The following is a 72,089-nucleotide window of genomic DNA, read 5'->3' as shown; positions in this document are numbered from 1 at the left end:
CGAACCTCCGACCGTAGCAGTCGCGCGGTTCCGGACTGAGCGCCTAGAACCGCTAGACCACCGCGGCCGGCGATTGTGTTGTAAAACACCCTCATGGCAGTCTACTTCGTTGCATTTAGTCTTTAAGACCGTTTATATGTCTGTACCGCAGAACTAGCTGGATCTTATTGTCGTCTACCGGCCGGTCATTTCTGCTTGAATATTCCTTGCTTGCTGACATGTACACCAATGAGGAGGACGTAGATATGGTACACGTATACAGGAAATGTCTAAGAAATGATGTCGAAATGGAGCGGTTGTAGAGAGATGTCAGTCCTGAGCGTCGCTGTGTGTCACGCCACATACTTGCACGAGTTATGAGGTTACCTGCGCTAACAGACAGCTGCGTGAGAGTAAATGCTCCAAACCTCCAACTGACAGGGCTCTTGAGGAAGCTGTTCTGGCAACGAAGCTAATCAGTCAGCGTGGTGGCAAGAGACGTATTGCCAAGGAATGTGGGATGAGCCAGTCAAGTCTCATTCGAATCTTGCATCGACACAAATTCCAACCTTTTTATCCGTCACTACGTCAGGCACTCTGAGCATTTGACTTCGAACATCGTATAGAATTTTGCTGGTTAACTCTGCCGATAATCCACGCTGGATTCGTCAGGTACAACACCAACGAACCAAAGACAGTGGAGCAAAGTCGTATGGTGTGGGATCAAACAAAATTCCCTTGTGAGACTTATCCCGAGTATGTTGAATGGAAACAGCTATGCACTCTCTATTACGAATGTGCTACCTTTTCTGCTAGAAGAGATCTCACTCGATAAGCGACAGTGAATGTGGTACCATCATGACGGCTGCCCAGCTCACTCTTCCCATGTTGCAACGCAGATATTGACTGAAAAATTGCTATAGGGTGCGTTGAAAGGTTAAGTCCATCATGAAGCTCCAACTATATCAGACGATAAGCGCCGTCGAATTGCCACAGCATGCAACGGCATATCATCAAATTTACTTTCATCTGTTTGTATATCTCTATAACGGTAGTTGTAGATGTGCAGTCGATGATAAACAATTTGAGCACATGCTTAAGTGAAGTGTAGAGATAATTTTCGTTCATAGAATATTTCTTTTGTGGATGAAATGTCTTCAGTCATAAAACGTTTAGTTTATGTAAAGTATACTCCATCTAAAAAATGTTGAATAGTATCTCTAGACACATTTGTTCAGCTACAAATGCATTACCTTGAATAGACATCTGTTTATTATTATTGAGTATCCAATCGACGTTTCTGTTCTGGCTTTGACAACTAGGCAGCAACATTGGCGATTTCAATAGAAAAGTGCCTGACGAAACATTAGCTGTTTTCACAAAAAGCTAGAAACGTACACGCATTTGAAAAAGCTTTCCTAAGCCGCGTCTAATGCGCTAGAAGCAAGCAAATACCGTAATTCCATCTACAAAAACCATAGTTTAACCTGTATCTACTTCCAGTATGAAACGAGATTTTATCTTAACAGCCTGTGTTGCTGCACATAACGACGGAGCCTGACTTGAAAGCTCTGCTTGGCGGTGTTTACACCGCGACGGCGGACTGTGTCCACATTTCTTTCAAGTTTCAGTACATTGCTTTGCGAAAGCTGCACGCGTCCTCTTTCGCGTTATATCACTGTAGCAGTCTTTGCAAGAGCTATTATAAAAAGAATACGGTTCAACTTTTTAAAAAAAATGGTACTTGCTGCTGTATCTCTATTGATAAAAAGAATTCAGAATATTATCCATACGAAACATTACGTGCGAAGAACGTTGTGTAGAAATCTGGAACCAGTCATATAAGGGTGTTGTGTTATGTGACTCACCCTATATATACAGGGGAGTCCTATCAATGTTTAAAAACACCTGCAGCGTCATAGATACCGCTGAGCAAGAAATGTAATGTACGGCGTACTGGGTCGCTAAGGTTGGGAAATATTCCAAAAGAGGGTGACAAATGTTTAACATGTGACGTCACCAGGTGACTTATCTCTCTCACGAGCAGTGGATGAGCCCGTCTGTCTGTCGCACCTGACAATCCCGACTCAAGGACTCACGTCGGTGTGGCTTCGGTCCTATATGCGCGACTGTAGCGCGTGGGGTTCGGTGTTCGAGTCTGGCGTCTGGTAGGCAGTATTTTTTGCACTGCTTTAGACAATAATGTGTTTACATTGAGATAAGATTCATTATTTTATTTACCTGCATCGCGGTTTCCTCCGGGTTTCTGCAAAGTACAGTACTACAAAAACCTTACCATATAGCATCAAAGGTAAATGAGTATAACCTTCTAAAATGCTTAGCACACAGTAAGCGAACTACGTTTTCTGTAGTAAATAAAGTTTGTAAACAATAAAAACGGGAAGAAAGAAAGAAAGAAACACGAAATAAGAATAGATTTTGTTTGGTAACAGCGAGGACAAAATAATTTTTTAACTTCTATATTAACAGCAGGTGACATTTACAAAAGATGTTCGAAATTTGCACGAATTGCTTCACTGCAAATATTATATCACTCAGTCATCAGTCCATGCATACGCTCGATAATACCCTCCGTATTTTCGATATCTGCAGTGACAACGACTAAGCATGCTATAAGGTCCATTTGAGACTCCACTGGTTTTCTGACACGCTGTCCCTTCATATGACAGAAAAGAAAAAATGGGTTTAAATCCGGGGATCATGCTAGTCACCAAACTGGTCCGCGTCGCCCAGTCCACATCTCAGAATACACCTCATGTAAGTAATTTCTTGTTGCGATGCTACGGTGAGGCGGAGCTCCATTTGGCTACAGCCACCTGTCTGCTCTTACTTCCAGAGGAACATTTTTAAGTAGGTCTTGCAGAACCTCTCTCAAAAAGACTAACTGTGGCCATTTACTTTATCTGGTAAAATGTACAGTCCTATTACTAGGTTGCATAAAGTTCTCGCACATACATTAAACTCAAATTTTTCTTCACGTCCGTGCTTTACATTTAACGTGTGTTAGTATCGAACCACTAAATGTAAGTTCTGGTATTGGGGACCCCTTCATCATTAAAGGTCGCTTCGTGGGTAAGCAAAACTGCGGAAGTAAAATTTGGGTCCTATCGCTGTCGCGCATGAAGCCAATCACAAAATTTACTGCCAATGATGCCTCGGGGATGGATGTGTGTGATGTTCTTAGGTTAGTTAAGTTTAAGTAGTTCTAAGTTCTACGGAACGGATGACCTCAGAAGTTAAGTGTCATAGTGCTCAGATCCATTTTTTTAACAAAATTTAGTAAGAGACTCTTAATCCGTCCCGTACACCTTGTGCACTTTAGCCTTATAATACGCTTTCACGCCTTCTCCATTCCACACAAACTATACCGTTGACTGCGAAACACCCGACCGCCCTGTGACTTGTCATGTACTCGTTTAGGGGGCTCGATGTACTCGCGTCAAAGCTGCTTCCTTGGTCTCTTACTAGCAGACGACGCCCAGTATTACAGGCACAACCGAGACCCTGGAAGATTTAAACTAATGGTAAACTTCCATATTCGACGGGAAAATTTGAAATGTAGCTTGTGTGGAAGAGTAGTTGTGACTTTTATGTTCAAACACTGGAAGCAGAAACAAAGTTTAAGCTACTTTAGAATACTGCATGACTGTCCACTGTGTTGCCTTCCCTCAATACATTTTTTGCTTTAAGTGTTTATTTATGCACAGGTCTCAGTTTCATGTATGCCATGGTCCACAGTAGCAAACGACGAGTGATAAGAAAAAACACGCCGTGGGAAACGTTCTGCGTAAATTCGTCCTGCGGGAGGTGCATTGGATTTAGCAGCACTGTAACAAAGATGGATGTCTCCAAGTTCGTTACATGTAAACCGATTCATCGTTGTCTTGTATTGCCACTACGAGGAGCACTATTGTATCACATTAGATAATGCAGTAACGAAACAGGGTAGGCTAGCGGAGTGCGCCCGAGCGGCGAGGGTAGGATGGACAGTCCCAACTGCTGGAAGTGCCGCGAGGTACATAATCAAGGTCCACGGGAAAGACAGGCCTAGTCGCGTACGTCTCTGGACGTGGCACTGCAGGCCTTACGAGTGCCAGCAGACATCTGCAGCGGCGAACGAGAAACTGTTTCAGAGGAATTTAATATACCTTGACTCTGTATAGCACACGAGAAATTTAAGACCTTTAGTACACACCTTTTCAATTACATATTTATTTATCGCGTTGGCCCCGAACGTGGGCTGGTGACGTCACACGTTCAACGTTTGTCCTACACTTTTGGGGTATTTCGCGACATGCGGCAGCAAGTCTGTTACATAAAATTACTTGCCTCAGCGTTATCTACGTCGCTTTTCGAGTTTTTAATCGTCAATAAGGATCAATCTGTACATATATATCGCAAAGATGAGTTGACCAAGCGTTTCTTCATGACCCACAGTAACAACATTGTCATAAATTTTCACCGTTTTATGACTTTTGTTCTATCAATGCTCAGAAAAACGTTTGTCACAAATTTTGACAATTTGGTGAGATTTTCTTTCTGTTTTTCTCAAAATCGAAATAATTTGAGACTATCCTGAACAAAGCAAAACAACAACGAAAAAAAGGTAATAAAACCACCGTGTTACATAGCAATTTACGTATTATTTCAGCAGAACAGAGGAGAGGAAAAAGGGGTCACAACACTTACATTAAAAACAATATCCTCTAAGCGACGTAATTTCTTGTATTGTTAGACGCTTCATTACAAGTTCAGCGGTATGAGAAAAAAAAATGTGTTCTGAGGAACTTAATGTTGTATTTGCGCAAACGAAGCTATAATGCGAAGTAAAGCTTTGTCCTTTCTTCTAACCCGTTCACAAATGTCCATGATTTCACTGACGAGTCTTTTTATCCACTATTAGAGCTTTAACATTTGTTTCTGCAGGTACGCATGTTGTCAGAAAATTACCCAAATAATTTAAAAATGTATCTGTTACACTTTATGGTTTTCAGATTAATTGATTTATGTCAAGTAATAGTAGAAGAAGGCGTAAACACACAGCAGCAGAGCTACATATTGAATATAGACCAGAGTTGAAGTACTTAAAAACAAAAGAACTGGAACAAGCTGTTGTCACGAAGTGATACCACAGTCACAAAATTGCCCATTTTAATACTATTTAACCCTGAATAAATGTCTCTGTTTGGTAATAACTTACGCATTTTGTCACGCTCGTTGCGTATCATCAACTGTGCCTGGCCGCAACTATATTTGCTCGGAAAAACATACCACGCTGCTTGTCGTGCAGATACAGTGCAGAGGCTGGGTCATTTCCCTAAACGCTCCAGGCAAATTGCGATATGGTTCCCTTGATAGGGTACGGCCGCTTTCTCCTCCTGCTCCATTCTCTTCCATTGCACTAGGCACGGCAGCTGTTGGCAAATGGCAGTGCGTGGAACGCTAAGGTATCGCGGGGAGGAAGCATAAGCGGTGTCGCTCCCATACAGGGAGGCACTAGGCTGACCGGCGTCAGGCAATCATTAGCGCACCGCTGGCGGATTTATCGCCTTCATTAGGGGCGAGAGCGCGGCGTCAGCGGCTGCTGCTGGACAGTGGCAAACACCAGCGCTGATAAACGGCGCCGTCAGCTTTCATCTGGTGTCGCTCGGCCAGGCGTCGCGTTCATAGATGGCCGCCATGTATCTCACTGCAGTGCACTCACTACAATACGCTGGCCGCTGCTGCACCACCTGTTCAGGTTGACATCCTCAGTTACTTTATGCTGAATACTGAAACTCTTCCACGATAATTGGGATCAAGCAGAGCATTTCTCATCTCAACCTAAATTTCTTGATATATTGGTAATAGCATTATAATTAATTTGTTAGGCATTGAATTAAAAAGAAATCAATGTTGTGATTTCTTCCTATGATTTATTTATTGACACTGCCTGACAAAGAAAATGAAAGGAAGACAAAGCACCCAGAATGGAAGGAATGGAAGGAGGAAAAGGAATGTAACCTAATGGACTGAGAGGGTATGTGAAGCTATATTCGTTCAGCTCAACTCATTTTCATTATCTTTTTGTGTCTCTCTGCCATTGTCTCCTGTGTCACGGCCACAGTTTCCGTCATTTTGTCCTACTACAACAGCCTCCTCTCACTGGCACTGTCTATCTCTTGCTCTCTCTTTCTGCTAGTATCTCATTTCTTCGTTTCTGCTGCTGCTTTTCACTGCCACTATCCCTCTCTTCCTCATTGCCGTTGTCATACACTCGGTTTCTCATTATCACTAGCTACACCACAGCCGCTTTATCTTGCTCTTTATTCCTTTCCCACCCCCTCTCCCCCTCCTTCCTAGCACATTCTCCCCCACACTTTTCTTGACACTCTTCTGTTACTGTCAACTTCATTCCAATCTCAGTGTATCCTTCTCTTTCTCTCACACTGCCATTTCTGCCATTGTCTCCTTCACCCATTCTGTAAAACAACCTGTCCGTCAATATTTATTACTTTCCCGTTTCTAGCATAAAAAAGCGCGAATATGCTGGCATGCCAAAATTCTGTTTCTACGAAAATTTTTAAAGGTGCTGAGGAATGTAGAACGAGGCAATTAGTCAGAGTCTTTTAAATAAACAGGAACATATTTGCATTTTTTGTGCTCGATCGGGGCACTTTTCCGCTGGTTCCTCTTTTCCCTGCTGCAGCAGGGCATGTAACTCACTTGAAATGAAATGTATTGATCAAAGAAATTTCAATAGTTCATTCTATGAAATTGAAATAACGCTAATCCAATTTTATATCTCAAACCGAGTCTTACGTGCAAAAATATCTGCATGTGGTTCAGTACTACAACATGGGGTTCTCACATGATAAAGGAGAAACATTACACCATATTTCTTCGTGGTAAGTCACTTTACAAACTACGTTTTCACCTTATACCGGATTTCACGTGTACAAGTAGGGTAAATCTGAAGCTTTGGATCTCGGAAACGGATAAAGATACGAAGAAAATTTTCAAAGTTGTTCAATATCGATATATTAGTAATACATCGTAAAAATTACAACCATTGGCTATGCGGAGCCGGCTTGAAATCCCCGGCTGGGTTTTGGTCCGCTGGTAACTGCGAAAATAGAGTACGAAAACTCTTCTTTCAGGTTTTCGGAGAAAGCGTCGATAAACTGGTGTTGACTCCGTAAGTCCCATCAAGCCAACCGTAAGGCCATTAAATGAAAAAAGAACCAAGAGATTTTCTCCATTTTCCTAAGCAGGAGGAAGTGTGTAATATTCATATTTCGACTCTATACTGTAGGATAGGTCCGCAGCTCGTGGTCTCGCGGTAGCGTTCTCGCTTCCCGAGCACGGGGTCCCCTGTTCGATTGCCGGCAGGGTCAAAGATTTTCAGCTGCCCCGAGATGACTGGGTGTTGTTGTGTCGTCGTGGTCATCATTCATCCCCATTACGGTCGGAGGAAGGTAACGGCCGGCCGAAGTGGCCGTGCGGTTAAAGGCGCTGCAGTCTGGAACCGCAGGACCGCTACGGTCGCAGGTTCGAATCCTGCCTCGGGAATGGATGTTTGTGATGTCCTTAGGTTAGTTAGGTTTAACTAGTTCTAAGTTCTAGGGGACTAATGACCTCAGAAGTTGAGTCCCATAGTGCTCAGAGCCATTTGAACCATTTTTTGAAGGTAACGGCAAACTACCCCCATTAGGATCTTGCCTAGTACGGCGGTGCGGGTGTCCCGCATCGTTCGTCTACGCTCTGTCAAGAAGCATCGGGCTTCATTTCCATTTGCACTGTAGGGTGGTCCGACCGGTTAGCCGTGCGATCTAGCGCACTGCTCTACGGACGGTATGAATCCGCCCGGCGGGTTGGTCTCGAGGTCCGGTGTGCCGGCCATTCTGCGGATGGTTCTCAAGGCAGTTTTCCATCTGCCTCGGCGAATGCGGGCTGGTTCCCCTTACTCCGTCCCAGTTCCACTATGTCGGCCATTGCTGCGCATACACTTTCTACCACGCAAACTTTTGGGCTACACTCGGCAGGTGTGAGACGCTGCTGTGGGAGGGGGGGGGGGGGGGGGAGCGAACCACACAATAACTATGGGTTCGGTGTGGGGCGGCGGTGGGGCGAATGGACTTCTGTAGCCTGTTGAGGGGTTGTCAACCATTGAGGGCTGCGGTGGGGACGAAACTTCTCCATCGTTTCTAGTTCCCCAGTTCGATTCAATACAATGCAATATTGTGTTGGATAGTGACACTAAGTCGAACCTTCCGTTGAATTTACAATTAGTCCTATCCAAAGGGCTACCCAAAACCCTTCAGCCCACGTCTTTTATCAGCAACAGAATCCAAAGTATGTGCACCGGTATATTCCGTTTTAAGAGCGGCTTTTTGGAACATATTAGGTGCGACTACTGTCGTATGCATACCGATTACAACATCAATCAAACGGCTTCCGTGAACAGTAACAAACAGTTGAATGGACTTGGAAACGCAATGCAGCAACGATTACTTCAGCATTAATGTGAAGTGAGTTACGCATTGGTAAGGATTGTGTTTCGTCAAATGGTTCAAATGGCTCTGAGCACTATGGGACTCAACATCTGTGGTCATAAGTCCCCTAGAACTTAGAACTACTTAAACCTAACTAACCTAAGGACATCACACACATCCATGCCGAGGCAGGATTCGAACCTGCGACCGTAGCAGTCGCGCGGTTCCTGACTGAGCGCCTAGAACCGCTAGACCACCGCGGCCGGTGGCTGTGTTTCGTCCCAGAAGGTAGTAAAATGAAATAATGTTAATTGTACTGTTAATATTTCGAAGTAACATTTTCCATTTTGCATTAGAGGAAAGTTAATATTTAAACATCGTGAGAGATACGTGTTCGTGTGAGGAAGATGGTCAGGTTTATTTAGTAACGAAGCACTATCTCTCTGTAAAATTCTCATGCTTGATTTCGATAGCTGCAAAATGAATGAACTAAATAGTTAAAAGAACTATGCAACTTGCACTGGGTCAGAATTGACGTCCGAACTTGTCCCCCACACATTTTATCGAGGGAAAAATCTGGAGATCTCCCTGGTCAAAGTGTCACACCGCGCCGGCAGTTCATAGACACGTGCTTTGTGCAGAGGAGCGTTGTCATGTTAAAAAAAAATGGCGCTTAGAAACCGTTGCATGAGTGGTAACACATAAAGAGATAGCATGTCCGCGACATACTGGTGTGCCATCAGAATTTCCTCAATCGCTACCAAACATTACCTGAAGTCATAACCCATGGCTCTCCACATCACTACGCCAGGAATACCACCGTTGTGCCTTTCCAAAAGACTGTAATAAGGGGACCTTTCACTGGATTGCAGCCATACTCGCCATCTGGGTCCTTACTCAATGCGACCCAGTCCATATTTCACAGTCGTGGCACCACTCCAAACGCAACTGTACGTCTTGTGGTGCCCACGACAGCCTACGCATAGGATGGGAACTCTCTATTGTGGCTAATGCTCGTCTCCGATCAATGGCGCCGGATGACACACTGTTGTAGCAAGTCCTTTTCTTTTTCTCGAATGGAAGGCGCAGATGTGAAAGTTTTACCATGTAATTAGTACACAACACGGAGGTCCTCGGTTGTAGACGTCAGACGAGTATACCCAACCTCAGGTTAGCGATCACGTGAGAGTGTGAGTGCCAGGTGACTAAATAAACATCATTCATATAAAGAACTATAAAATATTGCATACTTACGATTACACTGATTTATCTAATCACCCAAAAAACACAAACAACTGCTAAAATGCGCAGTAAAACGTAGGTTCCGAATGGACAATGCAGGTAGTTTACAACGAGCCGGCAGTGCACCTCACTAGTGTTGGAGGTAACGTCCCATACAATTTCCGTATGAGTTCGTGCAGCTACTGGCCGTACAACAGCATCTAGAAAGGTGCTCATTAGATTGCATACAACAATTTTATCTGAGAAGTAGGGAAATCCCTCTGGTGAGACTTGAGCCACATTGATTAACTAATGTCCGCAGCTCGTGGTCGTGCGGTAGCGTTCTCGCTTCCCACGCCCGGGTTCCCGGGTTCGATTCCCGGCGGGGTCAGGGATTTTCTCTGCCTCGTGAAGACTGGGTGTTGTGTGCTGTCCTTAGGTTAGTTAGGTTTAAGTAGTTCTAAGTTCTAGGGGACTGATGACCATAGATGTTAAGTCCCATAGTGTTCAGAGCCATTTGAACCATTTGATTAACAAATGGCTCTGAGCACTATGGGACTTAACATCTGTGGTCATCAGTTCCCTAGAACTTAGAACTACTTAAACCTAATTAACCTAAGGACATCACACACATCCATGCCCGAGGCAGGATTCGAACCTACGACCGTAGCGGTTGCGCGGTTCCAGACTGAAGCGCCGAGAACCGCATGGCCACTCCGGCCGGCCGCCGGTAACGACCCAAAATTTTTCTGAAAGCCGTAATGAATTTAAAATAATTGGCTAGTAAATACCCTCTCAAACCACGATTTCAGTACCAACAACAGTCTTAAAGTCTCGCGTAGAAACCCGACAGTTTTAGTCACAAGAATTCACAATGAAAGGTAGAGTATAAAAATAAATAAGTTAACTCGTAAAACATTAATCGGCATAAAATCGACAGAAACTTACACTTCTCCGATTTGCGCTGTAACGCAAGAACAGAAAAAGATATTTGCAACGATCTTCGTATAAACTTGGTGAATCAAGGAGCCAAATACACTCTTGGAGGCACAAGCCTGATTGGCAGAGCACACTACTGTTGTGGGCACATGATGTTCAGAAAGATGCTCACTAAATTCACTTGATCATTATACCGACAAGGGTTAAACGATTTGGGCTCTGCACGCTTCCACGTCCAACGAACCAGTCCATCCAACGACTGCTTCCGACTAATCGTGCCACTCACCCCACGGCGTATTATAGCCGGAAAGCTTCCAGCCAGGACGGCCACTTCCTGTTGTAGCTCGGCATTGTCACATTACGCCGCGTTCGGCCAGGGTTAGCTTTTCGAAACCATTCCACACGAGGCCGAAAACAAACTAAATCCAATCGGCACGGCAAGCGCCTTCAAGCTTAACAAGCAGACAGGACACGCTCTCTCGGGAGGGGTAGCATTCATTTCACAAGACTTTCTGTAAAAGTGATATCCAAAACATAGACAACAGCAGGAACTGCTATCGCTTTGTGACAAGGAAGAATTTGAATGTTACGGCTTCTCGTTTCAGTCGCAGCAATTACAACTGTCCTCTTGTTTCTGCCTAACCACCACTAGAAAATCGTGATATGTTCAGATACAGACAACGTAATATTTGTGACGAGGAAGAATGTAAACATTATTGATCCTTATTTCCCTCGCATGAACTGTAGCTGTCCTCTTCTATTCCAGCTAACCAGACACTCCGAAATTTCTATGTATTTATTTCATCCTTAGGCCTCTAATGAGACGGAACTGCAAACACAATAGAATATTGCAGAACTTACTAGCATTACATTCATAAGGAAGTCCCAAAATGTGTTGGTAAAGCTAAGATAGAAAAAAAGCATGTATATGTAGCGAGATAGCAACCTACTTCCTTAGATTCCACACACAACGACAACATCCATTACGCTAGCATTTGGTCGTGTGACATTATTCTCCTGCCTCGGTTATCATAGTATCTCTTGAAGGCTTCTGTCGTTGACGCTTTCGTAACTGACATTTAATGATAATGTTGACATGCTTATGATAAATGTTCAGTGCGCCGTTACCATGAAACGACATACTGTAAATTGTAATGCAAGTGCGTTTCATGCTTGATTTCTATATTATTGACAATAATAACTGACTCCTAAGGAAGCACTCTTACGAAATCATTAACCGTCTATAAATTATCACATGACCTTTAATTACAACAATAATTATAATAAATCGAACCAAGAACGCCGTGTTTTCAAAAATCTCCGATACGCGTGCGTGAACGCCAACGGAAGTCGATAGCAGTTTCCCCGGTTGCCTATACTGTGCAAGCTATAAAAATGAGGTAACGTTTACTGAAAGTCTTGTGTAATGAGTGACACCCTCTTGAGAGATGCTCCCGAATCCCTTGCCGCGCAATCTGTATAGATAGCTTCTAGAGAAAGACTATCGATATGAGCCGGTATGGCTCATGAAGCAAAGAGGAAATAAATTAAAACATCATGGCTGATGCTGAAGCTTTAGTGCACGAACAGCGAAAATGTATAAAGAGTTGAACTTGTTTCCTTTAATCATTTTGTGGGGGGTGACCACGACATAATGTTTTACAAAGTTTTGACATTATAAAGTGTTTCAGAACACTCCCACAAGGAAACATAAGAATGAAGTTCTGTCTCAATTCATTAACAAAATTATTTTCGTCAACTTAAGGCTGAAACGCCCGCTAAACCCGCTGGGCAGAACACGTGATCAGGATTGTTTAAATGGCTAAATAAGGTGTCGGTCAGGTTCACTCAAAATTGTAATTTATTGTAATTTAATAACACCTTTAAACCAAAACGGCACATAGCCGAAACTTTAGAACTAGGAATTTCAAAAGTCAATTATTTCACGGCTGAAGGCCTCTAACCTAGAAATCTTAAAGCAACAAGATAAATCTCAAGTGGAGAAAACATGCAGTTAAAATTGCAATAAAGTATTTAACATATATACAGCAAGGCTGAGAGACTCAAGGCAAGGGTGAATAGATAAACATAAACAACATGCAATACAAACGGCTGAAGACACACAGTAAAATTTTCAAGATTTTAAAATAAATTACCATAACTATTTTTTAGAATAAGGATTTAAGTGGCTGAAGGCCAATAATTGATTTTAAAAAATTGAAAATACGTAAATTCCAGTAAAAACAAAAAATTTTTCAATCATTTGCTATGATAGATTATAAACAGACAATTAAACACCGGTGAAGATAACAATAAAGCAAATGGCACTCAGAAGCCTCCAGGGAGGTCGGTCTGCCCTCGTCCACTTAGGTGAGACAGGTGGTGAGCCCAACTACACATGATCCGTCGGAACCCAACCATGGGAGAGCCACGGACCGACCGACAAAACGACTTACCTGCCACCGATCGGTACATGAGAACTCAAACTCAATGAAATATGTATTAAGCTGTCAAAACGACACACGATGTTGGACACTGACAACAGGTGAGGAATGGAGGCTGCCTGAAATTACATTAGTGGCCAGGGCAGGTAACCAGAACACTAACGGCCACAAGGCAGAAAATTCCGCTGTTGCAGTTGAATTGTACTCAACCTATACAGGGTGTTACAAAAAGGTAAGGCCAAACTTTCAGAAAACATTCCTCACACACAAATAAAGAAAAGATGTTATCTGGACATGTGTCCGGAAACGCTTAATTTCCATGTTAGAGCTCATTTTAGTACTATACATTTGAAAATAACTACACCATACATAACACACACGAACTCATAAGCTTAATTAAAGACATCCACATCCCACCAACAGCTAAATTAGCGTCTCTAGACATAGTCAACCTGTACACGAACATCCCTGTAAAAGAGACTATTAATATTATAAGAAACAATCTGCTAAAATATAAGAAAATTAGTGTTGCAGAGATCTGTGAACTCATAGAAATACTTTCACTTATTCTAGAGCATAATTACTTTAACTTCAACAACAAACTGTACCAACAACATGATGGTTTGGCAATGGGAAGTAGCTTAGCTGGGATATTGGCTGACATTTACATCAACCATATAGAACAAAAATTCTTTTCTGCCAACCAGCACATCTCAAACAAAATAATATACTACAGAAGATATGTTGATGATACAATACTGCTTTTTGATGGTACAAGCAATGAAATAGATACATTAGCAGCAGATCTTAGCAAAATGCACAAAAATATTAAATTCACAGTTGAACATGAAACTAATAAAAGCATTAACTTTCTTGACCTGAAAATTTGCAATAGTAACAATAAACATCAATTCAGTATTTACAGAAAACCTACCACAACAGATGTCAGTATTAGCAACTCATCTTGCCACCCCCGCCAACAAAAAATGGCATATTTCAGAACAATGCTACACCGAATTAAAAAAGTACCAATGAGTGACACAGACCAGCAAAATGAAATCAAGATAATTAAAACAGTTGCTCATAATAATGAATATAAACCCACAATAATAGAAAAACTCCACAAGAAAATGCAGACAAAACCCACAGATCCACCTCACAGCAGTCACTTCAAGCCAAAGCAGTGTGCCACTGAAGCCAAACCTAAATATGCTACTCTCCCATACATAGGCCCACTTTCATACCAAATAGCAAACTTATTTAAAAAGAAGAAAAATATCAAAATCAGCTTTTCCACAAATAATAAATTACAACAAAAAGTGATCCATGATGTAAACACCTCCAAGAGTCCCTACCGTAAATCAGGAATATACAAACTCAAATGTGACACATGCCCAAAATTCTACATTGGACAGACAGGCAGAAGTTTTGAAATTAGATATAAAGAACATATGGACGCTCTAAGACTTGGTAACTTGAACAAATCAGCATTTGCAGCCCATATTGCTGAAGAAAACCATTCAGTAGCAAATATTGAGGACAATTTAAAGATTTTACATCTAACAGAAAAAGGGGCCACTATGAATATATTAGAAGAATTAGAAATTCACACACACAAAAACAGCACCCCAGACTATATCCTTAATGAACAAACAGAGTTGGCTAACACCCCTTTCCTGAAAAATTTTCAAAAATTACTTTCCAGCCTCCATAGCAAATAATATTAATACACCTATCTGCAGATCAAGTGGAAAATTTATATGTTACTATAATTCTCATGCTGCCAAATGTAATAAAATAATGTACTATTTTACCAATGCAGTTCTAAATATATATAAAAACCTTTATAATTAAATTAGCAAAAAAAAAATCTCTGTACTAATGTAAAAGACATTACAGTTTTGTAAAAGAATATATGATTCTTTCCAAACATAGGACATCATCGTCACATGTTACGATACATTATAGCATCTGTGACACCTATATGTTTGTAAGCTCTTTGTATGTACCAAAACATGTGGTGCGTGGTTGGAATGATCTCAGCGACAGATCTAACTATTACGTGTGCAACAACGAGGATGCAGTGCGAATGCATTTACATCGATTGGATGAACGTTATGGAAACAAACACTCGAAACCGACGTTTCACGTAAGTCAGATACAACGAAAATCTGCAACGCAACCATCTGTGTGTAGCGTGTTTGTAATTATGTTTTATTTATATTTTAGGACAATTAATCTATAAAAACACACCAAATGTAGAAAGAAAGCGTGTAAACCGTCTGATGATGAATCGCAACGATTCGAAACCGGTAACGGTTTCCTTTGAATAAAGGAACTCAAAGTAAATTTGTGGCTGGTTGCTGTCTTAACACCATCATCATTTTAGTTTCGTCAGCATGTACTGTATTTCCTCGATTCACCGCCATGATTTCATACGGGATACTTTACCTGTGCTGCTAGAATATGTGCCTTCACAAGTACGACACAACATGTGGTTCATGCACGATGGAGATCCTGCACATTTCAGTCGAAGTGTTCGTACGCTTCTCAACAACAGATTCGGTGACCGATGGATTGGTAGAGGCGGACCAATTCCATGGCCTCCACGCTCTCCTGACCTCAACCCTCTTGACTTTCATTTATGAGGGCATGTGAAAGCTCTTGTCTACGCAACCCCGGTACCAAATGTAGAGACTCTTCGTGCTCTTATTGTGGACGGCTGTGATACAATACACCATTCTCCAGGGCTGCATCAGCGCATCAGGGATTCCATGCGACGGAGGGTGGATGCATGTATCCTCGCTAACGGAGGACATTTTGAACATTTCCTGTGACAAAGTGTTTGAAGTCACGCTGGTATGTTCTGTTGCTGTGTATTTCCATTCCATGATTAATGTGATTTGAAGAGAAGTAATAAAATGAGCTCTAACATGGAAAGCAAGCGTTTCCGGACACATGTCCACATAACATATTTTCTTTCTTTGTGTGTGAGGGATGTTTCCTGAAAGTTTGACCGTACCTTTTTGTAACACCCTGTATAGTTAATTGCGCCACATGGCGATTAAATTTCAGCAATAGAAACACTCAGTGTTGCTCAGAGGAAAACCTCCCCAACAGGGAACTACCGAAACGAGCCCCACAACATGAATGGACGTGGCTTGGGTTGTTGAAACCACTTCTCATCTTTGACGTGCTGGGTCGGTGAACCACGAAGCTCGTAGCGATCCGACAGCTCCACACACGCTTCGACGTTGTGCAGGGACCGCCAGCGGACCCAGCCGTCTGCACCGCGCGGAGATAACTTCCCTGGTCCGCAGCAACTGACCGAATCCTCTCAGAATGCCGACAACATCTAAAATAGTCGTCAGTGGAAATAACGTCAACTACACACACAACCTGACAAACACTTGCATAAAGACCTGAACGATACCAAAAAGTAACTAAGCATGCACGAAGACAAATCGGGAGTCGATGCACACACACACACACACACACACACAGAGCCGACTCATGAACTATCGGGGAGCCAAAACGCGTCGTTCGGTAGGACGACCTACCGACGATCCACCAAGATCATGACCCGGCTCAAGTGATGTGTGGTGGCAATGGTCGGGCGAGCCATGTCGACGCAGACCTAACTGCTACTGCAACCCGACTGTACTAGTGCCGCATTGCAACTGGCAGGTCCGGACTGCGCTCGAGACGCGTTCCAACTGACTGGCAGTAAAATAACGGAACAGGAGCGACATCCGTCGCGGTTGCGTGCCACGTGTTCTCGTGACTGGCGTACGCTAAGGCCCTCTACGGACCGAGGGGCCAATTTCTTTGTCCGCTTGCTGTTCAAACGTCGAGTCACAGGGGCTGTGTTTGCTGCAACCCGTCTGGCAGTAGTGTGTTGCAGGGTGGCATCGGAGCCTGATGACTTCCGCGACACGTCAGATTAAGGTTTGTTGGAAATCGGTAAGTACACCCAGTCTCAAATGCTGAATCTATATAGTCTAGGTACTTTGCGAGCCATGAGTTGCGGTGCCTCAAGATATATACAGAATATCCAACTGTCCTATTGTGTTACACCTTTAAACATACTTTTACACTTCTTAATTAGTAGATTATGGTAGCATTTTAAGTTTTTTCCGGTCGATAATTATTATGTGAAGTGCTGACAATCAAACGTTTCGCCCTTGAAAGCCGTTAGGTAGGGAACCCACCTCTGGAAACTTGCACCATTAGCCACTCGAGCCGTTTACTAATACAGATACTTCGAAAATCTTTCCTTATCCTGCTGCTGGTCTCAGTGTGGCAGTGCTAGTCTCAGTATTGTGTGTCATTTATTTCGTATCTTTGCACGATTAGAGCTTGTTGCCACAGTGGTAGGACCCTGGACTCCCATTCTGGAGGACCTGATTTATAAATCCCCATTTGCCGAAGCAGGGTTTTCGTGAGATACGTAAAGCAAATACAGAGCGCTTCGTTTGGGAAGGACACGGTCTTTGTCTTCCCCTATTCTTTCCCAGTCGTAACCTTTACTGAGTCTTTAAGGGGAGCCGGAGGTGGTCAAATCCAAAAAAATACGATTTTTTTTGGTACTGAAAATTAATTGGAACTTTCCTCTTTATTGTAAACTTTGAATTATTGTTCTACTCGCCCTAGAACTGGAGTTATTACCATTTTCCCCCACGCCTGCAGAGGAAATGGGCGGCCGCAGAATGCATCTAACACCCTCTCGTGACTTCCTAGTGAACTGCTTGGGATTTTATCGCCCTGTTACGCATACAGCGCCTTATGTTACGCATACAGCGAGTGTGCAAGGGTTGGCTACATTGTTTTCTGTGACAAATGAAGCGCTAAGAGCGCGGAACATCGTCTCTTTGCTGTTTACCGTTTCGGCTTCGAAGGCTCAAACAAACTTTGTGTTCAAGTAAGCTCAGTGATGGAAAGGCAATAGGAGGGAGAGGCAGGCTTACTGATGAGGTGATTGAACGTCTACAGAGATACTATGGGTATGCTATAAGGCAAAATACTAGTAGTGTTAGTGACATGCGAAAAGCAGTGTGGGCATTGTTCCTTCATACTGCCTCTTCAAATGAATACCCTCAACACAGCCTGTGCCCAAAAGATTCCTGGTGCAAATATAATGCAAAAAAGGACTATGATACCAAACATGGTTTGCCAGCAGCTGTGATAAATGCAATAAAACCAATTTTTCATGACTTAGCACAGCCAGAATTGTTACACAAATGTCTACACGGAAAGACGCAGAATCCTAATGCGAGCGTAAACAATTTGATTTGGAAAATGATTCCTAAAACGGTGTTTGTAATCATAAAAACACTGCACTTTGGCATTTATGATGCAATAGCAACCTACAACCAAGGGAACAGTGTGATGTGTGAAGTTCTGAAGGCATTAGGATTTACAGCTGGGGTGAACACTGTACGAGCACTAAGAAATATTGACAGAGAAAGGATAAGAGGAGCAGAAAGAAGAGAAAGGCATATGAAGTATGATGGAACAACAGGCCAGAAAAGAAGACAGAAGAGGAAGCCTTTGGGGGATGAAGAAGAAGACCCTGATAATCCATCCTATAGTGCAGGAATGTATTGAGAAACTTTGATAGCCATTTCCGTAAATTAGAATTTTTCGAATATAAGTAACATTTTCTCAAAATCCTCTCAAGCTAGAGAAACGAAATTTTTACACAGCACTCCTCGTGGTCAAACTTACATTGTAACACAGCCATTGGGCAATATGTTCAGTAGTTTCATTTCAGTTTAATTATAAAGCAATTATTTGTAAAAAAATTTGAGTCATTAATAAAAAAAATAATTGGAAGGAAACTAGAAAAGATACTCCAAAATCCCTCTGTCATAACTGCAATACTAAACCACTCCATATGTAAAAAAATTTAAATTTTTCTATTTGGTAGTTTATTCATAAATGTTCCTCAAACTTAGTGATTTTTACATGGGCAGCATAGGCACCTCCGGCTCCCCTTAATACGTCAGAGTTAGTCTCAGATAAAAGTAATTATTTACCAGAGAAAACATACACCAGCTCAAAAAAGTGTGCCATTGTAGCATTCTATCCAAGTATTATTTGTCATCGCATGTTGTATTTCGAAAGTCGGCACAGTGATTAACTCAGCCACAGTTCAGTAAAGACACTGGAAAGAATTATCCATTGCGTGCTATATCACCAAAACGTTTATGGGATCTAATATTTTTTATCATCCAGCTGAGTTGCACTTTAATCAATTATTTCTGCGCAGCTCTAATATCTTTACTCAGAACTTTAATTACACTATGAAACAGAGTCTTTTGCGTCTAACTGCGCGTAATTTTGTCAATTCAGCTTGAGGCTACGCAAGATTTATGAAAGAACTTAAAAATTCATTTACATTATTAACAGTTGGCTTGCTTCCATTTTGTCGGCTCTCAGATAATTTACTGACACTAACGCTCTTCCCTAGCATTACGAATACGAACGAAGTTCCACTGTTAATGAGCTCGGTATCGTATAAGAAGTGCTTCCTAGGTTTCTGACGAATCACAAATGGCGGCGACTGTGCAACTAGGATCCCGTTCTCAATGCTCTGTATGTGCAGCGATGGTTGGGAGAAACCGAGATCACACCCGTAGCAACTGAACTGTACCAAGCACTCTGGTACTAAGAATTACCATGTAGAAATATACGTCCACAGCTTTCTGTATTAAGTATGCATTTGTTGCCACATTGAGGATTTGAGAAGTACACACGGACAGATAATTCTTTTAGTTTCTGCAAACGCAACCCTTCAAAACTGTCAAGTGTCCCATAACAGCCGATAAACGTAGAAACTGTCAATTATTTTTCTGTTAACACCTGGGATGCACACACAACGCATATTTCAAATGCACAATTTGATAACTTCTTATCTCAGAGAAGAGCAGGTCAATTTTCTCTCATCTTAATCAAAAATTTTCTTGAAATTAAAAGGAAACAACAGAATTACCGTGGCTTTAAACCAGTGGTCGTCATCCGGTGACCCAAAGATTACATAAGGCCTGTGAAACAATTTCGAGCACCCTACAGCTTTTTCATTGCTTTGATCGCAACTCAAGGAATAGAACTGTCACACAATATTTTCTTTTTTTCGGATGCACATTTCAAATAACCACAACAAAGAAACAGTCAATGTGTTTCTGTGTAAACAGTAAGGCAATGTTTACAATATCTGTCCGAGTGAATCACCAGTTTTATTAGAACACCTGATTTCACAGACCATCTATGCTCCCATTTGCAAATAGGTAACAAAACGACTTCCAGGGGCAACAAAATTTTGATTTTCAGTATTTCGCGTAGTTATTGATCGAATTTAAAAATTTAAAATTATGTCAAAATCTACACACTAAGGCGTATGGTGGTATTTTAAAAGTTTAACGTAATAAGACAAGTACTAAAATTAGAACTATGTGTTTATCTTGAGTCAGCGTAGCAGGTGGCGCTCAAATACAAGGATTTTATTCATCCAGTATTTGAAAACGAGAGCACTTAGCGACTTTCAAGAAACCTGACAGATAATTTCAAAAAATTACGAAACATTTTCTCGCTGACAAACCTCGACCACTCCCCCTCCTCCCCCACTCCTCCATGAAGAAGGAAATAAAGGAAAAACTCGTGCAGCTGGCTTCATTTCCGCCGTTCATATAGGTAAACAGCAGCATCAGTTCTCTAGCGACTCTATTCGCAGCAGACAGTATCTACATATATCAGTGCATGTACCAGGAAAATTATATCATTGTGCGACACATCATAAGAAGATATGACTTCGTTAACATTTAGATGCACGAAAAACCAGCTTCTGCTTAAAGTGGCGCACCGTAAAACTTCAACATCACACATGATATTGTAACTTATTACTTCTTTGCCAGTAACTCTATTCGCAACACGTTTCGGAGACAATATCCACATATACTGCTGAATGCACTTGCAAAATTATATCCCTGTAGGATACATAGTTTATTGGACAGAATGTCATGAACATTGAGAAGAGTGAAAAACTTACTTTTATTTCAAATGAACCGAAGATTTCTGCGTTTCAGTGTTTCACAAAGAGAGCACCAGCGACTTCAAAGAAACTTGAAGCATAATTTCAAACCTTTTCCAAACTTTTTCTCGCTTACATTCTGACCTCAAATATTTAACACATTAAATCATTTGAAAAGTTTTCATGCGTTCGAAGCTGTTTTAAACAGCTTCTTGTATTAAAAAATTCTTGCGATCAAGACAATTAAACAAAAATTATTAAACATGGGAGACCGATTCTGTAAAGAGTCAAGGGTTTACTAGTATCTTATAAGTGAATTAAGTCTGAAACATAGGATGAATTTTAAATGACGCGTAGCACCATTGGGTTCTTTTGTTTTCAAAAGAAAGTTCAGGTTTCACAAGGGCACGTCTTTGACATGCATACCCATACAGCCTCTATGTGAGTTTAAAAATTACGTTTAGCATCAAACGCATTCCTACACCTTGTACAGACGTTCACTCTACATTTTAACGCGTTTTCTTAGAACTGCTTTAGGAGCTAGCACGGCAGCCCGCATGCAATGGAAATATCTTAGACTCTGTACCTACATATAGGCAGGCCCTCTTCGACAATGTCAGCACAGGAACGAGGATTAGTGATCATGATCTCATTATAACAACTATGATTGCTTAAGTTAATAAATCAGGCAAGAAGGCTAGGAGAGTGTTTCTGCTACATAGAGCAGATAAGCAGTTACTAGTATCCCACTTAGACAGTGAATTGCCATCGCTTAGTTCCAGTAACATGGACCTGGAGGAATTATGGACAAAGTTTAAGCAGACTGTAAATCGTTGTCTGGAGAGTTATGGAACTAGTAAGTGGATAAAGGATGTAAAAGACTGATCATGGCTTAATGACGAAATTCGGAGGAAGCTGAGGAAGCAGAGGCTGTTGCACTTTTGGTTCAAAAGGGAACGTACAAATGACGACAAGCGAAGTTTAGTAGAGATTCGGGGTCTGTGAAAAGATCTATGTGCGAATCGTACGACAACTATCACCGTCACACCTTATCAAAAGATCTGCAGAGAACCCGAGTAAATGCCGGTCTTATTTAAAATCGCTGTGCGGGTCTAAAGGCTTCCATTCAGTCCCACGTTGAGCAGTCTGGTGTGGTAATTGAACATACCAAAACGAAAGCCTAAGTGTTAAATTTCACTTTCAAGACGTTCAAGAAATCTTTTACGCAAGAGGCTCGTACAAACGTATTGTCATTTCACAATCGGACAGACTCCCGTATGGACGACATAGTTATAAGCCTCCCTGCTGCAGAGAAACAACTAGAAGATTTGAAAGTAAATAAATCACCAGCTTCAGATTGAATCCCAGTTCGATTTTACAAAGAGTACTTACGGTATTGACCCCTCACCTAGCTTACATTTATCGTGAATATCTCGCACAGCACAAAGTCCCGGGCGACTGGAAAAAAGCACAAGTGGTTCCAGAATATAAGATGGATAAGGAAACGGACCCACAAAATTGCAGACCAATTCTCCTAACTTCGGTTCCTGCAGAACCCTTGAACACATTCTCAGTTCGAATATAATAAGTTTTCTTGATAGATTGGCGACTCCATGGTGTCTTGTGCACTACGACCAGATAACAGGTATACTTGAAAAAAGAGACAGCATTGGTCGTATATTTTTTACTATTGCAAAATCTATTTTCTGTCACTGAGTGACCATCTTCAGTGCTGTATTGTATAACTTAAATTGGGATGCACTGTTGTCACTAAGCTTACGGCAATCACATGTGATTGCCGTAAGCTTAGTGACAACAGTGCATCCCAATTTAAGTTATACAATACAGCACTGAAGATGGTCACTCAGTGACAGAAAATAGATTTTGCAATAGTAAAAAATATACGACCAATGCTGTCTCTTTTTTCAAGTTTTCTTGAGACTGTGAAGCTTATGTGCACTAATCAACATGGTTTTAGACAGCATCGCTCATGCCAAAGTCAGCCTGCCATTTCCTCACATGATATACTGCGAAATATGGAAGAGGGCAACAGGCAGATTCCATATTTCTAGACTTCCGGAAAGCATTTGACTCGATACCCCATTGTAAGCTGCTAACGACGGTACGAGCATATGGAATAACTGCACAGCTATGTGAGTGGCTCGAAGACTTCGTAAATAATAGAACCCAATATGTTGTTCTCGATGGCGAGTGTTCATCAGAGACAAGGGTATCGTCAGGAGTGCCCCAAGGAAGTTCTCTACATACATAAAGTATTTGGCGAGCAGGTTCGGCAGCAATATGTGATTGTTTGCTGATGATACCTTGGTGTACGGTATGTTGTCGAACTTGAGTGACTATGGAATGATACAGTTGGTTTGCCGAATGGCACCTAACCCTAAATGTAGGAAAATATAATTTATTACGGCTGCGTAGGAAGTTCAAACCTGTGATGTTCGGTTACAGTATTACTAGTGCCCTGCTTGACACAGTCAAGACTTTTAAATATCTGGACGTAACGTTGCAAAGCGATGTGGAACGAGCATGTGAGATCTGTGGTAGGGAAGACAAAAAGGCAACTTCGATTTATTGGGAGAATTTTAGGGCAGAGTGGTTCACCTGTAAAGGAGACCGCATATAGAACACCGATGTGATCCATCCTTCAGTACTGCTCGGGTGATTGGGATCCGTACCAGGTCGGGTTAAAGGAAGGCATCGAAGTAACTTGGAGACAAGCTGCTAGATTTCTTACTTGCAGATTCAAACAACACATAAATCTTACGGAGATGCTTCCTTGGAGGAAAGGCGACGTTATTTTCGAGAAACCGTGTTGAGAAAATTTAGGGAACCTTGCATCTTAAGCTGACTGCCGAACAATTCTACTGCCGCCAATGTACATTGAGCATAAAGACGGAGAATATAAGATACGAAAAATTAGGGCACATACGGAGCCATATTGACAGTTGTCCTTCTCTCGCTCTTTTTGCGAAATGAACAGGAAAGGAAATGATTAGTAATGGTACAGGGTACTCTCCGCCAAGTACCGTACGGTGGCTTACGGAGTAGGCCAGTGGCAGGGTCATGTGTTTGATGTCTGTGTGACGTTATTTTTGAACACGATCACACAAGATCTTGCCTGCGCCCTGACCGACCTCAGTAAAGAAGGTGTTAGATAGACTGTAGCCCTGGCAAGCAAAATCTCCAGATCTCTCAACCATTGTAACATCAGGTAGTGCATTACCGAGATAATGGGAGATAACGCCTGTTCGTTCACCACGGTTGATGAATTCTGGCAGAGAGTCGTATCAGTGTGAAATGACGCAGCCGTGTCATCGGAGCTCGGTTCTACTCGATATCCAGCCAGGCTAGAGCCGTTATTAAGCTAGAGAGTGAAACACTGTGAACCAAATTTTGCAGGCAATGTGACCCCAAATCGCTACACAGTCATGTGCCTGCTATGCTGTTTACGTTGTTTTTGGTAAACTTCCTTACTCTCCTATATTTGCTGGTGTTGCAGTTACCATGGTCAGCAGTGTAAAATCAAGATTTCAACTTCAGGACCATTTTAAGTCTACAAGATGACTAGCGACTCCTACAACACGTCACTACAAGCAGTCCTACTCTGCACTGAACTCTGTGGGTGTTCTTCCAGACGACATAAACCGGAGCCAACAAAGTATTTACTGCGATCGAGTGACTGAGTGGATCACAACAGGTACATCCTTCACACGCTGATACATCCACTGCGATGCTGTTCGCAGACTTGAGAATTGTCTGGGAAAATGAAACGTTGCCTTCCCTGTGTCCACTGTTGTCTTTGAAGGCACCTCTCATTGTCTCTGCTCCCAAGACAAGGTAGCTGCAACATCGTCCACCGTACTGACTGTAGTGATGGTCCAGAAGTGGTTTCAGTGTTGTGTCGCTAGAAGGAAATCAACTTCCTAGCTAAAGCCGCCCATACAAGGGACAAGACAGCTGACGTTTACGTGGAGCTGAACGAATTTTGTGACGTCACTTCTTCTCATTTTTCTTTGAGGAGGCACTGTTCTGTGTGCAACACAAGATAAGTTCTGTAATATTTCAGCAACGTGCTACTTCAAGTTGAGCGAATAAGAGGAATGAGCACTCTCTAAGTTACATGCAGAACTTTGGAGACGCCTTTTTGGATTTCGTCATTTTCAGTAGAAGCTCGTATGTGGTGGGTTTTATCTTAAAACTCATGTGCTATGAATATATGCTGCGTTATAGCGCCAGCATATTTAGGATCTATCGAAAACGCGTCGGTGTTGGCTATTTTTCGAAATTAGCTAATTTCGTGATATAGGTTGCGTATTATGCAACAATTCCGTTTTAAAACCATGGCACATTAAAGATTCATCAAAAACGCGTTGTTCTATGTATTATTTGTTGTAATTAACTCACTGATAATAACATAGTCGCGAATAAAGCCTTCAGGAGGTCGCAACATGAAACACAGTCATATGATACACAAGATCAACGTGGCGTAGCGGACAGAATTGCCGAGCTACGAACTGATATGTAGCCGCTAGCAGTTTGAAAAGTAACATTAATAATTACTATACACACAGCTCTGTGCAATAAGATGGAACGAGATCTAGACTAAACTTACATTTACAGAGAATGAATAAGCATAAAACTCAAAACAGTATTTTCTACGAAGGAAAAAAGCTGTACAGTAAGTTGCCAAAAGAGATTAAAGAAATATTAAAACAAACTAATTTAAATAGCCAGTTAAACTGCCCCTGAATACTAGTTTGGGGAAAATGTAACACAAATAAATATTAATAATGATAATAAACTGTCTATCATTCCTCATAACACTTTCACACTATATTTTTCTAATTACTTTTTTCTTTCTTTTCTGGAAATACTTACTCCCAAAGCTATGCAATGTACAACACTAACACCTTACCCTCTTTCGGAGCTCGCATCTCACTTGTCACACAGGGATACTGACTCAGTTCTTCTGGGTAGCAAACAGGAATTCGCGGCACACATAATTGTACTGACTTCAGCTGACACTGGGTGTAGTGTGTGTAGTTTTATCAATCTGTTTATAGTGAGTAGAAGTGAGAAATCAATTAACAGTGTAGTATAAAACTTTTACATTAATAATAAATATATTCGTTAAACACTACAATACACTTGGGGTAAACTGAATGAGGCAGCACTGTTTCAAACAGACTAGCCTTATATTCGGCAGGGTGGAGGCTTCAATCTCCATCCAGGCATCCTGTTTTAGGTTTTTCCTGTTTCTCTTCGGGCAAATACCGGAACGGTTCCTGCTATAGGGCCACGGCCGTCTAACTGTCCCAACCTTGTCATACTATCCGTGTAAGAATGTTAATACCTGTATATATGATTTATGATATTTTGTTGTCCTTAAATTGTAATACTGAGACATATCCAATATGCTTGTAAAAGAGATCTACAGATGAATAAAAATGCAACTACAACTGCTACCTTACTACTTCTACATCTACATCTACGGTGCTAATCTGCAGATCACACTTAAGTGCCTTGCACAGGGTTCATATAACCACCTTCACATTAATTCTCTATTATTTCACTCTCTAAAACCGCGCGGGAAAAACCAACACCTATACCCATCCGTGCGAGCTTTTATATATTTTATTACGATGATCTTTTCTCCCTATACAAGCCAGCGTGAACATAATATTTTCACGTTCAGAGGAGAAAGTGATGGATATTTCGAGAGAAGACTCCGACGAAACGGGAAACCACCCCAAATCCTGTATCGTGTACGTGAAACTCTCCACCTATTTCTCGATACTACAAAACGTGTCGCTCTTCTTCGAACTTTCTCGATGTACTCCGTTAATCCTTTCCGGTAAGGATCCTATGTCATGCAGCAGCACTCCAAAAGAGGACGGAGAAGAATAGAGTAGGCAGTTTCTTTAGTAAATACGTTGCGTCTTCTGAGCGTCATGCCAATAAATGGCGGTATTTACACTCCTGGAAATTGAAATAAGAACACCGTGAATTCATTGTCCCAGGAAGGGGAAACTTTATTGACACATTCCTGGGGTCAGATACATCACATGATCACACTGACAGAACCACAGGCACATAGACACAGGCAACAGAGCATGCAAAATGTTGGCACTAGTACAGTGTATATCCACCTTTCGCAGCAATGCAGGCTGCTATTCTCCCATGGAGACGATCGTAGAGATGCTGGATGTAGTCCTGTGGAACGGCTTGCCATGCCATTTCCGCCTGGCGCCTCAGTTGGGCCAGCGTTCGTGCTGGACGTGCAGACCGCGTGAGACGACGCTTCATCCAGTCCCAAACATGCTCAATGGGGGACAGATCCGGAGATCTTGCTGGCCAGGGTAGTTGACTTACACCTTCTAGAGCACGTTGGGTGGCACGGGATACATGCGGACGTGCATTGTCCTGTTGGAACAGCAAGTTCCCTTGCCGGTCTAGGAACGGTAGAACGATGGGTTCGATGACGGTTTGGATGTACCGTGCACTATTCAGTGTCCCCTCGACGATCACCAGTGGTGTACGGCCAGTGTAGGAGATCGCTCCCCACACCATGATGCCGGGTGTTGGCCCTGTGTGCCTCGGTCGTATGCAGTCCTGATTGTGGCGCTCACCTGCACGGCGCCAAACACGCATACGACCATCATTGGCACCAAGGCAGAAGCGACTCTCATCGCTGAAGACGACACGTCTCCATTCGTCCCTCCATTCACGCCTGTCACGACACCACTGGAGGCGGGCTGCACGATGTTGGGGCGTGAGCGGAAGACGGCCTAACGGTGTGCGGGACCGTAGCCCAGCTTCATGGAGACGGTTGCGAATGGTCCTCGCCGATACCCCAGGAGCCACAGTGTCCCTAATTTGCTGGGAAGTGGCGGTGCGGTCCCCTACGGCACTGCGTAGGATCCTACAGTCTTGGCGTGCATCCGTGCGTCGCTGCGGTCCGGTCCCAGGTCGACAAGCACGTGCACCTTCCGCCGACCACTGGCGACAACATCGATGTACTGTGGAGACCTCACGCCCCACGTGTTGAGCAATTCGGCGGTACGTCCACCCGGCCTCCCGCATGCCCACTATACGCCCTCGCTCAAAGTCCGTCAACTGCACATACGGTTCACGTCCACGCTGTCGCGGCATGCTACCAGTGTTAAAGACTGCGATGGAGCTCCGTATGCCACGGCAAACTGGCTGACACTGACGGCGGCGGTGCACAAATGCTGCGCAGCTAGCGCCATTCGACGGCCAACACCGCGGTTCCTGGTGTGTCCACTGTGCCGTGCGTGTGATCATTGCTTGTACAGCCCTCTCGCAGTGTCCGGAGCAAGTATGGTGGGTCTGACACACCGGTGTCAATGTGTTCTTTTTTCCATTTCCAGGAGTGTAGTTCGCCTTCCCCACAGTATTTTCTTTGTGTTCTTTCCAATTAAAATTGTTCGTCATTGTAATTCCTAGGTGTTTAATTGAGTTTTATTGCTTTATATTCGATTGATTTAACGTGTAACCAAAATTTAACGTATGCTTTAACATTCACTGGATCATATCACACTTTTCATTATTTAGGGTGAGTTGCCAATTTTCGCACCATAAGGATATCCTAACTAAATCGTTTTGCAATTGGTTATGATGTTCTGATGACTTTACTAGACAACATCATCTGTAATCAACGAAAGACAGCTTCTCAGGCTGTCCCCTAAGTCATTTGTACAGATAATAAACAGCAGAGAACCTATAACCTCACATTGGGGAACGACAGAAATCACTTATGTTTTACTCGAAGACTTTCTATCAATATCTGTGACCTCTCTGAAACGAAATCACGAGTCCAGTCGCGTAACTGAGACGATATTCCATAAGCACGCTACTTGATTACAAGCCACTTGTGAGGTACGGTGTAAAAAGACTTCTGGAAATCTAGAAATACAGAATCAATTTGAAATACCTTCCTGACAGCACTCAATAATTCGTGTTAGTAAAGAGCTAGTTGTTTTTCAGATGAACAATGCCTTCTAAATCCGTGTTGACTGTGTGTTAACAGGTCATTCACTTCGATGTAATTCATACTTCGATGTAATTCATGACGTTCGAACACAATATATGTTCCAAAATCTTGGTGCATATCTTCGTTAATATCATGGGCCTGTAATTTAGTGCATTACTCCTTTAGCGTTTCTTGAATATTGGTATAACCTATGCCACCATCAAGTCTTTGGGTACGGATATTTCGTCGAGAGAGAGGTTGTGTGTAATAGTTAAGTATGGAACTATTGCATCAGCAAGCTTTGAAATGAACATAATTGGTATACAGCCTGGACCAGAAGACTTGCTTTTACTTAAGCTGCTTCACTACTCTGAGAATGTTTACTTCTAAGTTACTTATGTTGGCAACTGTTCTGGATTAGAATTCTGGAATAAGTACTGCGTCTTCATTGGTGAACGAATTTCGGAAGGCTGTGTTTAGTAACTCTGTTTTAGCAGCACTGTCATGGGTAGTATTTCCACTGCTATCGCACAGAGAAGGCACTGACTGTACCTTGCACTAGCATACTTTACATATGACCAGAATTTCTTTGGATTTTCTGTCAGATTTCGAGTCAAAGTTACGTTGTAGAACCTATGATTAGAATCTCGCATTGAAATTTGTGATAAATTTGTAGCATCCGTAAAAGATCATCAGTTTTTGGTATTTAGCGTTCATTTAAATTTGACGTTTTTCTCGTTGTTTCTGCAACAGTGTTTTGACCTTTTTTGTGTATTTTGGGGATCAGCTACGTCTTTTCTTAGTCAAACTTACAGTGATAATTTGGAAGGAGTGGAGACTGTCTCTCAGGAAGGGGTTAAGCGAATTATTATCTCCTTTTTTGAATAGCTAATATTTTCGTTTATTTGGGTGGATTTTGGAATTACGGAATTTAGACTCGCTATGATAACCCTGTGTTCAATAATCCTTGTATTTATTTTGATGCCTTCAACTGACCTCTAACTTTCAAATTATACTAACAAACGACTGTCTATAAAAGCTTCGAAACTCAACTGTAAACACTGACGAAACTACAAGAGCCGCGCTAGTAAATAAGATTAACACGCAGAGATTCAAAGATTACACATTCAAAGCTCTGAGGTAAGACCAAATAATTCTCTCCTGTTTAGGAACTTCTAAAAGTCACATAATCGCTTACTTTCCGATACAAACAAAAACGCAAAAGCTGTGCCTAGTAAATACAAATCCTTAGGATAACAGCGTATTTTTCATAACGCACAGTATACTTTGTGGCCACCACAAAAAATTTTATAGTACAAATATCTTTAGTTTTTATTTATCTTTATTAACAAAATATTGATTAAATAGCTACTGGAGTGTAATAAAGGTCCATAAACTGTAAATTTCTTTCAGCACTCTCTGCCAAAACACGTTTAGAGTTTTTCGCTTCTTGCACCATTTAAGTTGGTGTAATCTTATTTTCTTGAGCAGTATCTCCTTACATTTGTAGTAAAAGTCATTACAGAGTTGCTGAAGAACACTTCATTAAATTCAAAAAAGTTACGTAGGTATTTTAAGTTAAATAGTGCAATCTACATTACATAGTGCCTGGGATAACATATTCACCACTTTCTTCGGAAACATCTTCGCTGTTGGTATATACACTGCTGGCCACCGTAAATGCAACACCAAGAAAGACAAGAGGTAGCGCAACAAAATTTATTTTGTAGATAACATGTTGACCAAGTATCAAATGATTACGTTTACAGACGTCTGTGACATGTGGTTCCTGCCAGAATCAGTAGCCAGAGTAGCCGCCATTGTTGGAGATCACCGCTGCCACACGTCTCGGCATTGAGACAAAGAGACGTTGGATGTGCTCCTGGGGTACAGCAGCCCAAGCAGCTTCCACACGTTGCCAAAGATCATCTGGTGTGGCAGCTGGGGATGTAATCTGGATCACTCGTTGTGCAACCATGGACCACATGTTTTCTATCGGCGAAAGATCCGGAGAGCGAGCCGGCCAGGGAAGCAATTCAATCTGGTTATTGACGAAGAAACTTTGGACAATGCGTGCCACGTGTGGTCGCGCATTATCCTGTTGAAATATGGCTGTGGCCGAGCCCTGAAGGTAAGGAAGGACAACTGGCTCCAGCACCTCGGATATGTAGCGCCGGCTATTTAAAGTACTTGCAATGCGTACTAGAGGCGTGCGAGAGTAATATACAATACCGCCCCATACCATAATACCCGGTGCAAGACAAGTGTGGCGGTGCATAATGCAGCTGTCCAGCATCCTCTCTCCACGGTGTCTCCACACTCGAATCCGACCATCGTGGTGCTGCAGACAGAAGCGTGCCTCGTCAGTAAAGACAACGTCATTCCATTCTGCCGTCCACATCCGTCTGTCATCACACCATTGGCGACGGAGACGTCTGTGGTTCTGCGTCAGTGGTAGACGAAGCAATGGACGTCTTGCGGACAGACCACTCTGCTGTAAACGGCGTCGAATGGTACGCGCAGACACTGGATGATGCGTTACAGACGCAATGTGCTGTGCTACGGTTCGGGATGTCACTCAGCGATTCGTCACTGCCATGCGCACAATTTGCCTATCAGCACGTGCAGTGGTGCACCGAGGTGAATGCGATCGACCACGTCAGTCCGTCGTACCCTCCTGCCTCCAACGGTCACATATCCGCATTACAGTTGTTTGGTTTCGTCCAACACGACTAGCGATTTCTCTGTATGATAATCCACAATCTCGGTAAGCCACTATCCTTCCTCTGTCGAACTCGGATACTTGATCAAACGATGTTCGCTGTTGTCTACGAGGCATAACTTATCGTCTTGTGAAACAACCACAAGGTAAACACACGTGCCCAACGTACACTCGTCGAAATCGCCAAGCCTTAAATGGCGCTATGAGGTGGCGCCACAGGCACGCGTGATGTGCGTCTGCGCTGAGATTCTAATCAGTTGCATATCTCATCGCTGCAAACCCATGGCGTAAATTTCACTTGATTCGGATGCTTCCTTCAGGGTGTTGCATTTACGGTGCCCAGCAGTGTATAACAGTTTTCCTGCTGTGTTTACTTCTTGTGTATCTCTTACAGTTGTTACAGATCGTTGTTGTTTTATTTGCTTTATTGTACTTCGCTGTCTTTCTCAAAAAATGGCTCTGAGCACTATGGGACTCAACATCTTAGGTCATAAGTCCCCTAGAACTTAGAACTACTTAAACCTAACTAACCTAAGGACATCACACACACCCATGCCCGAGGCAGGATTCGAACCTGCGACCGTAGCAGTCCCGCGGTTCCGGACTGCAGCGCCAGAACCGCACGGCCACCGCGGCCGGCCTGTCTTTCTCTATAACACAAATGACATCTTCCTCTTCGTACTTCAGCTTCCTTTGCGGCGAACTTCTGCTCCATATTCCGTCCGAAAATAGCTCTCATGGCTGTAACGAGCCATGGGAGTTATATCACAAAGTATATAAGAAACGTGATTCTTGAGTTTCTCCTGGCGTATTTGATAATCAAAATATCCACGGGTGTACTGCCGGTCTACAGTGTCCAACGGGCACAATATTTCGGCGATCGTACATGTCGCCATCATCAGGTGAACTGACGGACTTGGCTCCTGTGAACGTGCCGGCACGGAGATCCGTACACTATGGCTGCTCAGGGGGAACTGGGTTCGGTCGCGGCGGCGGCCGATTTAAATACCCTCCGCCCGCGGCACGCTCACTCCGCCGTCCCCGCCCCGCGCCAAGGTCGCGCGGTGGAACAGATTGCGACGGCGTCTGAGATGACGTAGGTGTGATGGCTCTGTCCGCCGTGGTCGTCACAACTATACATTTGCTCGATTTACTCTTGATTAACCCAATCGCTGGTTCCCAAGCCTTGCTAAGATTATAGCCTCATAAACCGTGACTCCGGCTATAATCTTAGCAAGGCTTGGGAACCAGCGATTGGGTTAATCAAGAGTAAATCGAGCAAATGTATAGTTGTGACGACCACGGCGGACAGAGCCATCACACCGACGTCATCTCAGACGCCGTCGCAATCTGTTCCACCGCGCGACCGTGGCGCGGGGCGCGGACGGCGGAGTGACCGCGCCGCGGGCGGAGGGTATTTAAATCGGCCGCCGCCGCGACCGAACCCAGTTCCCCTGAGCAGCCATAGTGTACGGATCTCCGTGCCGGCACGTTCACAGGAGCTCAGTCCGTCAGTTCACCTGATGATGGCGACATGTATGATCGCCGAAATATTGCGCCCGTTGGACACTGTAGACCGGCAGTACACCCGTGGATATTTTGATTATATAAGAAACAATTGTGATGTGGGTATTTCCAGTACTGCCTCCCGGCATCACTGAAAGCAGATTTACTGGAACGGAATTCTCTTTTTGAGTGTTTCAATTCTCGAGATATATGCTTCGTATTAGCTTGTAATGTTCGCACGAGACTTGACGTGTGATTCCTCCACAAGTATTCGGCCAAATGAACTGAAGTGTAATATCTGTCTGTAATGACATTGCGTACTGAATTATGTGTCGGAACAACCATACGCCACACTACGGCGGCAACTGAATTTCATTGTTATGGACTATCATTTTTCTTTTCTTTATACGGCTCCATGCTGAGAACATATCTGGTTTCAAAGTTTGTGGGCGTTCGTGTATGTATTCAACAAATTCCAAGTCTTTCCTTCATGAAGACCGTGACAGGACATCTACCACGGAATAATGACAACATAGCATCAACAACAGTGCACGTTCCAGCGGTATAATGTCTTGGCACTAATCGATTTATGTTGTCAAATACTTCTTGTGTTGCAGAAATGCCAGGGTGGCCGAGTGGTTCTAGGCGCTACAGTCTGGAACCGCGCGACCGCTACGGTCGCAGGTTCGAATCCTGACTGGCGCATGGATGTGTGTGATGTCCTTAGGTTAGTTAGGTTTAAGTAGTTCTAAGTTTCCAGGGAACTGATGACCTCAGAAGTTAAGTCCCATAGTGCTCAGAGCCATTTCAACCCTTTGTTGCAGCAAATTTATCATCTTCCCTGCGCTAATTACACTTCTCTCTGTCATCAAATCAGACTATTTTAATACGCTGACGAAGTCTAGTTCCACCCATAGTATCAATGTAAACAAACATTCCTGAAGTGTTAGACCATAAATCGGGAATTGTTGACTGACTGTCACCCTCCTCCGCCATTATAATAAGTAACCCCAGATATGCCATGAATTCAAGTCTATCTATTTTGAGTGGATTCTGTCTCAAACTTTCTTAATTGGTATGCTTCATTATGATGTTAACAACTTCTAGAGCAAAATTTTTTTCAGCTGATTCTGTTATTGTTCCTATTTTACCTTGATTTCTTATACCTTCTCGCTCATTCACTATGCTTTGTTCTACTCGCCTTGTGATGTAAGGAGGTTTGGACGTAGAAACTTTTATAGTTGTAAAATACTACTAATTGACCTCACCATCTGTGTCACCATCCGTCCAGAGTTCTCCTTCAGAGTCTGTTCGTGCACTATCACTGTCGACGTCCTTGCATACAGCTCCACTCACCACTTCACTACTATCACCAGATCCAATTTCATAATCCACAGATTCTTCTAAAATGTGCAATACTTCTCTCTCAGTAAAAGATCGATTTCCATTCATTGTTGTTCGCAACAATGAACAAAATGACAGTAAATAAGAAACAACGAGAAACAATCAGAAACCAAAGAGAAACGAATCATTGTTGACATCATTGACGTTACCCACACAGAGAAATTCAGTGAGCAGAGGGTCTCCACTTCCGAACTGTTATGGTCTGTGGAATAAGACTTTCAAAAAATGGTTCAAATGGCTCTGAGCACTATGGGACTCAACTGCTGTGGTCATAAGTCCCCTAGAACTTAGAACTACTTAAACCTAACTAACCTAAGGACAGCACACAACACCCAGCCATCACGAGGCAGAGAAAATCCCTGACCCCGCCGGGAATCGAACCCGGGAACCCGGGCGTGGGAAGCGAGAACGCTACCGCACGACCACGAGTTGCGGGCGAATAAGACTTTCTTTGTCAAATCACATCTATTACTAAGAAATCAGATTTCATGACGAGTGCCGTTAAACTTAAATTAACGGATGACGTGCAGCTGAATAGAGATACATACATAATGTGGTAGAAGAAATAACAACAAGCAATTAACATATTTATCAGAATTTTAAAATATGAAGTAGCTATCAAAATTACAATATTCACAAAAGGTGGGCCAAAGTACCCCCCCCCCCCTCCTTGGTACTGTAATAATTAAATAAACACACAGGAATTCCAGAAATGAAATACCAAAGCACACAGATGAAACTAAATAACTCGCTCTGGGTTACGAACTCGCAAAATGTCACAAAATGGGCTAGTTCCCTACTGCTGCTGCTGTTCGGACGGCGGTTGCTGCTACAAAGGAAATTTTGTTCATCTTATCGTTTTCTAAAAGGTTGCGAGTCTTTCATGTTAACTGAACATAAATATTTTCTGTAACATTCGATGTTATGTAAGACTACGTGCGCTGTCTGTCAGGTGTGAGTTTAGACGATATCATGAACATTTACAAAGTGTTGCCTTAACTCGGTGGATCTGCTCATGTATATTACAGACACAACAGTATGACAAGTATATGACGAATGGAGAAAATGTACGTTTTAATAGAGCTAACGAAGGAATTTTACGCGTGTCCATTTTCGTAAACAAACTGTGTGGTTTGCAAGCCAGACAGAGCATACAGGCGCTTCCGGAGTGCGCTACACTCGCAACTCATGTTAACCAGAACGTTCCATGTGGCGTGGTTGCTGTGTGTCGTACGGTTGGATTTCCTGTCCGCCTTCACGTCGACGTCATCCTGCTCGTCCCGTGTGATGACGGCTTAATGTTACTGGACGCGGTTGTAGGATGTTTCAATGTCCAGTAAACAATACGTCTGTCCGCTCGACAACGAAGGATGGAGCCGTTGCAGTCCTACTTGAAGTTGAGTGTGGCCCACATCAGACCTTCGATTCCATAATCGCATAGTGTGGTGGGATGCTCACCATCACGCGTAACAATAACGCGGAGCCATGAACTGCGTTCTTTATGCGCCTTAATCCTGTCGCTGTCGTATTCCAATACGTACTGGTAGTCGTTTCTGCCTTCTTCTTTTTGTGGATTATCAGTCTTCTGACTAGTTTGATGCTGACCGCTCCAATTTCTCTCCATCTCAGAGCAGATTCCTTCGTCCTGAAATACTTACGAGATTCACTCCAACCTCTGTATTCCTCTTCAGTTGTTACCCCACACAACTCGCTCTAGTAGCATGGTAGTTAGGCCCTTATGTCTTAACAGACGACGTATCATCCAGTCCCTTCTTTTTATCAATCTTTTCCATACACGAATAGTTTTCCATATATGAATATTCCCTTCCGCTTCGAATCTGCTGAGAACCTCCTCATTCCTTAACTTATCAGTCTACTCCATTTCCGACATTCGTTTATGGCATCAGAACTCAATTGCTTCGTTTATCTTCTGTTCTGGTTTTCCCACCGTCCGTGTTTCACTGCCACAAAATGCAGAGTTCGCTTTCAAACACACATCCTCAGAAATTTATTTCTCAAATTAAGACCAATGTATGATACCAGTATTCTTGATTAACAATTGCCTCTTTGCCACGGCCGATGTGGCCGAGCGGTTCTAGGCGCTTCACTCTGGAACCGCGCGACCGCTACGGTCGCAGTTTAGAATCCTGCCTCGGGCATGGATGTGTGTGATGTCCTTAGGTTGGTTAGGTTCAAGTAGTTCGAAGTTCTAGGGGACTTCTGACCTCAGATGTTAAGTCCCATAGTGCTCAGAGCCATTTTTCCCTCTTTGCGTGTGTTATTCTGCTTTATACGTCATTCTTACTCCGTCCATCATGAGTTAGTTTGCTGTCTTGGTAGCAGACTAACTTTATCCGTCTACATTGTGATCACCAATTCTGATGTTACGTCTGTCGCTGTTCTCATTTTGGCTGCTTCTCCCTACTTTCGCCTTTCTTCGACTTGCTCTGAATCCATATTCTGTTCTCATTAGACTGTTCATTCCAGCCAACAGATCCTTTAATTTCTCTTCGCTTTCTCCCTCATAGACAAGGCGTAACGCGATGTTAAATCAAAAAAACGTCATTCAGATGTGACGTCTGAATGAGACAGCCGCTGCTTGTGCACTGGATTTGTATGGCGTTAGGCTACCTAGGTTGAGCTGTAGCGCTGAAATGCTAAGCATTTGCGTATCCTAGCATCCAGTACATTTCATGTTAATTTGACTTTTAGTTGCAAGACGCCTCCATGATTTTTCAGTATTAATGGCCATTTGCAGAAACGATTTAGAGAAATCGTGGAAAACATTAACCAGGACTTCAGTGGACGGAAATGGGAACGGCAATGCTCCAGAAGATCGCAGCGACCGTGCGCGGACCGCGGGGGAGCGCCTGGTGAAGGGGGAAGGCCACAGGCATAAATACTGGACGAGGTCCACTGGAGGAGTAGTCTGAGGTCGCACCTGATGAAGGTAACGAGTTACAATACCGAAATATCGTGCAAGTACAACGCTGATATCCGGGATTACACCCGACAACCCCAGATGTACACTACTGGCCAATAAAATTGCTACACCACGAAGATGACGTGCTACAGACGCGAAATTTAACCGATAGGATGAGGATGCTGTGATATGCTAATGATTAGCTTTTCAGAGCATTCACACAAGGTTGGAGCCGGTGGCGACATCTACAACGTGCTGACATGAGGAAAGTTTCCAACCGATTTCTCATACACAAACAGCAGTTCACCGGCGTTGCCTGGTGAAACGTTGTTGTGATGCCTGGTGTAAGGAGCGTACCATCACGTTTCCGACTTTGATAAAGCTCGGATTGTAGCCTATCGCGATTGCCGTTTATCGTATCGCGACATTGCTGCTCGCGTTGGTCGAGATCCAATGACTGTTAGCAGAATATGGAATCGGTGGGTTCAGGAGGGTAATACGGAACGCCGTGCTGGATCCCAACGGCCTCGTATCACTAGCAGTGGAGATAACAGGCATCTTATCCGCATGGCTGTAACGGATCGTGCAGCCATGTCTCGATCCCTGAGTCAACAGATGGGGACGTTTGCAAGACAACAACCATCTGCACGAACAGTTCGACGACATTTGCAGCAGCATGGACTATCAGCTCGGAGACCATGGCTGCGGTTACCCTTGACGCTGTATCCCAGGCAGGAGCGCCTACGATGGTGTAGTCAACGACGAACCTGGGTGCATGAATGGTAAAACGTCATTTTTTCGGATGAATCCAGGTTCTCTTTACAGCATCATGATGGTTGCATCGCCGGCCGTGGTGGTCGAGCGGTTCTAGGCGCTCAGTCCGGAACCGCGCGACTGCTACGGTCGCAGGCTCGAATTCTGCCTCGGGCATGGATGTGTGTGATGTTCTTAGGTTAGTTAGGTCTAGGTAGTTCTAAGTTCTAGGGGACTGATGACACAGCTGTTAAGTCCCATAATGCTCAGAGCCATTTGGTCCATTTTGTTGGTCGCATCCGTGTTTGGCGACATCGCGGTGAACGCACATTGGAAGCATCTATTCATCATCGCCATACTGGCGCATCACCCCACATTACGCCAGTCACTACTCTTGATGAACTGTGTGTATCGTGTTGAAGCTGCATGGGCAGCTGTACCTGTACACGCCATCCAAGCTGTGTTTGACTCAATTCCCAGGCGTAATCAAGGCCGTTATTACGGCCAGAGGTGGTTGTTCTGGGTACTGATTTCTCAGTATCTATGCACCCAAATTGCTTGTAAATGTAACCACATGTCGGTTCTAGTATAATATATTTGTCCAATGAATACCCATTTATCATCTGCATTTCTTCTTGGTGTAGCAATTTTAATGGCCAGTAGTGTAAATCAGGATTGTCGGAAGCGGGTTTGATCTGCCGTCCCCCCGAATGCGAGTCCACTGTGCTAAACATTATGCCACTTCGCTCGGTACGCTGTAATCGACAAATACGTGGTGTGCCTGTTTTGAAATTGAGAACCGACGGACTTTATTCTACATTAGTTTTACGAAGTAGTTGTAAATATTTGTGTTCTAACAGTTGGTATTTATGTTCGAAATTTACTTTAATATTTCCAATTCGACTGTACAATCTCTGGCCAGTAACTTCGTTTAGCATGAGCCAGAAACAACGGCGTAGCTGTAATAGTCTTATGTTACCATCGGCGGGTATGATGTAGGTGATTCCTCTTGTCCTCACCATTGGGGTGCTTGATTTCGATGAATCCCCTTGCCTCTCAATAATGCAGTGCTTGATTTCAGTGAGTATACATGGAAATGAGCCTGTCACTATCACTTCACGGACATTTTACCTTATCACATTGGTCGTGGTGTTTATTCCTCCGGTCTAGCCGCTTAACGGCCAGCGCTGGAATTATTGTGGTTGGATGCAAACACACACCTGAACCAATACCCTTGTGACGGAATTCGAGGGCGGCAACCGAAATCAAGCAGTCTGATAATTTGGGAACTCACCACAGCCAACCACGTGGGGGACAAAAAACTTCGTTACCTTGCTAGTACCTCGTTTTCTAGAAGTGTCGAAGACTAGCCATATTATTTGCAATGTACAATCACATTTGTGACGGTAAAGTGAAATGTTTGATCGTCAACATCAACCGTTAGAACAAAAAGGTTTTACATTTATATCATAAATTAAATATAGAATGAAATGCGTTATATCTTAATAGGTAAAATAGGTACACTTCATGTTTGTCGTTTACAGCGCCGACAATGGTTTGAGCGAACAGTATGTAGCATAGAATCCGAATATGCAATAAAATGAGGGATTTACATTTGAAAATATAAAGATGAGACAGCGCACGCAGGAGGGGTGGTTGGAAGGTGGCCTCTGGTAGCGCAGACATGTTGCCTTTCACTTACAACTTTTTTCTTTACGATGCGTCGTTTTTCGAGATATTTAGTTGTCAAAAGCTAAAGCAAATACCCTATATACAGAGTGGTCCATTGGTCGTGCCTGGGCCAAATATCTCACGAAATAAGCGTCAAACGAAAAAACTACAAAGATCGAAACTAGTCTAGCTTAAAGGGGGAAACCAGATGGCGCTACGGTTGGCTCGCTAGATGGCGCTGCCATAAGTCAAACGGATATCAACAGCATTTTTTAAAAATAGGAACCCCAATTTTTTAATACATATTCGTGTAGTACGTAAAGAAACATTCTATTTCGGTTGTTCCAATGTGATACATGTACCTTTGTGAACTTATCATTTCAGAGAACGCAAGCTGTTACAGCGTGATTACCTGTAAATACCACATTAATGCAGTAAATGCTCAAAATGATGTCCGTGAACGCCAATGCATTTGGCAATACGTGCAACGACATTCCTCTCAACAGCGAGTAGTTCGCCTTCCGTAATGTTCGCACATGCGCTGACGCATGTTGTCAGGCGTTGTCGGTGGATCACAATAGGAAATATCCTTCAACTTTCCCCATAGAAAGAAATCCGCGGATGTCAGATCCGATGAACGTTCGGACCATGGTATAGTGCTTCGACGACCAATCAACCTGTCATGAAATGTGCTATTCAATATCACTTTAATCGCACGGGAGCTATGTGCCGGACATCCATCATATTGGAAATACATCGCCATTCTGTCATGCAGTGAAACATCTTGCTGTAACATCGGTAGAACATTACATAGGAAATCAGCATTTATTGCACCATTTAGATTGCCATCGATAAAATGGGGGCCAATTACCCTTCCTCCCATAATGCCGCACCATACTTCAACCGGCCAAGGTCGCTGATGTTCCACTTGTCGGAGCCATCGCGGATTTTCCGTTGCTCAATAGTGCATATTATGCCGGTTGTCGTTACCGCCGTTGGTGAATGACGCTTCGTCGCTAAATAGAACGCGTGCAAAAAATCTCTCATCGTCCCGTAATTTCTCTTGTGCCAGGGGGCAGAATTGTACACGAATTTCAAAGTCGTCGCCATGCAATTCCTGGTGCATAGAAAATGATAAGGGTGCAGTCGATGTTGATGTACTATTCTGAACACCGACGTTTTTGAGATTCCCGATTCTCGCGCAATTTGTCTGCTACTGATGTGCGGATTAGCCACGACAGCAGCTAAAACACCTACTTGGGCATCATCATTTTAGGAGGTCGTGGTTGACGTTGCACTTGTGGCTGAACACTTCCTGTTTCCTTAAATAACGTAACTATACGGCGAACGGTCCGGACACTTGGATGATGTCGTCCAGGATAACAAGCAGCAAACATAGCACACGCCCGTTGGCATTTTGATCACAATAGCCATACATCAACACGATATCGACCTTTTGCACAATTGGTAAACGGTCCATTTTAACACGGGTAATGTATCACGAAGCAAATACCGTCCGCACTGGGGGAATGTTACGTGATGACACGTACTTATACGTTTGCGAATATTAGAGCGCCATCTATCTATTGGAAAAGCGAAAAAAGTGGTCCAACTAAAACATTCATGTTTCTTTATGTACTACACGAATATGTAGTAAAAAATGGGGCTTCCTATTTAAAAAAAACAGCTGATATTCGTTTGACCTATGGCAGCGCCATCTAGCTGACCAACCATAGTGCCATCTGGTTTCCCCCTTCAAGCTAGACGAGTTTCGTTCTTTGTAGTTTTTTCGTTTGGTGCTTATTTCGTGAGATATTTGGCCCGGTCACTATCAACGGACTACCCTGTATATTCTACGACTTATGACTAAAAAAAAAATAACTAACTGTCAAGGCAGTACAAAGCAGTACACAGGTCTTATATCACAACCTTAGATACAAAAATTCTGCATTCAGTACATACGTTTTCCTCTTAGCCTTGGCTTACACTTTATGAAAACATTGGCAGCAACATTAACGTGTCACGGCCAAGGCCAAAGAAATATTTTTGGAACAAATTACTCCCAAATTTATATAAACTACCAGTTTTTTTACGGTTTCCACCCGGATATATTGCAATTGTGGTTAGTCTGTCACTAAAAAACCCTTTTATTAGCATTCCATAGTCAGCACCCAGCTATTGAAGTTGCAATGTGCTTAATCGCTTCTGCTGAACTCGATTGCAACTCTCCTGGATCTTAATCGTAGTATCAATTCCTCGGTTCATTTGCTAAATAACTGTGTCTACCCGTGTTTTCACTCACAATTACGGAGTTCACCCCTGTTGCCGTTCTACAGTTTATACCACGAGAAACTGTTGCCGTCGAGAATTCGCTGCGTCCTGTGTTCGCAATTTGCATGTTTCCACTAGTTCCCTTGGCAAGAGTTCCTAGTTCCGAAGTGGGTCAAGCAAATTGGTCTCATCAAGGAAGTTGCTGTACACCACACTGATGTAAGTCCTGTTACTGGTAGTTTCTTGGCATGCCAGGATAGCACACAATCTTGCATCGTTATGCTTGGTACTGTTTTGAGAAAGTCGAAATGTAATGGAAAACTATAAAAATGGGAATAGTTTTTGCCTGAACCAAGTATATGCTACCCTTATACTTATGTCTTATGTAGCGCCGTCGTCCTGATTAAATGCTTATTGGTGGTGGTAAACCATTAAATTACTGAGCGTCTCTTCAGTTGTACGAGGTAAGGTGTAGTGGACCCCAAAAAACGGTGCATATTAGTAGTTTTCACTTATACAGTGGCGGAGAAAAATGCAAGACGCTGAAGGAAAAGGTTACTTTACTGACAAGTGAGCTACAGGCAGTTCGTCATCGTAACACGAAATCAAATCAAATGAAGCACATCTACCAGAGTAAAAAGTGCGCAGTCACATCAGTACGCAGTGGCTAAGGCAGCAGTGTATTCTCGCTTGCAAACGATCATGAAAGTACCAAATGACATCCAGCGACAGGCTGTCCCAAGCATATTGCGCCATTTGTTGCAACTGGGTAATGGATCTTACAGGCTCTGGAGAATGAGCAAATTCCGTCTCATATGATGAGAGATCTGTTGAGCTTGCTCACGAGGGCAGTTCTTGCATATCAAGAAGAGCGCGTTGTTTCGCAGCAGTCGTATGTATACGAGTATTGCCCTGCTGAAAAACCTCATAGCCTCTGTGTAGAACATATGACATTACAGTTGTGATAACAGCCTGTCCATTGTAGCAGACTCTGGTTAAATTACCATGCGAAAATACTAACTGACTGTGAGTTGTACCTGGTGCCCTCTGCCATCGTGAGGTGTAGCATGGGATCTGCGAGTCGTGGGAGTATGTACTCTAGAATACACAGCCTACCAGGTCAACGCTACGCGCGTGAGCGTCCATCTCTCTCACACTGAAAACGACAGAGCGCCATTCTACTCTCCAGTCAAGTTTTTCACGACACCAGAATAGAAGTGATTGGCTTTGTGGTTTCAGGGGTAATCTGACCAGAGGCACATGTGTTCTTAACCCTGCTGCAATGGTCCCTGGCGACACAAGAGGGACAAAATGTACTAGAATTTTGTCTCTGATTGACATTCGATCAGCCGCTGGTCACCCCTTGCGTCGAATCTGAAGTGCGTCTGTACCACTAGGTCATCCAGAGATGGTCTACAGGTAATGACCACTGTTTAAGGCAGCGACACACCACCAGTATGTTGTGCTCAGCGTGTGCAACAATCTGTCGATACGAACATCCATCTTCCCACAGACTAACAATGCCACCCTCCTTCAAATGGCTGAAGCTGTTGAACATGAGTACATAATCTTCGTGGGGCACGGTTGTACCCTAGAATAATAGTTCAACTCTAAACTAAGACCGAGCGAGATGACACAGTGTTTAGCGCACTAACACGCATTCGGTAGTGCGACCGTTCAGACCTGCTTCCACCCAACCTGATTAAGGTTTACTGTGGTTTCCCATCTAATTTCAGCACAGTTGCAGCCCTCAGAGAGTCGGAGCAGAGGAAGCAAATACTGACGTCCTGCGTGCCACCAGGTTGCCGATAACCGTCACAATGAATCCCTAACACTATAATCCCTCGGTGCGCATATATACTCTTATGCCACCGAACGCAATCGTGGGCGTTGTTGCATTCTTTTCGGCTATGTAGAAACTGTTGCTGGGAGTAATGCAATCGAAATCTGTCAGAGAAAGACTTCCGGAATACTGGAAAATGGCCGTCTATCCTTTTCGTTTATACTCTCACGTTTAATCACTGGGTACCCTAACCGTAAGCTTCCACATTAAAAAAATAAAATTTGACGTTGTTGTCAGCGGATAGTATCTCAGACAAATTATCTGCAAACGTGTAGTGTAACCACCTGCTTCGACCTCTTTCCCGAGAATTGTCACGAAGTTTGAAATATCTCCACGAAAAATTCAATGTTTGACGTTACAAATTTTTCCCAAAGACTGATGACTAGGTGAGGACATAAGTTGTAGAAAGCACTTTAGAATCAATTCCACTACGAAAATCTCTTAGCCGTCTTGTAAAAGTGCCATCTACACTATGGTTTCTTTATCCATGGAAATAGGGCGAAGTCACTGGGTACCATGTCGACTGTATACGCAGTGACAAAAAAACTTCATGGCCCAAAGAAGCAGCACGTCTGACTTCGCCCGGGTGCAGCTTGACCTGGAGTCTTAGCGTGGAACAAAAACGTTCGCTCGGTCAGTTTCCCGCGACAGACTCGCGTAACCTAGTCAACAAATTTCTATAGTATGCTCCTTAACGATTTGCAACTTTACAACCGTAACCTGTTAGCACTACAAGTTGTCAGTCCCGAAACACAGCAATACCACATACGGTTTGTCTTCTCCATTTTCAGTAGTGGTGAATCCAGTGCTTACTGTGCTCGTATGTCTAGGGGTTATAGTGACAAACCCATCTTTCGTAGTGGTAACTGAAACGAACGTAGCGCAAGATTCTTGGGGAGTGGTAATCCCAGACATTCAAATAAACAACACTCGCACCATCAAAACAATTTGTATTTACAGCCCCGGTCCCACGGCGGGACGGAACTGCTATGAGCTGTCCATCTCGCCTTCCACGCACTCGTAGTTTCGGCCCTCTTTGATTGGGGCTAGAGCCTGCAATTGTGTCTATATACGCGGAAAAGTGTGACAGCCCCTTCTTCATGACAATGTTTTTCACCTGTCATCTGGCATCATCACGCCACCATTGATATTTATCACTGACCACACTTACACAAATTATAATATACTATAATATACACACTTACACGAAGTACAATAAAAACGAGTTTTAAAACTGTTAGTCCTTTTCCAATTATGAGTATTTCACAAAAAAATCGTTGTTGTCACTTGCTTTTATAAAAAGATCGTAAATTTCTTCCAACAAATTTTCTTACAAAATCATCTCTTATTGTCATCATTTACATATTTTAAACATTTGCTAAGTAGATTTTATGTAACCTTTGGCTGAAGAGCTCTTTTTGTTCGCTGCCAGCACGTCCGCTTTGTGGGGAATTGAAATAACAAGAAAGCAAACTCCACCCGGCAGACACTGGTTTTTACTCCTGACGTCAATGGCGGGGACTGTCATTGAAAGATCGACAATTTTATTCGAATTTACTCAGATTGAAAACCATGAAGGTCTTAATCAGACATGCCGCCACGAAAGACTCCAATGACTCACAGTACCCAATACACAAGGCGGATGGCTCTTTCAAGTTCCCCAAAATTACACATTACGTTGCCTGCAGTTCGACCCCGGCATCTGAGTGGTCAGTGCGACAGAATGTCAATCCTAAGGGCCCGAGTTCAATTTCCGGCTGGGTCGGAGATTACCTCCGCTCAGAGACTGGGTGTTGTGTTGTCCTAACCATTATCATTTCATCCCCATCGACGGGCAAGTCGCCGAAGTGGCGTCAAATCGAAAGACTTGCACCCGGCGAACGGTCTATCTGACAGGAGGCCCTAGTAAAACGACATATACGTTGCCTGCAGGCAAAAATATTTTACAATAAACTTTTAAATAATAAAAAAAAAATTAGAAGAATTTGGAGCGCAGCCGGCCGAAGTGGCCGTGCGGTTCTAGGCGCTGCAGTCTGGAACCGCGAGACCCCTACGGTCGCAGGTTCGAATCCTGCCTCGGGCATGGATGTGTGTGTTGTCCTTAGGTTAGTTAGGTTTAACTAGTTCTAAGTTCTAGGGGACTAATGACCTCAGAAGTTGAGTCCCATAGTGCTCAGAGCCATTTGAACCATTTGGAGCGCACAAATAAAATCAGGAACAAACTGGATCAAAAAGTGGTCTTGAATAGTTCAACAGGAAATCGTGGTGAACCTGGCTGTATTAAACAGCTAGCTGTAAACCTGCAAGGGCAGTGCTAATAGTGCAGTCCTGTCACATTAAATTCAGCAAAGGCAGAGCGTCAAGTTATTGTAGGCTGCTACAATAATTTAAGACCAAACGCACTCACATGTACCACTCAGAATTATTCTCCAAATCCACACCTGGACAACAACCGATAAATAACCAACTAAAACCATAAGAAAGATCATTTAATCCTGATCCGCGAACCTAAGAATAAATTAACGGGAAGAAGCCATTGAACATGAAATTTGAAATGATGAAGTCCTTGAAAGTCGGTCGGCAATAGGAAAAACAACAAAGTACGGGTAGAAGGGGACTGCAACTGGATAGAAAAATGGTCTGGAAAAAGCACTGAACAGATTGTACTGTCAACAAAATTTTCTGCGTTTGTGACCGCATTGTCAATATGTAAAACAATCGACGTTTCGGTCTCTGTTGCAGGTGACCTCCTTCAGGTTGTTTTTGCTTACACAACAAAATTACCCTGAAGACGGTCATCTGCAACAGTGACCGAAACGTTGGTAGCTTTACATATTGACAATGCGGTCACAAGGCCAGAAAATTTTTGTTCACTGTGACAATGGCTGCGAAAGCCTACGCTTAGATTGTACTGTATTTCAAAGTCACAAAGTCAGTTTCGCTGCACGAACTCACCACTACAGCCAAAGTTCTGAAATGTGGTCAGCAAGTGTAGTTCTTTCGGCTCAATAGGGGCTATGTTACTACTTGCACACCAGTCTCCGTCCGGCCGCAGCCCGCCACACGGCGATTTTTTCGTCCGATGTACAGCTGCCCACTCCGCCCCTAGCACGCACGGTCTCACAGCTGCCGGCGCCGACGTCGTGCGCTCAGCCACGTCCTTCTCTGACGGCTGCTCTGCTCGGAATGGAGAAGGCGCTGCCGTTGCCAGCAGGAACCTCGCCCCTTGACCGCCTTACCGAGACTCCAGCTTCCGAGCCCTGTACGTCTGTAAAAGGCCTGTAACTCAACGCGCGCGCTCTGTGGCTTCACGTGCGAGGCCGTTGCTTCGTAACAGTCAAAGAGACTACCCACACACCTTATAAATAGGAGCCGACACGTCTAATTGACTAGATGGGTATAGAATCTGTCTGGATTTGCCTAGCATAGCTGCAACATTTACCCTTTTGCCACTGTTTGGCGGGCCTCTGGATTGCATATAAGAGGTCAAGAAATAAGTGGGCTCAGCTATCGTGCAATATATTCCAATACGATCGGCGAATGATTTTCAGTACTTATACTATCACCTGGAGCACCAACGAATTTACGTCTCTTTCGAGTCCCGGTTTTTTACACAGAGATGGTCTGCCATTTCCTTCTCCGTCATTCGGACTTGTAGGACCATAATGGACGCCTCCTGCGCCACCTGACTTTGTCACATGATGGTGCATTGTTGTCGTACTCTTTTCCAACCTGCATGAGTTTTTGTACTGTTGTCATCCGACAGATGGAAAAAATGCTGCACAATGCCGCATTTGATATGTTGCGCGATTTTATCTTATCTCCTCGAACGGCACCGGGGCTATGGTGTTTACTGGAGTTGCACACATTTACCTGCAAACAATAAAAGTAATAAATTATGTATCTTAACTTGTAATATAAATGCATCAACAGAGACGTAGACTAAAAGAAAATACTAGCACAGAACCTAAAAGTGAGAAAAACGTAGGAGACTATAACATGATGCGCTCAGCCTAAGGAAACCGTAAACAAGACACGATCCGAAATTATAAGAATACGAAGGAATACAAATAATCAAGCATGCCAGCAAAAAATTAAAGAGAACACATTAGGTAGGAAGAGATGGTTAGGATATGAAACATTAGGATTTAAATGAAAGGAATATCAGACTAAGGAAGGAAATGCCAACTATACTAAACCGGTGAAACGGATGTATTGCAAAGAACTAATACAAGAAACCGAAGAGGACTGCATCCATCACAGGACGAGACTAATGTACCAAAAAGTAAAGAAAATATTACAGAAATATAATAAAAAAAGTAGCATTCATTAAAGATAAACAGTGGAAGACCCTCACGAAAGACACTGATGTAGAATGGCAATGGGCAAGATACTTCGCAGAAATACGAAATTGCGATGACCCCATTGAATCTCTTCAATGTCAGCCGCCAGACAGCGCAGGAGCGAAGTAGAAACGCCCCCCTCCCTCTACCAATGAATACCATCAAACGATCAAAAACTTAAAAAACAACAAATCGTTCGGCGAAACTCAAATTCCAGGAAAGATAATAATGAATGTAGGACCTGTACTGGTCAAAATAAGTACAAAAGTACTAAAGAATGTCTGCGAGTATGAGAGAGAGCCTGACGACTGGAAAATGTCCGTAATATTCCATATACCAGAAAAGAACGATCCCCTGTTATGTGGTAATTATAGAGGGATTGCACTCCTTAATGTACGTTATAAAATTTTATTTCATTGTCTACTGGCGAGAATGATCCCAGTCGTGGAAGGAATTATAGATGACAACCAATGTGGTTCAGAAGGAACAGATCAATTATAGGTGACAACCAATGTGATTCAGAAGGAAAAGTTCAATTATAGACCAACATTTTACGCTCAGAGAAGTAACCTAGAAATACTGGGAACATAGCGTTGATATTCACATTGTTTTTATTGACTTCAAACAACTTCCTGACAGCCTACATAGGGGCGCAATCACCATTGTCTTATAGGAGTTTCAGTTTCCACATAAGCTAATATGCCTAGTACAGATTTGCTTAGAGGAAAGCTATTGCAGAGAAAAGATCACTCCACGATTTTCAGTACATTTTGGAGTCAGCACTGGTCTTACAGGAGGAGAAGCATTATCTCCAATACTTTTTAATTCAGTTTTAGAATAAATGGTCAGATAACACCAAATATTAAACCTACGAAAGCAGGTTTACGAATTAATAAGGAGAAAACTGAATAACTCGTCATGAGCAAGGCATCCAATGATAGAACCACACTGTCAGTTGATGATGTAACTTTTAATAGAATAGACATGTTTAAACATTTTGGAAGGATTTTTAGCCACCAGAATATAATGGAAATAGAGATAATCTCTATATTGCAGCGGCAAGTAAAGCACTGTTTGGCTTAATACAAATGCTGTATAGTAGAGCAGTTTTGAGAAGTTTTAAAATAAGGCTTTACCAGAGTGTAATTCTTCCAGTAGCTCAGTATGGGTCTGAAAAAGTTATTTTAAGGAAAACAGGTGAACAGAAATGGCTAGCCTTCATTAAAAAGATATTAAGGAAAATAGTTGGTGACTAGAGGGACAATACTGTCACAGTCATGGGGGATATAAAAAAACCAAGAACTGGCAGACCTAGAGTCAAGAAGGAAGGAAGAATAAAAGAAGATTGATACAAGCATGGCTAGGATGGAAGAGGAAAGGCTATCGCGAGTGGCATTCTCAGGTTCCGTGGAGGGTAGAGGGGGACGAGGAAGGCGTGAACAAGATAAAAGGATTTTATCAACAGAAATATGGAAGCGATAGTCCTGAGGAAAGGAGAATGGACCTTGAAAGCCAGGAAGAGAAATGACTTTTGGAGGAATGTAGAAGACGCATGTGATCTCCTAGGGCAAAGCTGAAAATTAAGAAGAAGAATTTTTCAAACAATGAATAAAAATTTGTGACTATCCATCATAGGCTCTGGTCATATTGGCTAGCAGATGAAGGTAATACCTTTATATGCAGTGTTACTTTTCTGTGGTTCATGATGAAGGTAATGTAACTGAGGAGCAGAGTTAGAGTGTAAGAACATTGTCTACTCATCTGGCAGAAAAACAATGCGTACAATATCGTGTAAAATACAACCGTACAAAATTCTCAAACAGTCGATTTCTTTCACAGGAGGAAACAGACGGGATGCATCTGGGCAGTAAAATTAGTTGAATTCGATTTACGAAATCACTGGTAATTACACCGACAGAGCCATGAAATGAATACCATGTCAGTGGTGGTCCCCAACATTGTTTTGTGTAAAAGAAACATATTTCTTAGGAAGCAATATGCTAAAGGCCTCGGTCTTTGCTTCTGTTTCTCTCTGCCCAAAATTAAGCACATTAAGCCCGGCGACCTCCTCCTGTCAAATATACCTGTGTGTTTGTGCCTGGTATGTCATTATCACACCAATAATTTTCCAACTTTATTGTTTGATGGGCGTCACACCGCGTCTCTCGAGCGACCGCTGTGTTTGCCTATAAAAATATTGCTGCATGCTGCAAAGGGAACAGCGTTTGAACAAATATATACGAATGAAATGTGAAACCGGTGTTGAATCTTGAGAGGCAAGTTACGTAGAAAATACTGTCTGATGATTTTCTGGTTACTTGTTAAGTTCTCAAAAAGAGTACTTCACTTCTGAAGTAGAATTCATTTTTTAAAAACCATGCCCGCAAAACGATGTTACTGTCGAAGCAAAATACTTTGTACAGAATGTTTTCTTTTGTAGTGTAGCCGACGAAACAGGTATGATTTATTACAATTTTAAGTCTTTATATCAAACCCACAGTAAATGAATTGAGTACGAATTAAGTCTATAAACACTGCTAGTTTTTATTCTTCTACCGTCAACCACCACCTACAGCTGACAATATTCGTGTGAGATAAGTATGTACAAATTTACGTCAGTTGATAGCATTAAATGTTGGTAAAGGCAATAGAAAGTACTGTTATAGCAATCAAGAATACGCTTTCAGTTCTCTGCACAACAGTGCCAATCACTATCTGATAACAGAAATAAAATAAAAAGGAAATAGGAGTCTGCTGTGTTGGACACATTCTAGTGGGACAGAATTTTTTTGGGAGTATGACCATAACCAGTAGTGGCATAAATGGGGTAACAGGCGATCTCGACAATCTACTTCATTGGTCACCCCACCCCCTCTCCCATACCTCATTCCCTCTGCCCACACTGTCCCATTCTTTTAAATTCCAAGAGTGCTTGGACTGCTTATTCGTGTATTGATATCAACAAGACTTTTCAGTGAAGTAATTTCAATTATCATTTCCCACGACACAATCGAAAACCTGGAACAAAACACTGTCCCACGTCACATTGTTTGCAGCCATAACAAGATAAAAAAATGAAGCTAAACTATGCGATAAGGCTCGGATTTCCACTCCTTGGGGCCACAGCTTCTCGTTTTAATCGCTCATCAGTTATCGTCATAGGGCAGACTCGACTCCGTTTCAGTTGTTACAAAAATGAAAAATTTCTGGTGGTATCTACAAATGGACGCGGGTCCTATGCATTGCAGCTGAACTCCCTCGTCAGTTCTTTTGTATTATCAGCCTGTCATAGGACTTTCATGAACATTCAGATGACCACAGGAAAAACCATGATGTAATATGAGTTGAAAATTGAGAAATCAAATAATAGTTAGTAGCAAAAGAAAAGAAATAAATTCTGAGTAACCAGTAAACTAATTGACGACCTATTTTCTTCTTTATTCTTATTAATTTAAGTCTTTAATTTTAAATTTGTACTTTCTATTTTTTTTCATTTTCCATGTGATAGGGCTTCAAATGGCTGTGAGCACTAAGGGACTTAACTTCTGAGGTCAGCAGTCCCCTAGAACTTAGAACTACTAAACATAACTAACCGAAAGACATCACACACATCCATTCCCGAGGCAGGATTCGAACCTGCGACCGTAGCGGTCGCACGGTTCCACACTGTAGCGCTTAGAACCGCTCGCCACCCCTGCCCGGCCACGTGATTTGGAAGAAATGTTAACCAAACAAGGCTTCGCGTGACTGGGCACAGAAACAGGTGAATCGAAGTCCACACAGGAACTTAACCAACACACTGCCGATTAAAAACAAGTAAAGGCATATTTGCAAAAACTGCTCGATTACGTGGGAGCCGCAGCCACTTCCAACGAGCAGTATCCAGCTACCGGTGAAAGACACGGTGTGAACGTGGAGACCCAGGAGCCAGACGACTGTGTTCGTTTTCGTCTGAGGAAGAATATGATACTCCCGGAAGAATGATAAATTCGGCTGAAAAAGCGGATTCAGGCCCTCGGGAAAGGAAAATCAATTGTCGACGAATCCAGAGTCAGAGATCCCGTCCCTAAGAGATCAGCCTGCGAAGTAACGTATCAACGTGATGTCATTCGTCACATTGATCAGTCGAGTGAAGGTCCATGCGGAGCAGACGCTCGCCAGTTGGTATCAAACGATGACTGACCCTATACCACGACGAAGCAGTCTCCTTCGGCTATATAGAAAGACTAAATTGAGACCAGACAGTGTCGTTTTATGTTGACGGGGAAGCTATTACAGCTGGGGAGAAGCAAGTTGGTTGACCCCAATGGGATCATAAGTCTCCGGTAGAGAGACGCCTCTTTGAAATGATATCAGCACCTACTAAACTGACAATTATATAGTTTTCGCAGATATGTTGGAAGTTAGTATTAATCTGTGTGACATAAATGGGAGAAATCAGACTGACCGGCTGGAGATAGGAAATCAAACGAAATTTAATGGAATTTCAGCGCCTGTGTGTATGTTAAGACTCTGCGTCATACAAGCAAGGTGGACGCCTTCACTTTAATGTTGGGGAGATCTAACCCTCCGAGCTTGAAGGGGCCTGGCCCCCATGCTGATCTCGAAAGACGTGTAGTCGTCAGAAGAATCGACTGCTTAGCTGTTTGAGTTTGCACGCCATCATCACAGGAAGCGGGAATATTTGTGCAATGTAATACACTTTACTGAAAATGTAGGTGTCCGACGGCCTGCGACTGGTGAAAAAAACTGACTCGGTCAAATTCCTTGCGGAAGTCGAGAAAAAGCAACGCTCCCGACATATTGGTAGCTGCAGCCACCGAAACGGCATCTCGACATTCTATAACATAAGTTAGTATTGTGCGTCCAGGCACATAACTTTGGCGAACGGCAATAATTCTGTGTAGCATCTGGTGCTTATAGTTCGAGCGATAAATTTGTAGTCGCAGTTTGGGAGAGCAATCGGACGAGCTGAATCAAGGTCAGCTCAACCCTGTTCTCGGGATGAGGATCATGTTACCTACCTTGAAAGGAGCAGGAAGCGAGACACACGCATCACTTCATTGACCACAGACATCTTTGTGTCACCTATGACAGGCCAAAAATTAACATAAAAGTCTTCAGGAATATCATCCAATTCAGATGAGCAGCATGATTGAGACCCAGTAACAACATCATATTTGTATCGTCCTTGTGGTAATCGCTCAAAAAGCGTCATGCAGTTCGGGGGTAACGTCGCAATCTGGTAAATAGAAGAAGTCTTCAGGAATATTTTCAACCAGGACATGGGCGTCGTACAGTTCAGTAAAGTAATCAAAATTATATTGAAATTGTCAGGGAGAGGGATGCAATGCAAACGCGTATCCTGCGCGCTCGCATACGAATAACATGATATAGTGAAGTCAGTTCATCTTGTAAAATGGAACGTGATTGAGATTTTACGCGGAGTCTTTCTATCTCAAATTGTTTTAACTGATACAATTTGGCGTCAACTCGTCGTCCATCCCAAATCCGTAGAGGAGATGGTCTAGCATTTACCGTAAAGTTGACGTAATACAGAGCAATAAAATTCTTGGGTCTGCCGGACGTTTACTGCCCTTAAGGACCCCCTCTGCACATTCTCCTATCCGCCTCTCGCAGAACCGTGCCCCCACGTAACGACCGACCAGGGCAAGCGCCATAACGTAGCTACGCCGCTGGACGCCAGGAGTCACCTTTCCGCACGCACTACTCAATACGTTTCCCGCGCGTGCGGTCCGCAATCGTCGCGGTGCCGGCTGTACAGCTCAGTTATAGCAGCGGTAACCCCGTTCCCGCTCCACAGCTTGTCGGGGGCGTTTATCAGATTTACGGCCGCGACCTGCACTGGGCCGCCACACAGTTGCAGCCCCCTGGCCCGGCCCTTATCTCGCTTAGCGCGTGCCGCCCATAAACGACTTTCACTTGTTCTCGCCTGTACCACACGCAGCGCTCCATCTTGGTACCTACAGAGGCCCATTGTTTCCACAGTCAACAGCGGCCGTTTAGAGGCTGTGGAAGCCACCACGTACTTACGAAGCCAGCAGTTGGGAGCAGGTCCGTACTGAGGCTAAACTACGCCCTCTTCCCCCCCCCCCCCCCCCTCCGTTCGGACCACCACCACCAAACCCCCTTATTCTGTAAAACTAACTTTCTTCTTCACAAATTTAGCAGATTTTGTAGTATATGAATAAGTTTAATCAAAATGAAGCATTACTGAAAAATTTGCTTAACTGAACTACGACGGCTGATCAACAAACACTCGTACTAATCTTTTCTTTTCACAGATACGTATTACTTCATTTCATTGTCAACATAATCATTTCCAAATTACTCCCCTTCTCCATGAATACACTTTTTATAGCAGCTCTGCCAGTTCTGGAACAAATGCGGCAGGCCATTCATTGTCAGGTCCCTGAGAATCACCTCACTTTTCTAGAGACTGCCTCAGATTTCTCAAATCGAATGTCTCAAAGCTTTGCCCCTCGTGATGGGAATCAATCAAAGAAGTCACATGGCGAAAGAACGGGGCTATATGTTGGATGCAATACACAGGTTACGTTGAACTGAGCCAGAAACTGCATGACTTGCACTGGGACGTGTGGTGGCGCTCTGTCATGATGTAGTAGTTGGCCTGCCCGAGAAAGTTCTGGTCGTCTGCTTGCAACGCGCTTCCTCATTTCAGATAATACTGACGTGTATGCTGCTGTAACAGTAGTGTGAGGGGGAACTACATGCTGGTAAACCATTCCATGACAGTCATCACTTTCCTTCAGGTGGAACAAGTTTCACCTTTTGTGGTGTTGCAGAACCTGGCGATTTCCGCAATGTGTTAGTTAGTTTTGCTTCGGGGTCATAATGATGCAGTCATGAATCATCATCGATAATACTAGATTCCAGAAACGCATAGCCTCCGTCATCAGAGAGTCGCAGCACCTGACGGCTTTTCTCCATTCACACATCGTTTTGTCTGGGAGTCAACATACGTGGCACCCAGCGGTCATAAACACGGGTCATATGGAGACGATGATGCGTAATCATGGAGACACTATCATCTGAAATCGTCCTTACGTCACTGAGATTACGTAATGCTATCCGCCGATTCTCACGGACAATCAAAACTATTGTATTGATGCTGATTTCAGTCACAGCTGATGTCGGAATGCCAGACTCACCTTACTTACCACAGAAAGTCGGGCCTCCTTGAGGATCCTGAATCACCTAAACACGGTTGCAACAAATAATGCACTTTCACCGCACATTAGTTGTCGCTTTTCGTAAGTTCCAGTGATTGTATGGTTCAAAGGGACACATAATTTTATTCCGTCGCACTGCTCTACTCGCTTTGACTCCATTGTTTGGTATTGGAAATGGAAAGATCGTCTATAAAATAAAGCGTTACTATCCATCTACCCATACGAAAGCGCTGCTGCTTATGGACATTGTACTTATAAACCCGCTCATCTCTAGTATTCATGGGACAGATAGGAAACAATATCGGAAGTTAAAGGAAAAAATCAGTATCACTTTTTGTTGATTAGCCGTCGTATATTTCACACAATAAATGATGTGTATAGTGAATCGGGGATGATGCTTGTTTGCTCGTGTTACTTCGCTGCGTCAAGAGAGTGCAGCACCGAGCCAGCCTATTGCTTCCTTGAGTCCAAGTATGGAGAAGAGACGGTAGGTTCTGTTGTAATGCATATATTTCGTTTTTCAGAATCAGAACTGGTATGTGTTAAAATTACGCTATCAAATAATTTCAGATATGTTTAAAAACGATAATAGTGGCTTCTATTAGTTTTTAACAATTATAACTCTGTGTTTATCATGTACTACATATCTTGAATTATGTGTGCGTCCAGTTACTTTCCGTCTGATCCCATAATGAAACGCCTGTTTCAACTTGCATCTCACTTCAATACCTGAGAAAGACACCATATTTTCTTTGGAGTAAAGCGGACACTCGTAATACCTTCTTTGTACATTTATTTATTTTCAGATGATGCCTAGAAAAGACGAGTAAGCATCCTAATGTAACCAACATTCTTGGTAGATTCGATAAGTCCGAACCAAATACTCATAAAAAATCTCTAAGCGCCGATATTTTATCTACCACAGGGATGTCTTAACTCGTTTGAAAATATTGCATCAATAACAATTTTGGAAACACCAGAGAAAAGGAGGAAGGAAACTGCATCAGTTTCGACAGATCTGGAAACTCTACAAAATTTGAAAACAGCGCAACAGGAAGGCCTGACACAGAAAGTGTCCTCCAACCACCAGTAGAGCAACAAAACTGGAATCGACTGCTGAAGACAGTGACTGTGTTGCATGTAAAAGAAACAACTAAAAAAAGAAAAACGCGCTATAAGTGGGCTGGATTCAGTGGATTCACTGTAAGAAATGTCTTCATAAAACATGCACACATGAGGCGGATATGTGTAACAACTGTGCTGTAAAACAATAAATATTGACAAGAGAACAGCTCGTAATTCGAATATAAACTTTCATATATGTTAATTGATGCTCAAATGCATTGTACCATTGATGATGATGGTATTTTGCTGTCTTACCCCGATCATCAGGGGGGATGAATAGTGACTGAGTTGTAAAAAAATAAATAAATAAAAATACTGCGGGCATAAAAGTCACTATTTTGTCATATAAATCGGTTTCCAGCTTGAAGATGCCTTGCCGACTATGTGTGACTAATTCCGCATGGAAAATCTCAAAATTTCTCATCATAATTTCGTGTAGAAGGTACAAGTGTCGCACCTTTCTGCAAAATTTTTCATTACAGTGAATAAATTACAAACAGCATAAAGTTTTTAATAAATTCAAAATAAAATATCTTTAGATACATCACTTTTTGACCCAGATACTCTGCTAGATGGAAGGACACACAAAACAAAACATGCACAAGAGTTAAAAGGGAACAAAGGATGTAAGAAAGTGATGCAGTTTTCCACCTCTGCTGTTCAATCTGTACATGGAATTAGCAATGACGGAAATAAAAGAAAGGTTAACGAATGGGAAGGAAATACGTTGCGAAAAGATATGAATGGTAAAATTCGCTGATGACATTGCTATCCTCAGTGAAAGTCAAGATGGTTCACAAGACGCCATGAATTGACTAAGAAGTCTAATGACTTCAAAATATGGATTAAGGGCAAAGCGATGAAAAATGAAAGAGGAAAGTAATAAGAAGTAGCAAAAAGGAGATTCGTGATAAACTTTAGGTCAGAGCTGGTTACTGTTTACTAGACGAAGTTAAGAAAAGTAGTGAGGTATAGCCAACCCTAATGCACTTTCGATATCAAATTGATCAGCTAGTTAATTAAATTGTTCAATTAGACTAGCCCTTCTCTTGTCACCCTTAACCCATTGTTCTGATAATTGATTTATAGCCCCCTTCAGGTAGATTAATGATCCCCTTAGGAATAATCAATCCTTCTGAGAAACACCACACCTCTCCCTCCCCCTCCCACCTCTTCTTCCCACCCCTGTGTGAACAAGGGCACTTTCTTTTCATCACTCTCTCCCAGTTCTGATCCTTCCTTCCCGCTCTTGCGAAATCCCCAGCTCTCCTCTCCCCAATCTGGGCATTGACGGGAAAAGGACTTAGTCTGTGCTGAGTTCCTGGAGTGGAAGGATCTCACAACCAACAATTTAAATCAATGTCAGTTCATATAATAATATGTGGTGCAATTCAGTTTACACATTCGTTATTTTATCAGTTTGTGTGAGACGTGGCTACAACACCTGGCTGAGCTCATGTCTGCATCCTCCTGCCCTCACTTCTCACGATATGGTACCTGTAAACACCAAGGAAGGAAATGAAGTTGTAAGTGTCTTTATTGATTTCTTTACATTACACTGAATGAATGCCTGAACTGGGAATGCATACGAAACTGGAGTTATAGTATAGCTTGTTGTAACTGCAAGTGGTGTGCTTACTTTGTGTTATTGTTAGCAAAAACTTCATATGAAGTGATTGGGCAATGCAGCTTCCAGTACCAATAAAGAAATACAGTCACTGGAAAATATATTCAGGCACTTTGGTACTGAATTCTCTGACCCTCTTCAGAATTTATAACTTAGGTCTCTGTGCACATAACAAATAAATAAAATTGTATTACCTCTAAAGCAGTACTGGTGGATCGCAATATATTCTGATCTCTCACGAAGAAGAAGAAAAAATACTAGTTACATGCTCAGCGGTGTACAACGTTGGTCATAATACTATGAAATATAAATGACGTTCTTTTGGCTGATACATGAAAACATTTAATAAAAATTCAATGCCTTTGAAGAACATATGACCTGGACAGGACGGCGGTAGTGAATTGGGTGAATTACTAACACTGCCCATTTCAACAGTGAAATTGTGTTCGAAGTTAAGATCGGATTTCAAAACATCTGACAACTAAAATTACATTACTCAGAAAAATTACTTCCTTTTTACTAAGAAGATTTATACAGGAAGTATTGTCTAAACTCACTAAAAAATCATAGAGACAAATCATCAAATTACATATATCTGTGTTAACAAATCTTATAAACATTACAAAAGGGACATATCTAACTAGCTTATACATCACATATGTTTACGTACATTCTTGAGTTACTCAGCGTAGAAATCACTGTTACCAGTTATCATCCGACTCATTTATGCTAACAGGCTGTGAAAAACAAAGTCATAAAAATCTAACATATTTACCTAGCTTGCGAGAAGACCTCTGCTTCCACATTTATATTGCCAATCATACTTGTAATCGTAATTCCTACATTATGATCTAACAATTGGTTGCTTTATTCCAGCCTGTTTCGCTCATGGACAGCTACCCACTCCCCAACACTACAATCTTGGACTAGATTCAGTATCTTTGGCTTTGCGGTCGTACACAATCAGCGATCCGCTTTGTAGAGCCCATCAGACACGTTCTTTGTTTATAATACAATAGTTTAATTTTAGTGTACATTAGCATCATTACACTATTTAGGTGTTACATATAATTGTACCCCAGTAGACTGCTTTCAAAGTGCGGTATGAAAGCCACCATTCAGGGTCACCCATGTGTTTGTCAGTTGGCCAGACGCCACTCAGTACCAGATGGGGCACCAAGCACGCTCATGTGTATGCTGTGGAGGTCGGGTGACTGCTGCAGCTCTAGTTTCATTTGCTGCCACCAGGTAGCAGCAGTCTTCCAAGTCGATCCTACCACTAAACGCTCATTCTTTGCTGAACTGTGAGACAAGAAGGATCTCACTGTGGAGCACTCATGTGATGATAAAAGAAATTGAGCGGTACTGTGTAGTGTTTTGCCGAAAATGTCAGTTCAGTTTGGAATTATATTATTGCAGTGTCTCAGTGTGTAGTATCATCCTGGGATAATAATGTGTGCAACTGAGAAGTTGTAGGTATCGCACATAAAAGAGTTTAATATGTATATTACCCATAAGCAAACAGCTGTGTCCATAACCTCCTATACGAGGAATGGATGAAGATGATAATGGATGAGCAAGGGGTGAATACTTTTCACCAAATACTGGTGATACAGTGGGATATGCTGCATATGCATTTTTTAACTCAAGGAGACTACAATCTGTGCTACTGATGTTTGTCAATCCGCAGTGAAGGAGACAACTTTGCCCCATTGCACTACCCCATACAGAATAAACCAGTGATGCTCACCTTGGTGTATGGGCCATGACTGAGTTAGTTCACAAAACCGCTACACAGGGCTCTTGAAGCATGTATTTTCCACCCCGTCCACTACTCTCAGGCGCCAACAAGAACATAATATTCTCCCCTACCCAACATGAAAATTATTGAGGTCCAACAGAAATGCAGGAATGCCACATTTCGTCATGTGATTGTGAAGTTGGGATATATAAAATGGATGCATTCTCAGTCACAGTGGAAGAACCATGATGCATCAACAGCATACAGGATCGTCATTCACCTCTTCCTTGCAGACGAAGCACTAAAGTAAGTACATGTGGTTCAGCTCCATTTCTTTGTTCAGATCCATGTCTTTGTCTGTGAATGAATACTTACTCTTCTTCTTTTTTCGGCGACCTGCTGCATGTCTGGAATGCCAGCAGCCACCGGCTTCTCAGGACCTGCACAGTCCTCTGGCAGACAGGCAACAACATCCAGAGTGTCCAGACCAGCAGTGACCTTCATCATATCTCTTCTCGTCAGCAGCCACTAGCTTGCCTGGGCCTACATTGACCTCCAGACAGTCAGGCCCAGAAGTAGCAGCAGCACTGTGTGACCCTGTAGCACATGTGGCGAGCATGTTGGAGCAGGACAACGAGCTGGTACTATGGGGACATTAATTTGAGAACTGTGCACACCGGCATGCAAAACATATCTTCAAAGGCACATTATGATTAAAGGTTTGGATGACTTACAGAATACTTATCTAGTACATTTACAGAAATATTCACATGTGAGTAATGGATTCAAATATATTTGGTTATTGAAAGAATTCCAAATTTGTCTTGGCATTACCTGCTAAATAAAAAATTGGGAGAGATGTCACAGGGATGTTTGAGCATTTATGGCACACAAGGATGAATCAATGTCCAGATAACCTCCAGATCAATCATAGTGGGGAGTTTTACAACAGGTATTTCGAGACGATTGTGCAGTGGTACTGAATATATCACTGCTCAACGTTCACCCACATGAAGGCGAGTATCATGGAAAACCTGAACAGAACAATGGAAGGTCACGTGTTGATGCATTTGAATCTTTGTGGCTTATACAAATGGACAGGTATCATCCCAAAAATAATAGCACAGTATACTCGAACCAAACATAGGACAATAAAAATGAGGCGAATCAATTTTCATGACAATACACTCATGGATTTAACCTAGGTGATTTGGTGCATATCTCAAAAACAGGGGAGCATTTGAGAAGTCATGTATCCCATACTGCTCAAGTGAGATATATAGTTTTAAAAGTGCAGAGAACAAATTCCATAACTTAAACTTACATCTTGTAGCAAAGAAGTGGCACTGAAATTTCACGATGCTTTTACATGGAGGAATTGATAGAGAGCTCAGAACCACTATTATTTCTCATACAGCGTGTCATAAAACGTTGAGGGAGTAGAGCACTAGTAAAATGGCTTAGTTTTATTGGAACAAAACCAGCAGGTTTGACACACGCCATTTGCTATATAATGGGGTGTACAGGAGCATAGCATACATTATACGAGACATCTTATAGGATGAGGTTGTATTCTCGACATACTTTAAGCTAAATTGCACATTTCAGCATTTTACTATTGTGAACCTGGTACGAAGCTTCAAATACGTTTGGGTTGGGTGTGAATTTCAAGCAAGATATGAAGGACTCACGTTGTGCCATGAAGAAGAAGACAGTGATAAAGAAGAAGAACCTAGGCAGGGTTGTTTAAAAAACAGTATCCTGACAGCAATGCATGCAGCTAAAAGCACCATCAAGCACCCTGGGTCCTGCCGATACCCAATACATCAGGCGGAATTATCCGCTCCATAATTCCTGCCCTTCAGGTCTCTTAGTGATTGGTTCACTGGCTGGTGGGGTTTGGGCTGTTGGCAGAACAGTCAAGAGCGCGTGAAACTCTCAGGAGCAGGTAGAGAAATGAAGAAGACATAACCATATGATAGAAGCAGTGGCCATTGAGAAGGGACTGTACCTGAAACCATACAAGAAAAGACTAGTCTGGCCATAAGTAAAAAATAAAAATCTGATCAAGTTTGTTAGGAAAAAATTCAGCATTCCAAGAACCTGTTGTGTGTTTATGCGATATACATTACAGAAGACTATGTGGAAATGCAGAGATAGTGGAATTCTGCATATAGATGTTACTGGGGGACCAGGAACCCACTGGGTTGGCTATGAAAACAAAAATCTGAATATTTTACTGTTTCGACTCATTTGGAGACCTACAGCCACCAGAAGAGCTACAGCAATACTTCACCGCCAGAGATGTGTGTTTCACAACTTTCATCGCTAGGAAGACTTCAATACTTTCTTGTGTTGGCATCGTGCACCATGTTTATTAAGAAGGATATATAAGGAGGTGCCTTAAGCATCAAGTTATCAATTCAGGTCCGCATGCAATGTCGTATACTCTGACAATAATGACCGTCAGTAGTATTCGCGACGTAATTCCCAACAATTTATTTAAGCAACAGGGATTAGACTAATGAGCTGATAGGATGGGAGACATGCCACTGCATTCCGACTATTACAGAGGGTAACCGCAAACTCCATCTGGAAATTAATGATGGAAAAGAATTTGTGGAAGCAGAACCTGGTGCAAACTGTACTGACGATTTAAAGCCATTTTAAAATGGCCTGGAAAAGAAACTGTGCTGAACATTAATACTCTTCAAGCTGAAATAATGATGCTGAATGCAGCGATTGACTTTAACCAGAAATGTTCAATATGACGGCTACTGGATTTCACAAAAGGACAAGTTTTGAAGAAGGATCCTAGTAAATTTTACAGATCTGACCAGTCTGTAGATATATGTACTGTGAGTGCAATGCATGTCACATGTGATATTGAAACAGACTCTAACCCCAACCATAGATATAATCATACAATTTACGGATTCTTCCCATCCGTTGGAAGAGGGTGTAAGATCATTGACACCTCTACCAACACTATTTACCTTCCAATAGCTGTTTGAATGTAAGATTATATGAAGTTGCATATTGTGGATCGAAATAACCAACTGATCGACTTTCATGGCGAGAAAATCATTGTAGAGCTACATGTAAAATGGAACCTGGAGTGACCTCAAATGCGCAGTGGTCCCGAAGCGGCAACAGCCTTCAATGGGTTAGGACTTGCTGTGGAACCCCCCCTTCCCGGCCCCAAACGCCAAGCCGAAAAAGAAGACCCAACCTTGCTGGGAGACCGGAAGCGGTGGCGGCGACTACAACCAGCCCGGATTCACAGCAGCTTCCCGGCGTCCTCGTAGTGTCAACAAAGACAGAACTGGTGAAAGATATAATACGAACATGCACAATGTATAGAGCAGCACTTCACAACAGAACAGCAAAGGGATAACATGTGCAAACTATGAGTTTTTTAAATCAGTAGGTCTCAAACCTGACAATGACGTCATTTGTTATAAGTAGCCCAGTAAGGTATCAGGTACCACGAACATATTATATGGGGAGAAAACTTCTCCCATAAGCATTAGGCAACCACCACATATAACAAGAACGATGATATTAGAATTGTTATCCAAAATTCCGACGCTTTAACCCTCCCATGCAAGAGTTCCAAATATGTTGTTGGAACATTTACGGAAAGGGATGGTACTGCTGCAGTGACTTTGAACCTTGCACGTAATGCTTGAGCATTCCTGTTTTCAGGACATACAATATAAACTTAAAGGGATCGAGATTTATTATACACACAATGTAGTCCTAGCGTCAGCTCTTAAAATGTACGTCTCCACTTCTCCCTTGGATTTCACAAATTAGAAAATACTGGATGCTTTTAGACGAGCCAGTGGTTAGAACAGTGGAAGAGTACAAGAGATATACTGTATGTAAACTTCCAAAATACCTCATGGGATACTTTGAAGAAATGTGGTGAATTGTTATGAATGCTAAACAGCAACTTACTCTGCTACGGAGTGTAACGGATAACAACTCATACATTCAAGGAACTCAACAGTAGACTGGTATCACCATCAGTAAAATAATTTTGATCGCTGTAATAGATGAGCTGCGTTTGATGCTTTTAAAAACTATGAATTCCGGTGTATTTCTTCTGTTATCTTTCCACTGATGGGAGGTTTTCGAATAAGCAGTACTAACGACTGCAAGCTGACAAATGTGGGCCACTAAAACCTCTGATAAATTGGAGATGCCCAGTTTCATCATATTTTCATTTCAAACCAATAGTAGAGGGAATATAAGCAAATGATTCCACCAGATTTCACAATTGCAGGTTAACTAATTCCAGAGACAATGTGAGCAAATTCTACCCATATCATAATTTACACTTATAGTGGAATGAAAATGAATAACGTGTAGTATATAGCATGTATGCAAGGTTTCATGCTTTATTCTACGAAGAGGAAGTATGTCTACTGAGCTCTCAATGAGCTGGTGCCAGTCGTTGTAGTAGACTACTCAAATTGGAACAAGGTAATCAAATATGGAAATGTACGAGCTGAATTTGAATCATCAGCAAATTGCCCAGAACGCACAGCAGCATATGCTTTATTTCTACATGACCTTGTGATTAACTATTGTCCAGCTACTAGTGTTGTGTAACGAGCTGTATAAATGAACAGATGCCGAGTCATACCCAGAGCATTTCACAATGGCATCTCAAGGTGTGAACATCATTGCAGACACTCAGGGTTTCAATGACGACGAGCATAGATGTTTCACATTTCAAGATGTTGCACGCCTATCATACACAGACTACCGGTATAAAACTAACATTGTCAGCAAACATTGGATTGCCAAGGTCATTCAAGAGTGTTAAGTATGCGAACACATGGAGAAGAGCAAAGTGGTTAACGCGTTTCTAGCATGAAATTCACTGGGACAATTCTGGTATACCATACACAGACATGGATACCATCATCTATGTCAAATGCAAGGAGAAGATCGCATGGAATTTTTAAGTTTGCTGCTATTCAAGACATGGAATTCTAGGGGTGTCCTTACTCTCCATCGCCTCTAAAAGAAGACGTGACAATACAGTGTTGAGTCTACTTTTGAGAAAGTAAACTTTCTTTTGAGTTTGAAAAAATAAATTAATTTTTACCTCACAATATGTGTGTGACTTTTTTTCGCCCTCCTTCCACCTTGGTATTATACAGCTTTGCCCAGATACTTTGCATGTTGCCATTCTTCAAGTGCTGTGGTATAACTTTAAACCTTTTTACTTTATGTCTTTGAAAGCAGCCATGGTCGCATGCCTCCTGCTCCCATAAGTCAATTCATGCTGAGTGATAGGCATAATATTATGCACCATTCCATATATTTTGTTATCTTTCATGTTAATCTTACAAACTAATGTCATTTGTGTGTTGTGCTAACTTTTTGTTTATAACAACAACATAAACACATGGTAGACAGTTTTTCCTTTATGCAGTTCTCACAGATACATTTTGAATCTTGAGATGCAATTTGATTATTGACTTAAAATTCGTTTCTAATATTCATTGCAGAGATACATTTCTTATACATTCATTGGTTGAAACACTTGTTATTTTCAGAAATATTAACCTAGTTGTGTTCCTACACTACAATTAAATTCCACAGTTGCAACAGTGGCAATTACATGGTCGTTATCCAACAGAAATTGTGATAGACTATGAACTACTTACATACACGTGTACACTGAAAAACTAGTAAGATTTGGACGTCTAGCAGTAGGTGAAAATTAAAAATAACTGTTCTATTTAAGTGGGTCGTTGCACATTATGTGTATTTTGCAAGTAGAATTATTATCGATGAACACAGTGCGCAGATATATTTTTACGATGTTTATATTTACAAGTGTGCACAGTACACATTTCTCATATTCATGGTATGCATGAATAAGTACATAAGTATTTGCACAATACACACACACACACACCCACACACACACACACATACACGCACACGCACGTACACACACACAGGGCCGGCCGGTGTGGCCGATCGGTTCTAGGTGCTTCAGTCTGGAACTGCGCGACCGCTACGGTCGGAGGTTCGAATCCTGCCTCGGGGCTGGATGTGTGTGATGTCATTAGATTAGTTAGGTTTAAGTAGTTCTAAGTTCTAGGGGACTGATGACCTCAGATGTTGTGTATTGATTGTGATTACACGATCGAGGAACTCGGCAAGCAGAGTGGTGCGCCTGCAGTCGAAGAAGAAAGTTGTTTCGACCTCACTGAAACTTAAATGAACAGCTTTGGAGTTCTTTCGCGGGGGGAGATGTTGGATGTTTCCACTGTTGGCTTTGTAGTTTGCCCTCAGGCTGTCGGAATGCTGTCGGACGGAATCATCCTCTTGAAACAACATGTTTAAGTCAATGTCCAGTTCTCGGTTTCTCGAAATCTTCACTGTGAAACAAACGATGTACAGCAGCCATCACAAGTACTTGAAGAAGTCAACTATTCGGTCAGATCTCAACACTAGCAACAATTTTGAATACTGTCCCAGTTGAAATTAAAAAGTTCACCATGCATTGGCTATAAAACCAAAACTTCGATCCACAGAAAAATAATCCACTGAGGTCAGTCGTATCAGGATAGCTTCTGTAACGAGTCTGCTCATCGCGAGAGTTGGACTGTCAAACTAGTATCCTTCGCTAGTGTCGGATCCCGAAAGTGAGCGCACGCGTCCATATTCAGCGTCTGAAACGAAACTACCCACGGTGGTGCCCTAATCCTATTGAGGAATCATTTTACACAGTTCACGCTTCCGATTGCCAGTGCACTCCAGTGATCGAACTGCACGAAAAATGAGCGGTGTCTATAGGGGCCCCAGCGCACTTTGCACTTCAGTGAGATTGAAAACCGCGCGCGGGGGGGGGGGGGGGGTTGAGGGGGGAGGCTAGAAACTCCATAGTACAGCCTCCAATTCCAACAGAAGCCACGTGTGCCTTATCAGTGACGTCATTATGCATTATGAGGGTGTTCTTCCCACCACTCCCTATCCCAACTCCCCGTCCATTTCCTGCATCTATCCTCCAGCCAATCTCAATATACTATTAAAATCAAAGTGTAGTATTTTAGTGGGTATTAAAATGAAGTTTCCAGTCACAATGTCAGTGTGAAACTACTTAAGCATCCGTTGAATTCAGTTTAAATTGGCGTCAAATTAAAATATATAGTCTCTGAGTTGTGTAAACGTCTCTATGCTCGAAAGTCTACAGTATTTCCCTCTCGATAAAACTTCATAAGCTTCCATTCAATTGGCACTATGTTCAACTATTCTTACGTCTGAACTGAAGAGCGTATCCCCGAAACTTCCCAAGTGCCAAAAATTTGTTTAGGTGCTATATTTAAAAAAAAAAAAACAATGTCACACAGGAGTTCTCATTTTATACTTTAATTGGAAATATAGTGTGCACTAAACAGAAAGTCAATTGTTGTGTTTAAATTTTTATCAATAATTAACGCTATAACATCTTCGATACGTGATACGAATTGTTAAACTCAAAAATACTAAACATAGCTGCTAAGTGTCTATGCCGTTTTACTAAAAAATCAGCTAAAAGCCAAGGATGTAGTCAGTCTTAGTGACAGTACACTATCTGAAAGTAACTCAACATACAAATCAGTCCACATTAGTATGACACAAGTTCTCACAAAATGGTCTGTTCATCCAAATATGGTTTAGCTGATATAAGTTCTGTTTTCTTTTCTTTGCTAAGTACCGTTCGACCTTCAGTTCCGTTGAAATTACATTTCTTATGTCAGAAACCACCACACGCTCTTTTAGAACATTGACGTCTTTCCAGATTTCCAATTCGCGAACTATATGACTCTAGGATTCCTTGCTGAGATACGTATCACCGTTAACTTAGAGACCTCCAACTTCTTTGTCGCTATCAAGAATCGGCAGTAGACTGAATACAGATGAAATTTTGTTCAATTAAGTCAATGACTTCACATATACTAGCATTTGTAGCAGATCTTACAATATCATGAAGGTCTTCATGTACAAATGCCTTGGACAGCCTCTTCCAAATCAGCCAAGAAGTCCCTATCGCAGTGGAAGCAGCTATGGACAGATACTAAGAAACGCTGTTCAATGATTTCAAAGACTGCAAGTGACAAGATAATCAAAAATGAAGGTTATGATAATGTTTTTATTCTGTGCTCCGCAATTGCTACTCCATAATATCAATTATAGTTCCAAGTCATTACAGTTTGGGACATGACCGAGACATGACACTATCTCGTTGCCTCCCCAGCCTGCAGTCAGTTCATGCCACATGCACAAGTAGGTTTTATTAAAATTATGGACCAAAATTACACGAGGATAACTGTCTCTTACAAAACATATCAGAATGTACAAGTGTTGGAACAAATAAAACCACCTACTCGTCTATGCACACTGCACTTGTGTTGCTAGCAGGCATGTGTGATTTTAACGATTCGTCTTCAAGGACAGAATTTGCAGATTTCTCACGTTTACTTCTTGCTATTTTCGATTCTGAAGTATATTTGCAACGTTTCATTTCACATTGAATCTGACCACAAGCTCAGCAAATGTCAGAATGTAGTAATGAAAAATTGGAAAACCTTCCTTGAGAGCTCTGGCACAATCTCTATATGAAACACTGATTGAAGGATTAACCGATTTAAAAGATTTGTACAATCTGTGGATGTTGAGATCTGGGTTAAGGTGTTCCTTTATAGAGTTAGCACGCACGTAGTCACTTTATTTATTTATTTATTTATTTATTTATTCGCATGGATAGGACCCCCCCCCCCCCGTCGGACAGATCGTTCGCCGGGTGCCGGTCTTTCAATTTGACGCCACTTCGGCGATCTGCAGTCGATGAGGATGATAGGATGATGAGGAGGACAGCATAACACCCAGTCCCTGGACGGAGAAAATTCCCCGAGCCAGCCGGGAATCGAACCCAGGCCCAGAGGATTGACAATCCGTCACGCTGACCATTCAGCTACTGGGGGCGGACAATTAGTCACTATTTTCTCGGTATGATGTTTAGATGCTGTTTAATGTTATCTATAAAAACATACTGCATATACATATATATATATATATATATATATATATATATATATATATATATATATATATATATACACAAGGGCAGTTCAATAAGTAATGAACACTTTTTTTTCTGAAACAGGGGTTGTTTTATTCAGCATTGAAATACACCAGGTTATTCCCCAATCTTTTAGCTACACAACACTATTTTTCAACGTAATCTCCATTCAATGCTACGGCCTTACGCCACCTTGAAATGAGGGCCTGTATGCCTGCACGGTACCATTCCACTGGTCGATGTCGGAGCCAACGTCGTACTGCATCAATAACTTCTTCATCATCCGCGTAGTGCGTCCCACGGATTGCGTCCTTCATTGGGCCAAACATATGGAAATCCGACGGTTTGACCATGGGGAAGGACATCGAACAGAATAACCCCTTCAGCGTCCCAGAAGACTGTAACCATGACTTTACCGGCTGAGGGTATGGCTTTAAACTTTTTCTTGGTAGGGGAGTGGGTGTGGCGCCACTCAATTGATTGCCTTTTTGTTTCAGGTTCGAAGTGATGAACCCATGTTTCATCGCCTGTAACAATCTTTGACAAGAAATTGTCACCCTCAGCCACATGACGAGCAAGCAATTCCGCACAGATGGTTCTCCTTTGCTCTTTATGGTGTTCGGTTAGACAACGAGGGACCCAGCGGGAACAAACCTTTGAATATCCCAACTGGTGAACAATTGTGACAGCACTACCAACGGAGATGTCAAGTTGAGCACTGAGTTGTTTGATGGTGATCCGTCGATCATCTCGAACGAGTGTGTTCGCATGCTCCGCCATTGCAGGAGTCACAGCTGTGCACGGCCGCCGGCCCGCACGCGGGAGATCAGACAGTCTTGCTTGACCTTGCGGCGATGATGACACACGCTTTGCCCAACGACTCACTGTGCTTTTGTCCACTGCCAGATCACCGTAGACATTCTGCAAGCGCCTATGAATATCTGAGATGCCCTGGTTTTCCGCCAAAAGAAACTCGATCACTGCCCGTTGTTTGCAACGCACATCCGTTACAGACGCCATTTTAACAGCTCCGTACAGCGCTGCCACCTGTCGGAAGTCAATGAAACTATACGAGACGAAGCGGGAATGTTTGAAAATATTCCACAAGAAATTTCCGGTTTTTTCAACCAAAATTGGCCGAGAAAAAAAAATGTGTTGCATTACTTATTGAACTGCCCTCGTATAAGGTGAGCCACTAACTATTGCCACCAAGAATAACTCCGAAAGTATGATAGTAGCTGAAAAGTTTGTGGGACAGATGTTGCATGGGACAACGGGGCCCATAATATGACGTTGGTTTTATGTTGCCAGGTGGGGTCGCGTCAGGGATATGATGACCAACTTTTTTTTTGTTTTTAATGGGATGCTACAGTTTGGTCTGATAGCGGCTATCGAGACGAATGCCATGAAGTGTAAGAGTAAAAATGTCAACGAAAGGCACGAAGGTGACATGAACGTCCATTTACAGAAGGTGTTCGAAGTGATGACCATTGGTACCAATGCAGTGCTGCAATCTTCTTATCATAGGTTAAGTGGTATTTCTTATCAATTCGGCATTTATCGAAGCACATACCGGTACTCTTACAATTCTCTCTCGCATATTTTCAGGTGTAGTTGGAACGTCTTTACAAACAATGTCTTTTGCGAATCCTCACAAAAGAAAAAGATCCAGAGGCGTCAAGTCTGGCGAACAAGCCGGCCACGACACATCTCCTCCGACTTCAATCCAACGATTTGGGAATTGTCTCTGCAACTCATTTCTAGCCATCAGCGAAAAAATGTGCCCCCGACACCCACCGTATTGATGCTACATTCTGTTCTTTGTTCCTAAAGGTATTTCTTCCAATAACAGACCTAATGTTTCTTGCAGTAATGTGGTGTACTTCCTACCATTAAGATTTCCTTCGACGAAATAGGGGTCTATAATTCTATCCTCCACAATCCCACACCACACATTCACCGGCCACGGTTATTGGTGTGCAACTTGCTGTAGCCAACATGGATTTTCAGTAGCCCAAGAATGCATGTTATGCAAATTAACATTTCCATGTTTCGTGAATAAAGCCTCATCAGTAAATAGAATCAAATTAATAAGTGTGTCATCCCTCTGAATCTGGAGTTGAGCCCATCGGCAGAATTCAACGCGTCTCATACAGTCCGTACCAGTTACTTCTTGGTGGAGACTGATACGGTAAGGATGATGTTTATGGTGATGCAGAACACGAACAATACTACTCTGGCTCATGCCAGAATCCTTTGCGATTTGACGTGAACTAACACAAGGATCTCGATCACAGTGGCAAGAGTACCAATTTCCGTTTCCTCGTTAGTAACTCTCCTTTGCCGGATTTGTTTCCGATGCGTTAAAGATCGAGTTGTTATCAATTTATTATACACATATTTAAATGTTCGACGTGTAGGTTGAGTATGTTGAGGATATCTTTCAGCGTATTAGCCTCTAGCTCTCACTGAATTTCGTCAGCATTCTCTGTAAATGAAATGTATATCAACTTGTTCGTCGAAGGAATACATCATTCAGATTCGCTTGATTCGGCGATACTAGTCTTACCCTTTTATTAGTGTTGCATTTCGAAATCGTCGAATGGTGTTTACATGTCAATGACACGTTAGATGGATAGGCCGTATTCGGCTAATGTTCGCTACTTTCACGATACACGAGAGAGAATTGTCAGAGCATGTGCTTCGATAATTGCCGAAGTGATAAGAAATACCA

This window comes from Schistocerca nitens, chromosome 6, assembly GCF_023898315.1.
Source record: "Schistocerca nitens isolate TAMUIC-IGC-003100 chromosome 6, iqSchNite1.1, whole genome shotgun sequence".
Classification (NCBI taxonomy): Eukaryota; Metazoa; Arthropoda; class Insecta; order Orthoptera; family Acrididae; genus Schistocerca; species Schistocerca nitens.
Note: the sequence above shows the minus strand (reverse complement) of the source record.